Source organism: Anas acuta, chromosome 4 (genome assembly GCF_963932015.1).
Source record: "Anas acuta chromosome 4, bAnaAcu1.1, whole genome shotgun sequence".
NCBI lineage: Eukaryota > Metazoa > Chordata > Aves > Anseriformes > Anatidae > Anas > Anas acuta.
Window position 1 is genome coordinate 7,333,600 of NC_088982.1, and position 72,089 is coordinate 7,405,688.

Sequence of the window (72,089 nt, forward strand, 5' to 3'; positions counted from 1 at the left end):
TGGGTTAAGCTGGGAGGGTAATGTCCTTCTGTCTCTTAAAATTTCTCTTTCTTTCCATCAGTGGTGCTCTCACTGCTCTTCCTGTAAAACAATAACTTCTGGAATCTCTAATCATAGCACAGCTTTTGCCTTGCCAATTTATTTATTTTATTTTTTTTCCATCAGCAAGTTCTTAGCTTTAAGACTTTAAGAGTACCACCACTCTTGGATGTTTGGTTTGGTTTTCCTTTTTTTTTCTTTTTTCTTTCTTCTTTTTTTTTTTTTTTTTTCTTTTCTTTGAAATGTTGAAGGATTTCTTTCTCTGCTGTCATTCTTTCTTATCAGGTTATTTATTTTTATTATCAATAATATTAATACATTGGATTATTAATTGGATCTCAGTATTTTGGATTTCTTACCCATGTTGTTGGACCTGGAACAATGTAACCTTCAATCTGGAATAGGTAATATCTTTTGATGGGAAAATTCTTCACCTTTTGGTCTAAGAGAAATTCTAATATTTATGTTATAAATATATATTTGGTAATCTATCATGGTTTTTTTTCCCTACAACCTGGAAATGGGTTAGATCTTGCCTAATTTGCTTTTAGCCCTTAAATATATTTTTTTTCCTGTTTTTACTTTTTTTTTTTTCTTCTCTTTTTCTTAGATTCTCTCACACAAATTTCATTTTTATTCCCAGCCCAAATGACAGCAAAAATACAGAACCAGGAGCTGACCAGCAGTTAGCAGCTGCTTTTCTTTTCCTAGCACTTTCTGCTTACAGAAATAGTGTTTTGCCCCGATTTTATTTTATTTTATTTTATTTTATTTTATTTTATTTTATTTTATTTTATTTTATTTTATTTTATTTTATTTTATTTTATTTTATTTTATTTTATTTTATTTTATTTTATTTTATTTTATTTTATTTTATTTTATTTTATTTTATTTTATTTTATTTTATTTTATTTTATTTTATTTTATTTTTTCCAGAGGATCTTCTTTCACCAGTATCATTCTTCCAGTGTTGTTTTTAAGTTGACTTTGCTACCATTGCCTTCTTTAGTTTTCCCTGGGTCTCAAGGTCCTGTCAGGAGGAAACTTCAGTACCAAATCTTAATAGCAGGAGTTTTTCAAAGTTTTTAAAAGTTTTAGTTCCCCACAACTCTTGCCTGTTTCCCAGTCAGTCACAGGAAAAGGTCTGAAATAACCAAAGTGTTTTTTTTTTTAAACTGATATTTTTGATGGCATAAACTAGGGAGAGAGGAGTTATAATATTTAATTTGTAAATGTCTGGTTAAAGTATTGAACAAATTAAAGAAATGGGAAAATATGACCAAGTACTTTCCAGACAGTGGTGTTCAACAGAGTTTGGCAGATCTAGAGCTGAATCAAAGCCAGGTGGATCTGGAGATTTAATGAGGGAAGAGAATTGCATCCTCCTTTCAGTTCTCCTGGGCTGCAGCTCTGCCCTCTCCTGTTGCCTTCTGACAGGCCATGATGCTACACAAGGATGTGGCCAGAATACCCATGCTCCATCCCAGCCTATCTGCTGTATCCACCTCACAGCTCACCAGTGCATAGCTGAGATCCAGGTTAGTGCTCTGCTGCATGGTGGTGTGCTCTGCTGCTTTGGACAGAGAGGGAGAAAAATTTCCCCTAAGTCACTGAGATATTTTTGGGTGCAGTTTTCCTTTACACGAAGCCCTTCATAATATTACAGGAGTGATATTTAGGCTTTATTTATTCTCATTTTATTTCTAGGCAGGGTGGGCAGGTTGTATTATTTGCTGTTGTTTAACGTAGCAATAGTATAAAGGAGAACAAGGCCCTTAATTTTTATTGATTTTTTTTTTTTTTTGGAATTCATAGTGCCTTTGGTGAAATTTCTGTTCCACTAATAGAAAGCCCTGTTGTTTCTTCCCCTTTTTCCATAAAAACTCACCTAAAATAATTCTGTAAACCTAACTACAAAATATAGGTAGGCCTTGAAGATTTTTTCCATTTTTTCAATGCCAGGCCTTGAAGATCTTTTCCATTTTTTTTAAGTGTATGTATAGTAGCTATGTGATTTTTCACCAGTCAATGAAAATGCCAGGAACTTACTATGTGTTACTGCAGCTTTGCCTATAATAACTTTAAATCCCATTATGATCGTCTCATTTTACAGCATGCTTTGGTCCTAAGATCAATATATCCAGAGAATAGCATGCCAGTTTCCATCCTTGGACATAAAGATCTCAGAACAAATACAGCAGTCTTACACATAAGAGACAAAGCAGCAAAGAATGACTGTTTAAGCCCCAGATCATCCTGGGCTCCCTGGCTTTCTGTGTAATATGTAGTAAGCAATAGGAATATATCTACACTAAAATTTTTTTGCAATGCTTTGCCACTGGTTGTAGTGGGAAAGCAGAAGAGGCAAAAACAGATTAGCAGCATGGAGAGCTGCTCAGAAGTACATGGATAGTTTTCAGTGCTCAGAATTAACATTAGTACAATGGGGAAAAACAGATGGATGAACATGAACCTGCAGTGCCTTCTCAAGGGTTATCAGTGCAGTAGGTTTGCTTGCATTTCAACATTTATTCCAAGCATCAGGTTGGTTCAAGAAATTGAGGTGAATAATAACTCATATTATTTTCCTTGTTAAGCTTGTTTGATTCCCTGGAAGACATAACTGCTGTGGCATAATTCAGCTGGTGTCTCTGAATTGAAACTTGGGAAAACTAAGGTGAAGAAAAGAGAATGCAAAGTTTAGGATAAATCCAGGCAAACCAGCTTCTTTTCTTGAGCTTCAAACTCCTATCTTTAAAATTTTCATTGATCACAAATCAAGGTTTCACTTATATCACCAAATTTAGTCTTTGTAAAAATGAGTACTTAAATCCTTGAAACGGATCAAAATGTTTTGAAGCGTAGAAGACTTTTCCCTCTCAATTTACAGTGGCGGCATATATTTTTACATTTTAAAAACCCTCTTGCAGCATCAGCATTTCAAACATTCCAACACGGAGTGTTTGAAAGTGAAATGATAAGCAAAACTAAAGCTGATATTATGGATGCTTTTTCTTTGGCAAAACTTGCATGAGGCAGCAGAGAGATTTGAAAGAATACAGTCATGTCTATAAATTCACTTTTCCTCATTTAAGATTCATTAGTCAAACTCATTTTCTTATCTCAAAATGAAACTAACCATAGGGAACATTTAGCACTTTATCTCCAGTTAAAGGAAATAGCTAAAACACTGTGGTTTAGAATAAGGAAAGCCAGCTCTGTGTTCTTAGGTGGTCTCCACAAACAACCCGTTACTCTAAACTTGTGATATGAAATTAATTATTCTTTCCATACCACACACAAGCACAGAAGAACTGTGTTTTTCTCAAAGCCTGTCTGTGACTTTTTGGTTTGACTCTGTTATCTCATCGCAAATTTATTCATATTAAAATCTCGGTTACATTAGATAGGGAGCATTGCTGTGAAAGCTGTATGAAATACTCAAAGTAAAAAGCAAAGTCACCACCTTGGTGAGACTTCCCAGGTGAGACATTTGATTGCAAATAGAAAATATAGATGCTGTCTACAGAGAAATTCATTCTCAAAACACTTTAAGGAAAATATGAGTGATTCATTGTCTTGTATCCAGCCCTGGAAAATGTTCTGTTCCCAAAGGTTCAGAAATGAAATCTGAAAAGAGCCAGAAAAGGCAATTTTAGGCAGAATATTGTGGCTCAAACTAAATGAACAGAAGTTCATGAATGAAGGTCACTTTTCTGAAAAGTTTTTCTAGCAGCATGGAGCAGCTGTGTCAAGGGGAGGCACTTGTGGAGGAAGATGTATCCCTGCCTAAGACAAATAAGGAAACATCACTTGCTTTAGAAGCCTTTTCTTCTGGAAAGAAGTTCTTCTGGATGGAAGGAGTTGCCTTCCCAACGTGTTTTCTTTTTTTCCTTCCAATAGAACAAAATTCTGGATTTGCCTGGATTAGATGCTTGACTGTCAGATGGCAATAGTGGTAATAAATAGGGGTAAGTGGATAGACTATCTGGAGCAGCTACTCTGTCCAGAGCCACAAATAATACATCCTGTATGAAGGGTGGTGTGTAATTTTCTTGTGTGTGTGGAATATGAAAGATATGTCTCCTTGATGAAGGAATAGCCACTGGGGAAAAAAAAAAAAAAAAGGCATGTTATCTGCCCAAAGCCTCATCTTTGAAGTTGACACTTCAGCCCTACAGATTGCTCCTAGGGATGATTTGTGCAAAATGGTCCCAACCTCAACTTTATCTGTCTCATTTCATTGCTAGTCTTCTGGGGAACATGTGGTGAACCAGGACAGCAAAATGACCCACAATTTATGCTCTGTATATTTTGGCTTCCCAGAGGAACTAGCTCTAGCAGTTCACAAAATCAGTGTAACAGCTTGTTGCATGAAGCAGAAACACTGAGATCAATTTTAGAATATAATGATGAGGTTTAAATGTTCTCAAAATACCATTAAATGCTTATTTTCTCCTAATATACTAGAAAAAATGTAGACTTGAACACTGTTGTTAGTTTATGTGGTGAAACTGATAACAATAATCTGTTGACGGGTATGTCCATACCAAATCCTTTTGTAGGGGGTTTTCACTTTCTTTTCCAATTACACGTTTTCACTCTTCAAATACATTAAGAAAAGCTTGGATTCCATAATAGGTGTCTGCACAGCATGTGGTCTTGACAGAGCTAAGAACAACAATTGCTATGCTTTTAGAATGGTACGGTTTGTAAATTGTTAGATTAACCACCATTTTAATATTTTTTGATTGTTCACAATAACGTGTAAATGTTAAATTAACCTCAGCTATTTGGTTTTGTCCTGGCATAATTTCTCAAAGTATAAAACCATTTTTATAACAGCATGGGGGAAATACACTGAATATCTTTCCAGATAAAGGCAAGTTGGAAAGTCTATGAAGACTTTTTAGTAAATGGAATAAGCTTAAAAGTAAAATTTCATGCTAAGCAATTTGTATTGTATTTTTCAGTTGCATACCATTGCTGTAAAATGAAACTTGTTTTCAAGTGTTTTGGGTAATTTATTGTACTTATCAAAACACACATACAGTGTGTTCTCACATGTGCGCATGGATGTAGCTAACCTTGTACATGGGTATATACCAGTATGTCACTCTATGTATAACTTATTCTCTTCAGAAAGGCCAAATCCACCCTTCCCCAAACCCAATCGAAGAAAAGAAACTCAAACAACTTATTCTGAAGACCTAGTGTGGTGACATCATGGAGGAACTTCAGAACTTCAGGGACTTCAGGTCTTGTTCTGGGCCAATCTCATTGTTTTTTCCTGCTCTTCAGAATTGCTTTCCTGTGTGACCAGGATAGTGGTTGACTACCCTCTGGAAGCATTTTTGTCAGGAAGCATTCTGCAGGCATGTTTCTGCTACTCATATTTTATTATTTTTATTTTTATTATTTCTGACTCCCATTTCAGGAAAACCTTACAGATGAGAATAAGGCACCAATGCTGTTTTTATGCAAATGGGAAAAATTTGTTTGGATTCCATGAATGCCACAGAATTCAGTTTTAACTGATGAATGCATCAATGAATCTTGCAGCTACCTTAATCTTCAGATATACTTATCTGTACACCTATGAGTAGTGACCATCTGTCAGTGAAGGACAGAATGGGAGAAGTGTGCTCTGCAGTTTGACTAGAACTTGCTGACTTATTAAAGATTTAAGCTTTGTGATACAGCAGTATTTCCTAGCAGTAGGGGCAGATCATGAGATTATGTATTTTCTGATGCCCATGGTACAGTTTTGGATTACTGATCACAGAATCACAGAATCATCTAGGTTGGAAGAGACCTCCAAGATCACCTAGTCCAACCTCTGACCTAACACTAACCAGTCTTTCACTGAACCATATTACTAAGCTCTAAATCTAAATGTCTTTTAAAGATTTCCAGGGATGGTGGTTCCAACACTTCCCTGGGCAGCCCATTCCAATGCCTAACAACCTTTTTGGTAAAGAAGTTTTTCCTAATATCCAATCTAAACCTCCCCTGGCACAACTTTAGCCCATTCCTCCTCATCCTGTCGCCAGGCACGTAGGAGAATAGATCAATCCCCACCTCGCTACAGCCTCCTTTAATGTAAATGTAGAGTGCAATAAGGTAGCCCCTGAACCTCCTTTTTTCCAGGCTGAACAATCCCAGTTCCCTCAGCCGCTCCTCTTAAGACTTGTTCTCCAGACCCATCACCTGATGTACTTACCTAAAGGCAATGTGGTGAAGGCTGTTGCACATAATGCTAGAGGAAATTGATCCATCAGACTCTCTGAAAAATATAATTTGTTCTGAGATACCCATGTCATATTTTCACCAAGAGTATGATCCAGTGCCAGTTCAAGAAAACATGGATTCTTAACTGAGACTAGGACCAGAAGCTGAAACATTGGATACTCTCCTGGACTTGCTATGTTGCCCATCTTCCTTCTTTTTGTTCTTTTTGGGGCAGTAGCTGAGGACAGGTTGATAAGAAAGCAACATTTACTATCTAATTAGCAAATTTTAATGCCAGCAGTTGGTTCTGGAGCATACTCTTGTGATAAGAATGTGATTAGAAACCAATCTAGGATGGCACTGGAGGGAACATCACGATTTTTTCTTTTCCATGATACAGCTCACTGGTTTGCTCATCAGTAAGTTGATTAATTGGACATATTTGAAGGTGTTTTCACAAAAACATTGAAGCTATACGATTCCCCTCCACAAGCCTTTTTTTTTTTTTTCTTTTTTTTTTTTTTCCTCCAAACTGCCATCATCAGTGATTTGGAAGTGTAGAAAATAGTATTATAAAGGAACAGATGCGAACAAAAGGGGTGAAATTGAATGTATTAGTATTCAGCGGTCTGCTTTTGATTACCTCTGACTGGAAAATATTTGGAAGCCACCAGGGTCCCCTCAAGTGTTATGATTTGGTAAATTCAGCCCTCGTGTGTTGGGATTCAGGCTCCCTTATTGAAATTGAATTGATATTTTGTAAACTTCATTTGTGAATAATGTGATCTGACAGGGACAAATGCGAGGGAGAATTGTTTTCAAACCTTCCCCAAATGAAACTTATTATTGGGTAAATACGGATTTCTTTGTCTCTTTTCCTCTCTTTCTATCCTGAGCGTCTTCATGGCCTGAATATGTATCAACTTTTCCAAGGTAATTGAATTGATTCAATCATGTGTGGGCAACAGAAATGGGCAATAGAATATATTCCTGATGGGGAAAAATTGAAAAGTAGAGGGATTTCTACTCAGGTGCAGGGCTGGGAGGGTCACAGTACTATCAGAGGAGAGAGACATGCAGAAGCTTCTTTCTGATTATCTCAGCTTCGGCCATTCTCTCCCTCAATAATCGCCCTCTGATATAACGCCGGCTTTCCAATTTTGCTGGCCAGCACTAGGCCTCAGATGTGTTACATATTAATTTCCCTTTGCAGAAAATTTGCCAAGCTTTAGCTCAAATTCAGTTAGTCGGATTGATGAAAGTGGCAAAAGGATACGACATTTACTGATTCTCCCTTTTCACCTTTGATTAGCTCAACCTGTGAATTATTCTTGCCCTGTCAGTGTGCCATTAAAAGAGCTGGGGCCAAGGTTGCAAGTTCATACTTTCTGATGTAACCGAAAGAAAATACGTTGAGCCATGATTTGTCTGACAGAGACCTAGGATCATTTCAATGCTGTGTTGCCATTATTTTAACAGGTCAACCCTTGGTGAAATAAAGAAACAAAAATAAAAGCTGCATCTTCCTCCTCCTTGCTTTCATTTCTAACCCACCTCTCTGGCACTCACTCATTCCTAGTGCTTCTTGAGTGGAAGAACAGATTGTCTTTGCTCCAAAGAAGCTGGAAAAGTTCATCCCTCCCAATCCTGATTGATAATTTTAAAATAAAGGTTGCTATTCTTTAGGGTTCAGATCCCACATGGATTGCTGCCACAGGGTGGAATCTAAGTAGTCAACTTCTTTTTTCCCTTTCTTTTTTCAATCTGCCAACACATTGAAGGTTTGAACTCTCATGGAAACACCAGACTTGGATGCTGTGTAGTGCTGAAGCCCTTCATTATTGTACCAGTGAAGAGTAAAGGAGAGTACTTGTTTCCCTGTTACTGCATTGTTTTGAGAAATAGTGCCTGAGTTTGATTACTTTTTTTTTTTTTTACTTTTTTTTTTTTTTCTTGATGAGAGTTTTAATTTGTTGGTTGTGAAGTGTTTGTTTTAAATGGGCAAGTGGAAACTTTAATGTTGCTATTGCATCTTTTTTGGAAGATTGCTGTTAAGATTGTCAGTTTTGATTATCAAGTTAGGCAATGTGTGTTTAAAAGACATTTTTCATAACGCTGTTGAACATGCATAGTGACATTTTAAAACACCAAATGTGCTTCAAACCATGTAGCATCGGTGACTGTGGTCCCGAGCAAAGGTGAAAGGTATGGCTTACATGGAAGGAGCCAATTGAAAGAGTAACACATACATATCTTTCCTTGCAAAAATTGTACCATGAATAATTTATGTTCTAGCCAATGCTGTAAGGATACACAGACCTTAATCTGGGAAACCCATCCAATTCTGTCTATCTTACAATATCCTTATGCTGTCAGAAACTCATGGGAAACTCCCCAGTTTAGTCATCATAGTTTCGGATGCTCGCAGGATCTGAAAAAAATGATGAGAATGAGTGATAATGTCTGCTGTCATTGGCTGACCTTTCCAAGACAATGCTGGGAAAACATTATTTAGCACAGGAGATATGTGGGTTTGGTCCTTTCTGTGCGTGACACAATAGCATTTTAAACAGAACTAATTCTTAAGATATTTATTGTCAAACCATTTCCACTGCCTTTTTTTTTTTTTTTTCCAGAAAATTATGTTTCTGGATATACCCACAGGCACAATTCAGAGAATTTTTAACAAGAATTTTCTTACCCTTTCTTCAATGCATAGCTGCCATTTGCAAAATATTCATTTCAAGACACCCATCATGAACCTGAATATCTAGATTTAAAGTATCTCCCTATCTAGGAAATCTGAGTTTGTATTGTGCAATGTAGTCTTGTCTGCTTCAGGCTTTCCTGTATAATATATATCAGCTTTTAGCTGTTGAGTAGAAACAGTTGTTGAAAATAAGGAGCAGTGAGGAGAGGAATTGGTTTGCTGAACTCTGTTGGAAGGGCTTCCAGCTGACATGTAGCAAATACTTCTCATGGCTCTTCCATCACTCAGTGAACCCAACTGGGTTTCTGTAATTTTCCACAACCAAACCAGACTTTCGTAGGTCAATAGCCTGGATGTACAAAATCTTCAACACAAAGCCCAGAAAAATCTTGCAATAACTCATGTGACTGAAATTGTAATGTAGACATATTCCTAAAAGCCATTCCTTGTAGAAAGTCACCTTTAGAAAATACTAAAATCACCAACCATTAATAATGAGGCCTACATTGCAAACTAGGCTATTTTAAATCCTCAGACAACTTTTCCAATCAAAGGAAGAAAAAAATGATATATAGTCCTAGTAGTGTTTTCTATCTTTATATAAGTTATTAATTTGTATACTTAAAAAAAAATTGAGTCCGCTCACAGGAACACTTTATATTCTCTCAGCCTTAAAAGTGCTCTAGCTATGGCCTGCTAACTCTTATGGCCATGAAGAATGCATGTCTTGGTTATAAATGGTATCCACTTTAGCTTCATAGCTTAGAGCTGAATAAACACAGAATCACTGAATTGTACTCAATGGCTCTATTTATACTGTATTTTGTTAGCATCTGACATAAATCAAGCGTGATTTGATTGACTATACCCAAAGTAGAGCTGGAATAAAATAATGAGGGCGTTTGTTAGATGAGCTGCCAGTCTTTAGTAGTAATGACATTTAACGTAATAGGTAGCAGGTAGGTTAAAATGTGCTTTTTATTTGTTGTACATACATTTTATAAAAGAAAGATGTAGTAAGGCCCAGGGTGCAATTTTTCACACCACCCCTCCAGATAGGAAGCTAATTAAAAACAAGGCAAAAAACTGATCTTGAATGAATGCATTGGCCATTGTTTAGTGTTATACAGAACTGTACAAAAAAGATCATTAAATTCCATTCATCACTTTGGCTTTAAATTGATGCAAAAGACTTGTACTTCTGTGCATAAGGTAGAGGCTAAGCAGGAAGGATATTAAATCAGTTTGAGAGTCTTGGGAAAGAAAACATTTAGCAAGTGAAATAATAAAGAGCGGAATATGATAACACTGCTGTAAGGAGTGTTAGCTCGTTTATTTTGAATGCAATTCTGAAAGGATAAGATGGAGGTAATATAAATGTTAATACTAAAATCCAGAGGGTTTGAAATTTTCAGTGGAAGTGCTTGGTGTCATTGCAATAACCACTTGCATTTTTATCATCTTCATGTTTAAAAGTCTCTTTTAAAAAAGTCTGGTTTATAAATTTTAGAACTAGTAAATTATGAAATTGTAAAACACTATTTTAAAGTATACTTTAAGCTAGAACTTTAAGTTTTAGATTTTGAGTGGCTACTAAAGTTTAGTGTGTATTTTTTTGTTTTGTTTTGATTTTTTTTGTATGTGTCTGTGTGAGTGAAAAAATGTATTAAACTTCTTTTTTGAAAGCCTCTCCAAGTATTGGATAGAACAGCTGAACAGTCTGTGAACAACTGCACTTTGATACTAATTAACTGATTTGCGTAAAGCTATTTTCTACAGGCATTGAGAGGACACAATCATTATGGTCATAAAAATTGACTTCTGTTTGTTACATGCGTTTCAACTGGAGTCATAAAAATTATTCTTGGCTCTCATGTGTGCATGTAGCTACAAACTGCTATTAACGCTGCCACTTGCACTTTGTCATAAAATACTAATTGCTTATTGACCAGGTCACAGAATTTGGGTAAAAAGTATATCTAATACAAGTAATGAAGTCTAGAACTCACTCTGCCTCATCTAACACTGCATATTGTGGTTTAAACCCTGAAAACAGGTGCTCTGCCCCAGACCCGCATCCCACACCAGAGTATGGGTCACAGAGGGGCTGCTTGCACAGCTTCATATTTGAGCATCTGTTTGCAGGATCGAAGCAGTCCTTGCGTAAGCATGATTTACATGAGCTTTAGAATGGCCCTAGAGAGGAGAGAACTGACCTAGCATGGGACTTTCTGTCAAATAGACAAGCAATTTGGGTCCATGTTTCTACCACATAGTTTCAGCTTTTAATATTAAATATTACTTATTTTCCTGAATAAGACTTCCCCACAAAGGTGCTGGAAAAGGCAGGAAATTTCAAGGGAATCAGCAGGGATTAGGAAATGGCCTAATGAATTAGTGCACTGGCTTCAAATTTCTGTGGCATCCAGATATCTAACAAAATCTAGTCATCCCCAAGAGAAGAAAGTGCTTTCACAGAGATACAGGTGGAGGTGAAAGGCAAGATGAAGAAGGAGGAGGGAAAAGAGAAAGGACAGCAATACTTTCAAAATGCTACCTTTGCAACATGTTAATAATCTGTGCTGCCATGTATTTGTGTGTTTTATTCACTGTTGTGCTGGCAGTGGGGCTGGCACGTGTCTGCAAGTGAACTTTACTACAGCAGGGGTGCAGGTGGGTCTGTATTCTCGGCACCCCCTCTCACAGGGCCTGTTTCACATGGACCAAGGAAAAAGACTCCTTTAATTGAATAAATTGGGGATTTTCAAGTCACATATCAGGATCTTCTGAGGCTGGTGAGTCCCCATATGGCCAGAAGGGCTGGGGAGAAAGATACAACCAAAAATCGCTGTTCAAAGGAACTAAAAATACATGACAGTGGTTTTGTTGGTTTGAGAATAGTTGTGAAATATAAAACCTTACACTTAAGTTGGTCTCTACAGGAGATGTTGAGTATCTGAACTTTTCTTCTTCATCACAATGAACACCAGCCTCTCTGCACAGTGTCCTGGGGCAGTAAGACTGCCTGAATGTTTGGGGGGCAGGTGAAAACAAAACAAAACAAAAAACAAACAATCAAACAAAAATGGTTTCAATCTCTGACCCCTTTTGATTGCTGTTGCTCCTGGAGATCATAGAATCACAGAACGGTTTGTGTTGGAAGGGACCTTAAAGATCATCTGATTCCAAAACCCCTGCCACGGGCAGGGACACCTCCCACTGGATCAGGTTGCACAAATCTGATATCCAAAAGGACTTGGGAATACACAAGAGGGCTGACCACAGCTCTGGTTCTATGTGTTAGGAGACATTTTGATGGAAGTATCAGCCATTTGGACCAATTTGGTCCATTTCAGTATGTTCAGATGTAATTTACTGAATCAGTTGTCAGAGGAAAGCCTGAGAAATGTCCAAAAATGGGTCTGACTCCATCAGAGGCAGAAATCCCCATCAAATTCAGGGAGGTGGTAGGAGAGCAGCTTTGGCCTTTTCCATTCTGATGCTTCTAAAGCCGCTCTATCTTGATTGTACTTTATTATGGCTGAATGGGCAATGACCTGATTGCTGCCTAACAAGGCATTATTATCATACCCAACATTGGACTGAGAACCCATACTTGGCCACTGATAATGAGAAAAAATCATAGAAACCTGTTGCCATGCTGCTCAGTTTGATGCCTGCATAACTCTGATGTTTGGCTTGTCAAAGAAATTTGAAAGAGATTGAAGATAGAAGCATCATTGAAAAAGGTTGCCCACGGAGGTGGTGGAGTCACCATCCCTGGGGGTGTTCAAGGAAAGGTTGGACGTGGTGCACTGGGACGTGGTTCAGTGGGTGATATTGGTGGTAGGGGTACGGTTGGACTAGACTATCTTAAAGGTCTTTTCCAACCTTAATGATTCTATAATTCTAGGACCTAGGAGAAAACAGACTTGCCCAAAGTGCAGGAGGTGGAGAGGTGCAGTTCCAGGTCACAGGTCACTGTTCCTGGTGTTCCTGGACAGGTCACTGTTCCTGTGTTCCAGTTAGTGAGACATGGTTATAGATCTTCCAAGGATATCTTATCAACAGGGACCCTGGAATTTGGTTTTGCTTTTAACAGGAAAAGGAAATTCATTTCTGAATTTGAATGGGAAGAGCTCTTGCTAATAACTCAGGGTTCAAGTAAGCTCTTGGTCTCAGAAGGGCTAGCTTCATAGTCCTTCAAGTTTTTTTGATTTCTGATTTGGATGTGTTGATCTTTTATTATTACTAATTTTCAGCTGCATTTAGAAAGTCTGATTTTCAGCACAGAACCCTGAGTTCTTGAAATCTGTCCTGTATTAAGGTGTTTCACATTACATATCCATATTTTTCAAGATTTTTGACTTGAGATGAGCACCTAATCTTTCAAAATTCAGTGTGCCATGAATTGAGCAAGATTATAACTCACCAGTATCTGCTGTTTAAAAATGTGATTCGATTTCATTTAAGACAAAATTTGCAAAGTCTTGTAGAGTTTCATGTTTTTAATATACTATCATTTTATTGAGAATTTGGTGTTTTAGTCTTTCAGGTAGTTTTGAAAATATCACCCTTAATTTTGTCTGGAATTATTTGATATTTCCTTCGATGAAGTCTATGCATCACTGTGTAACAGAATTCATCACCAGTGTTATGTTCTTCCCACCTGCATGCAAAGCAGAACTCTTACTCTTTGCTTTATTTTCCCTGCTCTGTATTTCTCTTTTGCGGTGCATTTACCTCAGTGGCTATTACCATGGTGTTCAAGTCAATAGAATGTCCAGTGTCCTGTATAATATAGTCCTCATCTTTTTCACCCACAGGCTTTGATTTTGATCTAGACACTTCCACCACAAGCCCATACTTAATGATTAAATTCTTCATATTCTTTGCACAAGCTCCCTATTTTCCTTTCTGATGCATTCAGGCACTGTGAATTGTTCCCTAAAGCCAAATCTATACTTTTTATTGTTATGTGAATATTCTGCTTATACTAGATATTACACTTTTACTTCCTATTCAATAAATATCCGTGACACTCAGCAATGGGTATTAGTCTGTCAGAACACTAATTTATGATAAGAATAGTGTAATATCAATAGGTTTATGGATCAGAAATGTGTAAATATGAAGTTCAAGTAGGGGCTCTTCTGTGAGTTAAATTCTGTCTAAGCAAACATTCCATCCCAAGATTTAGTAAGTGCTGTTTTATCTTATGTTTCAAAGCTGATTTGAAATGTGAGGTGATTTATGAACTTCAGAGACTCTGAATTTTTTTCTTATGCATTTTGTGACAATATTAAAGCTGCCAGGTTGCTGAGGATGAGAATACATTTCAGTTATTTCATGAGGGATATAGCTCAATATTAACTTTCTGGTCCGCTGTCTTAGTGAACACTGCCTGTTCCACTGACAGTTCATTTAGATATTGTCATGGTGTTGGAAGCTTTAAAGGGGTTAATGAGGTATTTATTCCATTATTGTTATTGGAAATTACAGTGTCTAGAACACTTACACAAGAAGATTAAAGATAGATGCTTTAGACCACTTTCTATAGTCTGATAGGCCATTATTTTCTGGTTCATAACACAAAATAGTACTTTTCATCAAGAAGCTCATATTCTCTAGATGATTCAAAAATTCACAGACCAAAACCAATGTGAAGTATTAAGTTCCTAATACTTTTTTAACCCCAAACAAGTTATAATGCAAATGTTTTAATCGAACAAGGTGAAATTGTCACACATTTCTCTTTGTGAAATCTGGCAAGGAAAAGGGTGCCTTGAGAAACTGGAGCAGACATTCCATAGCCTACCTTCCACTTACAGCTTAGCAGATATGGCAAACTCTGATGCTTCTGATGAACAGTTATTCAGTTATTTATTGGTTATCTTGCACAAGATTTAAAATTTTTGTGTTTCTCTGATTTTCTATGGAAAGATGTTGACTCTAGTTTTGCTATTTTAAAGTGGTTTCTTGGGGGTGTTGAGCAACCATCTCACACTGGAAGGACATGTTCTGTTTGAGATATTTGGGATCCCATCTAATATGTATTCATTATTAGCAGAAAGTGCCAGATGTGGCTTTTCAGTCCTGAGGGTGAGGAAACCATCCTATACCCCTTTATCCTGTTCTGGTTGCATGAAGTAGTGATGGAGTGACCAGAGCTTTGTAAGGGCTTTCTTGACAGTTGAGAATTACTGCAGCCAATCTTTGCAACATCTTTCATGAACTCCTGGAATATACTGTAATATCAACAATGCAGCCAGTTGTTTCACTAGATGATAGGTAGCTCTTGGTAAGTAAATACTGAGCATGTCTAAGAGCAGCTGTAGAGACAGATATCACGAGAGAAGAATATCTCCATACTTGCAGCTAATCAAAAGCCATCTGGGCATGGTCATATGCAACCTGATGTAGGTGACCCTGCTTGACCTGGTGACCTTGCTTGAGCAGAGCCTGGACGAGATGACCTCCAGAGGTCCCTTTCAACCTCAGCAATTATGTGATGTTGTGACGTGCTCTTGAAGGCTCTCGTGCTCCTTTGCAGCTCAAGGTGCACAGGATCGGTAGAAGGCACAGCAAAGGACATGCAGGAGAAATCCCAGGGCTTCTCCCTGCAGCTCCTTTCAGCTGCTCAGCTCTGTTGAGAAGCATGTGACCCTTCTCTTGATGGTGGGATTTATTTCCCACACTATTTGTTGTGAAGCAGCAAGCATGGCAGTGTTTAAACCCTTACTCACTCTCAGCCTGGACACAGTTAAGGGCTGCATGGTCCAAAAGGGATTTTATCAATAATGCACTGCCCTATGTGCATCACCTCAGTCCAACTCAGAATATCTCTGAGCCCATGGGTAGGTCTGGCACTCGTGACACTTGATATCATCCATTCTAGAGCATCCTTCCTTCTTTGCCCTAGAATTTTCTTCCTAGATGCTTATATGCAACATCCTGTGGTCAATTAGAAAAAATTAACCTGTTAGAAAGAAACTTTGGTGCATCAGAGGTTAGAAAATGGACTTTGCATTAGAGAAGACATTCAGTCAACATTTAGTTTACATGCTGAGCCTTACAGGAATACTTGAAAAAGACAGCAAGATAACAAACTGCAAAACAATATGCTCAAGAGCCAAGATACATTGAGAGATATTCATGTAGCAGAAAACAACTTCATTGTAACAGAAATGAGTTTTATTTTCACACAGCAGTACAATGCATAATCTGATGCCTTCTCATAAAATAACTTTAACATCTTGAATAATGTTTTGGAAAAAGAAAACTTCAACTGAGAAAGTTTGTGTTTAAAAACAAAACTAAACCATTTCTGGATTTGGGAGTTGGATTTTTTTTTTCCAATTATGAAGTGGAGATAGGTTATAAATCAGAAAAAAAAAAGTATTTATAGATGATACACAGCTAGCAATACCAGTTTCTACTGGCCAGTACATCTGTGTGACTATTTCATCTTCCATGGTAACTTAAACACAAGAAAAAAGCCTTTACAGTTCAGGGCACTGCTGCATGGCCAGAGATTGAGTGGGTTTGTAATAATTCATAGACCTTTCACTTTCATTTTTCTAGTGTTGAGGTATTGCATTCTGCTATTAAAATGGCTATGTGAATTGCCTGGTAGAGTGTATATATTCTACCTGCTCAAACAGATAAATAGAGAGCCACAGAAAGCAGGAAATTCTTAGCAGCAGGTATTCTAAAGCATTCAGAGAGAGAATAGCATCATGTTTCCTCCTGTTCTTTCGTTGTTTTTCAGGTAGGATCTCTGAAAGAATGTAGGCTAGCAAGCACTATTTTTATTGCTTAGGTACTAGCCTAAGCTAGTGTGCTTTTCTTTTGGTGCTAATTAAAACAAGACAGCCTTGTAGTGGAGCATGAATCCTCAAGTGGTTACAAGGTTGGATAAAGTGTTGAGAATTTGTTGCCAGGTCTTTGTGTCAACAGCTTGAGTATGTCTGGAGTGCACTCTCTGCAGCAGCAGGTGGACACAGTTTGCGGTCAGTCCAAGTTATGTTAGGATCTACCCAGTTATTCACTGTCATCACTGTTAACACTCTTGCCTGTGATGACAGTATCCAGAGTACCAGCAACCCTGATGTAGAGCACTTGGTAGAGCAGCTGGGAATTTCTGGTGCTCTGTCTTTGTCACAGTCAAAACTCTACCTTGCATTTTTCTGTTTTATTTTCAGAATTTATTGATTTCCCTGCTTGGCTGGCAGGAGCCTGAAGGAGAAAATGAGCATTTCTGCTGGGAATTTCATTCTTAATCATAGACAATGCTTGTCTGAGACTTCCAGCTATAATAGAAAATGCTTTCATTTGTCCATTACAGATAACTGGAAGAACTCAGTCTGGAGAGGTTCCTGTGAGGAGGCAATATGTGTTTATTACTATCCCTACTATATATAGGCTTTGACTAGTTTGCATGCATGTAATTGCAGCAAATTGTAGATCCAGCATATGGGTCTCTGAAATAAAGAGAATGTTGGAGACTCAATCCATTGTGAATACTCAAAATCAGATCATGTCAAAATACAACTTTTTGGTTGAACTTTTAGACTACTTCCAGACAAATACCAGGGGTCTTATTCCCCAGTTTAAACCACTGTACTCAAGGCAAAACGAAAAGCTGAAAGGTAGTATCTTATTTATAAGCTGTTTCATTCCTCAAGTGAGCCATAAAGTAAGCTGAAAAAAAAAAAAAAAAAAAAAAGAAAAAAGTTCCTTAGTTTTTGTCTCTTCAGACTCCAGTTTCTTTATCAGTGGTCACAGCCTTCCATTCTCAGAGTTCCATAAGGGGTTATGAGATGTTGGCCTTCAGCCTTCATAAAAATAAATGAATAAATAAAAACAACTGCAAGGCTTTGTGCAGACTGAGGAATGTAATTCACTGGTGTCCACAATGCATGTCAAGACCCACGCATGTTCCTACTAACAATGTCATGATCTTATTGTCATCCTCATAAACCTCGAGGCAAGTCTGCAAAATATCTATTCATTCAGCATTCTTTTATTTTTTTCTCATCTTTTTTTTTTTTTTTAAATAAATCCTAAATCTTGCCCTTGCATTTTACAGACTGATAAGTGCCCTGACATTGCAGAACCTGGAGTAGATTGTATCAACTTTCATTCTTTCCCTTGCAGGTGTAGCCTTGCAATATGTGACATGCCATTCATAATATGAACAGGAATGTACAATACAGAATACCAGTCCTTTGTTACTGGATGGAAAATGGAGCTCAATTTTTAAATTGATTTTGGGAGAGGGACGGAAGAGAATAAATTGGTATTTATTAATTTCTGCTGCTAGTAAAACCCATCACTTCAAAATTTATAGAAATGCCCATCTTTGGAACTCAGGCTGTGTCTGTGTGAAGCGGTACTGGTTCCCACAATCCAGGTGTTGGCCCTCTAAGTTATTTCTGCACATGTTATACATTCAGATGTAAATAACATATAATAAGTATTGCTCTGTGGGCTGGCAGCATGGCATATCAGGCCCATTTCTCTGTTCATGCCCTGTCATGTCCATAAGGAACAACTTCAGTGAAGTCAACAGAGTTAAGATAAGGTAAAAATATTTTGAATGAAAGACTGGGCTAGATTCTGATTAAGCTTGATTCTTGATTAAGTTTCTACCAGAAGAAATTATCCCATCCTATGTCCTTGCAGTTACTGTAATGGGAAGAGATGCCACTAATATATTTTTTTTAAATGCCCAATTATTTAATCTTACATGTTAAACCATCATAAATTATGAGTTACACCACTAAAGTCAGTGGTGCTAAGACAGTATCAGGATACTGTAAATGGAGGGGGGCTCGTGAGCAGTTCAGCCTAGAAGGAAAATGAATTGTGTTAATTCAATAATGATTTAAATACATTTGGGACTGATTTTGTATGTGTGGCGTGTAGGATAGGCCGTCAGTTAGACTACATTGCCCTAGTTCCACTGATGTTCCTGGAGAAAGGACAATTTATACAATATGGCTATACTTTTCTTTTTAAGACTTGCATGAATAACTTGAAATTTAAAAATAGTTTGGTCCAATTCTTGTATTGGGACAGTTGCATATCTAGCTTATCTATTCATTTTTGAATACTTAGAAACTTTGCATACATATTTGCTACATTTGCTGTTATAGCTCAAACTTTGCCAGTTAGGATTATTGGAAGAAATTCTTCTGGCTGTGGTAGTCTTGCATACAAATATGGAAGGGAACAGTACACACAAGAAGTCTGGAAAATGATTTTATTTCCATAACTCGCAGAAGAATATACCACAAAAATATTAATCATTAAGAAAACAACTAAAATAAATCTTTTGCTAGGGCATATGGCTGTGTCTCTCATGCAAAAATTGCAGCTGACTTCAATAGGAAATCCATTCATCATCTTCAAGATTGAATGGTATAATTCCTACATTAACCAATTTCATACAACAAAATCTGATCTTTATATATTTTTATCTTTTACTTTTCAGTAATGGAATTGTAACAGAGGTGTGTATTTGAAAGAGTGTATTTCTACCAGTGATGACTGTTAACTACTGGGTTAATTTTTTGTTGCATTGTAATTGAGTAATTAATATCTGGAAAGTAGAAGCAAAGTCCTGCAGGAACTGTATGAAGAAATGCATTTTGGATGGGAACAACATGCTCAAGATGAATTTTGTTGTCCTTGTCAAATGATTTGTGGTTTTCACAAAATCTTCATAAGTTACATCTGAAGAATTGACTTTTATGAGTGCTGGGTCATAGCCAGTTTCCATGGTTATGGAAATCAGGTGTCTCAAGAATTCAGTGTTGAACATTTTGCTTTGAAAGGACTGGCTCAAATGCAGCCACGAGCAGTTACTGTTCTGCTCATTGTGTTATATGGCAGCTGTTCAATTGTGCATCTGCAAAGAAATTCAATAGTTTCAATACAATTCCCTGGGCTGGTGTTTACTTTATACATTCCACCCCAAACAACTTCTGTGACTATCACAGAAGAAATAAAATTACAAAGCACCCTCTCGTTTCCTTAGACTGGTTCCCCAAGCCATGTCTGAAACATATTAGTGTGTTGATGTGATTTTCATGACTGATAACTGTGTCATTAAAGGCTCAAAACTAATCACTGGATATCAGTATACTTGAAGTTGTTTTGCTTGTTTAAAAAATTGATTAAACCCATCTTTAGGTAGAACATCTATTGGAAAAAAAAATCTGAAAGAAAATTGATTTTGATTCCTCGTTACATAAAAAAACAGTGATCATTTCTTCCCCTTCTACTAGTACATAATCAGACATGAGCTAGAAGATCAGTAACAAAATTATTCTGCTTTTAGCTGCTCGCATGCTTCACCCAAACCAGAGCTTATAAGGCAAGCTCTCTTGACCTATTTTCTGTCGCTTGCTAGGTTTTCAAGAATAAAAGACAGGAGCCAGAGTGGCTGCACCAAAACACTCATGGAAAGCAGTAAGTGATCTGAATCTGTTATGTGCAGTGGAGAATCAGCTGTGAACAACTTTAAGACACCCTAGTCTCCAAGCTATGCATGATTTATGGGGGTATCTAACCCTAAGAGCAATGTGAGCAGACCACTGCAGTGATTAAATCCTATTTGAATGTTTTGTTAGGATAGTTCATGACAGGACAAAGGGCTCCTTATTCCCTTGTGACAACATCTCACACACAGCATTCCTCCCTTGCCTTTCTTTCTACTAATCACCCCTAAAAGCTAAATAACAGAGGTTTCTGAAGAAAGCCTGAAGGAGGAGTCCTAAGGCAAATGCTTAATGCCTGATCTCCCAGACACAGTGCTAATTAACTGAATCTTTAAAACATCATGATGGGGATTTTCTCCATGCAGGTATTATCAATTATCCCATGTATTCAAGAGCTGCAATTCCCGGTAATTAACACCAAGCATTCATTGCAGAGGACAGGACTGAACAAGGGGAAATAGCTGCCGGAAACATGAAAATCTCAAGTTAAATTGTACCTTTGAATAAAAAAGATCCATACATTGAAGATCAAGACAAAGAAGTGAAATATGCTCTGCATGGGATAAACATAGATAGCAAGTGATAAGGATATAGGGAATAAAACAGCCAGACACATTGCTTTTCCAGGTTGGCATGCACACACTTGTGCACACACATTTGCACATGCAGTGCCATCACACACATTTTCTGTCTTGAAGTTAACAGGGCCATGGGCAGCTACTGATGTTATGAGCCACCAGCTTCACAGGTGACCAGGAAAAGTTGTCATGCCTGCATTATCCTAAGATTTATCTTCCTCAGTGAGACTGCATGCAGGTGGCACTGAGGGCTGTGTGAGCTGGAAATGGCAGATGAGCAGTGTTTGTTTGCTGCTAACTCCTAACCTGTGTCCTAGACCTCTCTAAAATGGGATGCTGGAAAGCTGAACTCATTCTGGGACTCATTTGTCACATCTAGATGTGCATAAAGTGAGAAATTAGAATGTGCAGCTAAGACACATTAATGCTACCTTGATGCTAGTCTCATTACTGAATTAGTGATAGGCTGCACCAGATAGGTATTTTGGTGACTGTGAATTTAGATGGCTGTGTGCAACCAACTGTAAAGATTAGGCTCTGGGCTCAAACATAAAGACAAGATATACGGGGTCTGCTGATTTTCCAAAAAAGTAACAATCATTCTCTTCTTCACATCTCTTATTCAGTTGTTGGATACTGTCAAAACTAGACCATGGGCACAACTAAAGGTCTTCGATGTTCATGAGCAAAGCTCCTGTTCATGTGCACCACCTGTAAAACTACATAAAACACAATTAATACTTTTAAAAAAAATGTTGTAATGCAAAATTCTTAAGAGGGATCATTTTAAAAGCACAAGATGTGCAAAAACAGAACACCCAGCACTAAAACTGACTGGAAGTTTTCATGAGAAGGTTCAAGATTGTGTGATGTGAGTGGGACCTGGAAGCAACTAATTGTGGTCCTGGGATTGACTAACCTGTAGTTGCCCTTTTCTTGCTTACTCTACGTGAAGGCGCTGGTGATAATATTAACAAGATGCTATTTTTAGTTCATCTCAAGAGGTTTACAAAGCTGCATGTTATAAACTGTTTGTGATATTGCCACAAGCACTTATATTATTGACTGTAGATATGGTTTGGTTTTGGGAAAATCCTTATTGCCAGCTGTACTGCTGTTGCTTTTGAAAGCCAGGAGTGTCAGCTCCAAATTTTTCCCAAATGTTTCTGTTAAGTATGGAATTGATACAAAAAAAAAAGTAAAAAATAAAAAAATACAGTAAAAAAATAAATGACGTTAAAGAATATTGAAAGCATGAAGCGGTCATTCTGCACTGAAAACTGCACTGCAGAAGTTTGGATGATCACACAGTTGTCAGTTTTGCTATTCAGAAGCATATATCTTTCAGGCAAGGCAGGGTAGGCTTAACATGGCCTCAAGCTGCACCATGACGCCACCATGAATGATGTCTTATTATTGACCTGAACTGATTATTCAGAGAGATTCTTGTTATGCTTAAACCCCAAGACCTAACATCACTGGGCAGACAGTCAGTGTTTTAAATCTTAACAGGTGGTACAGTTTAGGCCAGCCAAAGAAAATTATCTTTGAAATTTATTCACTGTAAACTTTCATGAATTTATGATTCGATGAATCAGTTTTTCCATCAGCCCCTCTTACTTATTTTATCCTCCATGACACTTAAATTGTACCCCTGTTGCAAACGCTACCCAGAACCTATAACTTTGGTATGCTGTTACTACATGTGAAGTCAGCAAATTGTTCTTACATTTGACTTAGTATCTTAACTTCCAGAGTGTGGTTTATGCCAGTTCTGCCAGTGATTATTTTATTATTATTATTATTATTTATTTATTTGGTGAAAGATCCCAAGCTCTGGACGTAGATCCTTGTTGCACTATGGATGGTACCCATATAAAGGAGAGGCCATACCTGGCTACACTCGAGTACTGAAAATTAGAAAAGTGTTTAACTAATGTTTTAAATTGTGACCCTATGGATTTTCCTTTCGTTTTCCCTTACTCTGTTCCATTCTCTGCATTGTTAGCTGCTTTTTGTTCGTTTGTTTTAAATAGGCAGAGACATGTGCACAGGTGTGCACATGCATGTGTGTACACACAGAGTAACCAGTGAACAGCGTAACGATGACAGTAATCTACAATAATCTCTTTGTCTCCTGGGACACACATGTTAAGTAATTTTCTGGTGTTTTCCTTCAGTGTGCTTTTCTCTGTCCCTCCTTCCTGCAAAGGGGAGGGAACAGTTCTGGTGGTTTTGTTCTGGTGTGGTTTTGTTTGCTTTGCATTTGTTTTTCCCTTAAATCAGCTTGGGGTATTTTTTTTTTCCCTCTTTCCTGTGAGTATGGATCAACATATCCCTAATAAACCTGTTAGTTCTGCTCATGTGCAATTTTAGTTCCCTGCACCCTGTTAACATAGACTCTTAGTGCAGCTGGTGAGTTTTAAAATCATCTTGGAGTGCTTCACTGGACTGAAGAAATAATTAATTGAAGGCTCTCAGCACGTGCTAAGTAGCTTGGTTGAGTCTGAAGATCTGAACAATTGCTTTGTTTTTTCCTTTCCTTATCACCATTAGCCATTTTCACTGGATAGAGATACAAAATAACTAGCCTTTACAGTGAGCCATTAAACTGTCATTTGGGCAACTGTGCATGAAGAGGCATCAGATAACGGTCAGTGCTGGAGTAGAACAGGGTTTGTGAATCATAGCTGTCTCCACTGTACTTAAATCACATTCACCACTGGAGCAGTCAAGGGTTTCATTAAAGGGAGAAGCATTCATCTAGAGAAATATATCCAAAAAATGAGAGTAAATAAAAGCCTTACATTTTTCTCTATTTCTCTTCATGTTTTATTTACCACAGTGGGGGCTTAACAAGGTAGCAAATGTAAAGAGCAGTGAGATAACCATGCAGAAGAGGATTCTGAAAATGAACACGGTGACATTTTAAAAGAGACATTCTACACTGGGGCTGATTTAGGGTTGTTTTCTTTTTTTATTAATATTTTATTTACACAGCACTTAAGAGGATGGTGGAGGGGAAGCTGTGAATATATTTTGGTGTGCAAATCTGGCTTTAAAAAAAAAGATCTGCCCCTGCAGAGACATTCATCTGGAAAGACAAAGTAATTTGTGTTGAGAAATAGGATCTCTCCTCTACACTTACAAACCACACAGAAAACAAAAATAGTTGCCTTCCTATTATCGGTGTTAATTAGTTATGTGATGTGGCACATGAAGGTGGCAATCAGTGTACACCCCAAAATTGCAGTCTTTGCTCCCAAAAGGCTTGCAGTTTAAATAATGAAGGTCTCTGCAAGGAAACAAAACCCAGCAGGTATAAGGGGTGTTGGGGAAAGGGAAAGGGGCAACGGGCCAGGAGGCTATGACAGAACAGCCATGTAGCTTCTCCAATATGTCTCTGATATTTATGATGTGAGCCTTTTGATAAGGAAAAAATAAAAAAGGGAGTGGGAGGAGGGAGGGAATTGAAAGGGGTTGACAGGGAAGAAAAGGTTTTGCACACAGAGGATGAGGTGTGAAGAGCCCAGTTCTGAATTATTTCATGGCAAAATCATGAAAAGCCCATGGTAGGTGCTGGAATAGAGGATGCTGGGGGTAGAAGGCTGTAGCAGTAAGTCAGACAAGGATGTACAGCATGCAAGGAGCACAGACCTGCCTCTGACACCCTCCTGCATTCCCTCAGCAAGGCGTCTGCAGCCACCCCCAGTCAAAAGTACCTTGATCCCATGGAGTCCTCATGAGCCACAGCTCCTTTGGTGCAAAAACATAATTCTTCCTTAGGAAGAAATGGCAAGGCTTCCCTCGCTGGTGCTGGCAAAGGGAGGGCAATTAATCCAGCCAGCCTCTCCTCCTCAGAGCAGGTCACTCTTGCTGGCCTGGCAGCATTCACCAAGTTCTCCTCCTTTGAGCCAGAACTGCCCTTAAACTGCTTGTCAGGGAGGAGGGACCCCTCTGCCATAGCCAACATTTCCCCACCTGGGAGGAACCCCAGCATGCCACCAGTGCTTTGGGAAGAGGTGGCAGATGCTCCCTTTCTGGAGATTTATCCTCTGGACCTCACGTTCAGGCCTCTCAAATGTAATTACCAGCAGCTGGGTTTCATACAACAGCCTCTTAAATACCTAGAAGCTGAAGGCAAGGCATCGCATCACATTGCCTGCCTCCTTGAAGTGTTTTGGACCATGTTCTTAGTTACTGTGCATCATGAAATGGCAGGAGGTGGTTGCAAACGCTGCTAGATTCAGGATGGTAGGGCTGCACGCTTGCTTTGCAGGGTTTTAGAAAGTCCTGTTCACCAGGTATGGCTCTGAGGTTCAGTGGAGTTTCAGTCCCTTTGGGACCCAACCCTCTGGGATTCATGGACCTAACTGTGGTTTAATTCCCCGCTGTCACAGAAACTGAAGCTGAAAATAGTGAATAGTTCAACCCAAACTCAGGATCTGGAATTTTTGTTACTCAGGTTTGTTTCTGCATACTTCCCCTTGACTCCAGCCAGTCCCACTGTTCAGTATATAAACTGTATGATCTTCCTTCAAGGCTTTTGCTGCGTGAGCAGCTTGCCTTGCTGCTTACTCTCACACGCTGCGCAGGGAACGTCGGGCTGGCAGCACAGCCTGCCTGAAATCTGGGGAATGGTGCAAATGTGCTCAGCCCCACTTCCAGTGCCTGGACCTGCATGCTTGTGAGAGCACAAGCCACGAAATAATATCCTCTGAGGTGGATGAACAACGTGGTTGTGGCTGGAGTTGGTCACACAGCAGCTGGCCTCAGAATGTTCATGGCTTCAGCTTTAGCTTTTCTTTGAAACAAGATAAAAAAACCTTACAAGGTCTATTTTTTCACTTAAGAACTGAGGAAAGGTAAGGATATAATTTCTAAAAATTAACACTAGAGGCAATCTAAGCAGTAATTTACTCAGAGAAATTTTGAATTATACTCAGAGCTGAAATCTTGGCTCCTGGAAGCTAAGGATAAAACCCCCATGGATGCAAGTTGGGCCAAAAATGTCACCCTGAAACTAGGATTTCTCGTTGCCTCATCTTCTTGCGCTGAGTGCTGCCAGGTAGTGTGTTTCTTTCTGTTCCACTGCACAGCCCTAATTCTACTCTACAGTGTTTCAGGGCTCTAACATTGTAAAATGTAGGTTCAAACATGATCTTTTTCCATAGGAATGTGTTAAACAGGCCATGAAAAGCCGGCATGATCAAAAGATGTTCTACAAAGTATTGATATTTCACTGCTTCTTACCTTGAGCTTCTCCAGTAATTCACCATATCAGAAATACAATATTTGTAAGTTCTTTTTCATAAAGGTCTTTATGGGTTTGGAAATTTAAACACCGCGAAGCTGAAGTTGAATTGGAAACCAAAAGTCTCTAAGCTTGTACATCTTAGAAAAAAAAATTCAATTAAGTGGGATTTTAGCAGTTTCAATAAAATTGGACTCTCCCTTTTCAAGATAAGGGCCCTATAGAGCTGAAGCAACCTTTATGTGGCAGGAATATCCACTTCTACTAAACGTATAATCCTAGCTCAGGATACAATACACACAACAGGAAATCAATGTATAGTAGAATCAATTTGAAAATATAAAATAAACTAATATATGAGTGGAAAATTGACTTCCTATGGATTAAAAGCAGCACAAATGGTAGAAAAATCTGGCTTTTTAACAGGATGAGGTGGGTGGTAATAATAATGCAACTGATTAACTAGCTGGTCTCTAGCTGCTGTGTGTTCACACAGATTTTTTTCTTTGGTAAAAGGATTCAAAGAGGAAATAATTTATTGGTGCACTTTGCTCAGTGTTTGTCATTGAAAGGATGCAAAGTGTGTACAGCACAGTGAAAAAAGGAAAAAAGTGAAAGATACGGAGTGTATTATTTAAAATATCAGCCCCATAAACAGTGTAGGATTACTGCAGCAATCCCATTATAGCTGTGGGGATATATAAATGTTTCCATTATGATTATCATTGAGGAGTTTATAACACATCCATTGAGATTTTTATTTTTAAGGGAATTTAATGTTTGTGTAATGTGCTATACTGACAGTCTGGAAACTGGACGTCTCTTGTTTGCTGCCAGAACAGATATTTAGGCATAGAAGTAAAGCAGCCCCCAGTTTGCCCAGTGCCATCCTCAGACCTGCCATCAGCAGGTCCTTCTACATCTGATGCTTCAGGCCTTGATCATTGTGATACCTCCCTGGTGACTGCTTTCAGGGAAAAACAAAGCAAGGACAAAATAGATCGAGACTAGAAGACTATTGCACATAGGCTTCAGTGTTAGGTTTCTCCATTTTTGACAAGATGTGGAATGACACCATAAGCCTATTTTTAGAAAAAAAATACTTCATTTGCTCATGGGATGGAGAAAAAGTATAGTCTTCTTTCCTGAGGCTGAGCTGCTGTGACTCAAACAAATGTAGGCTTAAACATGTGGTTTGTCCCATTTACTGGAACATCTCCAAAAAGTATCATTTCCAGGTTGGTTGTACACAGAAAGATACAGATCTGTTGTATCCTGCAATAGAGATCCATCTGATGTGATACAGTGCCAGAAGGAGAAACCAGCTCCACATCTGAAAAAGTAATAAATCCCCGATAGCCTGGTGTTTTTTTCAGGAAGACGATGGAGTCCAGCCAGACACCAGCCAGGAGGAAGCAGGAAGGTACCTGGACAAGCTGCTGTGGGAAACCAGGCAGCAAATAAGCCCACAGCCAGAAATGTGGCTGCAAGCAGCACATCCACAGATCTCCAGCAGCAGATAAGTTGCTTTGCCCAGGGAAGTTACTTTCCTGCAACCTAATGTGCCATCTGTCCTTTTTGTCTCTGAAAAAACAGTGTGTGGAGGTATGGTAACTTCATTTCAACAAACTATATGAACCCCATAACATCCTCATATTGACAAACTCAAAAAGGCAGAAGAGAAACACTGAGAGAAGAGCCTGGCCATGGAAGAAAGCTAGAAGGAAAATCAACACTAAGTAAGGTATTGAGTAAATAATATATAGTAGCTTTGTCAGTGTGGGTGACTTGTCCTGCCCTGGGATTTCCATAAAAAGTACAAAGACATCTTGCATTCATAAGTAAAGGACTTCAGCTCACCTGAAAAGTGAGTTGTGTCCTCAATGGGATTTGGGACCAATGCTGAGGAGCAGAAAGACCAAACTCCCTCTATAGACTGCATGTCCAAAAGCAGATGGGCTCAGTGCATAAGCTAGCATGTTTCACAGCTGTGGTAAATTAATATGAAAGTCACTAAGGCAGATGTCCATCATCATTCTGACTCTTACAGGAGTGGAGTTACTGTTGTTTTAAAATCATTTAGCTATCTGTATTTTAATTTTCTTTAGTTACCTGTATTTTTTCTCAACTCACAAGAAAGATTTGTGAGCAACATATGGAGAGGTGGAAAGGGAAGGAAGCAGGTTGCTAGCACTGCATCTATGTGTTGGGATGGAGCTTCATGAGTTAGAGAAGTCAGATGATGCATGGACACAAAGCTTTTTTTCCTGATCCCAGGAACTGGGCTTAGTCACCAAAAGGCATATTTGTGCAGACAAAGTCACAGACTGTGCCAGAATAGGACCCAGCAGGATACTGGGCTCCTATTGACAAAATTCTATTGTGAAAAAGCCTATTCTTTAATTTCTGTGTAAAGCTCCCACTGATATCATGGGGTGGAGAAATGTTATTTTAGATTATTAATACCTGATATCATTTAAACTAGGATTGGTTCCTCTCTAAGAATCAGTTTGGCACCTCTGATCTAATTTCCGTGTACTGAGGTCTATAGAAAATGATAGATAGGCAGCACCAAGGCATGGGTCTTGCCATCCAGAAAGGCTGTTATTGGGTAAGAGTACTTCAGGATGTTAGAATGGTTATACTTTCGTGCTAGATTTATTCTGTTGCCTACACCTCACGTAACAAATGACTAGTCCTTTAAACTGATCTTGCCATCAAGAAGAAACTAGTCCAGATTTTTCTTTGTTTGTAGGGATTGCAACATAAACACCCACAGCTGTCAATGATCAAGAAAGTGCCTTGCAATCTGTATTCGCTACAACTGGCAGATCATTTTGTACTCAGTAATTCCACGGCACTTTTCACTTTGCTTTATAAGGGTAGGAGAATCTCTGGAAAAAAAATGCATACCTAAGGAATATATATATTTTTAATGAAGACTAAATCTGCTAAACCTTCCAATTGGGAAGTGATGAAAACCCAGCTTGGTATCTTAAACAAGTCAGATAACCAAAAAACAGTAGAGACTTTTAACACCTTATTAGTTGCATTAAGAATTGTTACTGCAATTGATGTTACCAGGATGTGTGATGTATTCACATAATGAACTGCTTTTCAGCCATCCTGAGATGTCTCATATGTCAGTCTGGAGGCTGTGATTTTCCAAACAGATAGGAGTAATGAAGGTGTGTCTGGCACTAACTGAGCATGGAGCGCATTTTAAAAAATGAAAACAATAATCATGCTAAATAGGACTGTTGGTTGAAGCCATTAGTATCTATCAGATGCGCTGTAGAAACATTGACAGAAATAGTTTAATATAACATAAAGGGTGGTTTCTAAAGTGTTTCAACCCTATAGGTTCTGAGAGGCTTCAGAAGGCAGTCTGAGCCCTTTATCACTCTCCTGAGGTCCAGTCCTTTTTCAGGGACAGCAAAGACTGGGATTTGGGAATGCCACCCATCAGCTCTGAATGGGCTGAGGAGTCCATTGTTCCAGTCCTGACGGAGCTTCTTGTACTTGAAAGGGGTCAAGAAATCCCCAGTTTTCCATAGGAGGTGGGTGATTAAATTTATTATAGGCAAGGAGCCATGTTAAGCTACATGAGCCTTGTTGTCACAAGGAGGTTTTGGGTAGCAATTTATTTTTTTAATCACTCTGCTAAAAAATCACTGTTAATACTAGGCAGAATAGTTGTGTACGCTTTGAAGGAACACATATCCAAGGAAGCCTTCTAGGCTTCTCCTTCCTCTAGGAAAAGGTATAATGGTTTTAAACTAAAAGAGTAGGCATAGATTAGATATAAGGAAGAAATTCTTCATGATGAGAGTAGTAAGACACTGGCACAGTAAGACACTGGCCCAGAGAAGCTGTGGATGCCCCATCCCTGGAGGTGTTCAAGGCCAGGCTGGATGGGGCTTTGGGCAACCTGGGCTGGTGGAAGGTGTCCCTGACCATGGCAGGGGGTAACAACTGGATTGTCTTTAAGGTCCCTTCCAATCCAAACCATTCTGTGATCCTGTGATTCAGTGATTCAATGATTCTCAACCATGAATATAAATGGAGTCTGAGCTGAGATCTTGACTGACAGATGGCCAGCTCCACTCCATCCTTTGCACAGCAACCTCTTCTTGAGCCTCAGCTTACCAACAATACAAGTCAGCTTGCCTAAACCTCATGTTAGCACAGGTTGTAGCATTATATTCATGAGGCACATGATAACACAGCTCCTGAAAATCATAGTGCCACACTGTAGGGTTTGATTATTATTATTATCATTATTGTTATTGTTATTGTTGTTATTATTGTTATTATTATTATTATTATTATTATTATTATTATTATTATTATGTGGCTCCCAGCCTGTTTCCCACTCATAAAATTATGCTTCATAAACACTTGGTGCAGTAGGTAAGGACTCTGCGTTTTGTACATGGCAAAAAAATACTGTTGTATCAGGACATGCTGCTTCTGCACCTTGCTGGTGGATACAGGGTAGAAACAGGTCTTGGAAAGGAGATAAGTATTTGATAGCAGGCTGTCCTGAGGGATTTAATGATCGCAGCACAAACGGTGCAGTGAGTGCTTAAAGCCACATATTCAGCACCTTTCAAACCCAGAGAGAGGGTAGGGATATGCTCCTGAAGGCTGGTGTGAATGCCAGTGGCTGGGATGCCTGTTCAGAGGAATAGGAATGATTTGAGTTGAGATCTGGCAGGATCAGATCAGCAAAAAGCAAACCAGCAGCAACAAAATAAAGACAAGGGATTAGTTAAAGATTTTTGGAGGAGGGATTGCTAGAATAAAAAGCCCATCAACTGCTTTTAGAGTGCTTGTCTATTATACCTGGATTACATTTAAATGATTAAATACACATGGATTTTAGGGTGTTGTGATAGGGAAAGAAATACTAATGGGAATAAAAGCTTTCTGAGCTTGGAGGAGTCTTTGAATAGGATCTGATCAGACCAGCTGACCAGTCTTAAAGCACATTTTTAAAGTGAGCCCAATCCAGAGGTGGGGTTAAACACATTGTGAAAGAGTTTCTGAAGAGGAAACAGCATGCAGAATTCGGTCTCAAGTAAGTGGGAGCAGAGGAATATTACTACTATATTTAGTAGTATTTAGTATATAATACTATACATTTGTATGTTTGTACTCAAATGTATATACATTATTGGTATTTATTATTTGTAGCTGCTGCTGTAATGCAATAGGATCCTCTTTTGCTAGCCACTGTGGAAACATGTTATAAAAAAATATCCCCACTTTATAGAGTTTATATGGTTTCAGAGGATGATCTGCAAATATATTGTTCCTATTGGTTCTTTACAGTTCTTCAGTATGGCTATAAGCACTTACAGAAATATTGATGAAGAAAAGAAATAAGTCTTAGTACAAGTTGGCATTCATCCATGAAGATTTAGAAACCTAATTTATAAACATTTAGTAAATATGAATTAATCCTGACATGGTGGATTTTGTGCTGAGTTAAATAATCATACTTACAGTCTCTAATGCTCTTGGACAATAGGTAAATTAGTCCTTCATTAAAAAATCATGAAGGAAAATGCATAATCTGCAGCAATGCCCCGAGGAAAAATTACACTTATTTGAAATAAAATCACTATTGTTAGCAAATTTGTAGAGGCATTTTTTAAATTTTATTTGGTTGTTGTTTTTCTAAAGGGTGTTATGGATCTTCCTGTAGATTGGCTCTATCGTGAGATTTCCAGTTGAGTGTATTAACTAAATACCCAGGGTTTAATTAGAAATCTGAGGTAGAAAAACTGTAAATCTCCTTTCAGTCATTTGTCTCTGCACTGCCTGCTTCTGAGCAGCAGACAAAACAGTATGTGCTTTTACATCTGATTAATGCTAACGAAAGCTGTGATTAAAACATCCTCGAATTCTTCTGTCATACAGCACAATTTAAAATTGTGAATTATCCTTCAAAACAGCACAAGTGGTGCAACTGCACATTAGCATAACAGCAAACCTTATTTACACAAGCACAAATGTTGTGTAAATTGGCCTTTAAGTGGGTTTTAAATGGCAATCACTTGGTAGGTGTTTTCAGAACTGCTAAATAAAAAAAAAATAGCTATAGTGCAATATTTTACAAATGAATACTTTTAATGGGCCTATTTTCAATTGAATTGACTATTAAAACAATGAAGGCAGAAAATGACAACAGTTATTTAATCTGGGATGCAATATAAATACTGGAACATTTTTGAATTGTTCAGCATCTTGTAGCACAAAATATTTGTGAAAGTCAAGTGGTTATTAAGCTTATGAACTCCCCGGTTTGCCTTTCTATTGTGTGCAATTGTAAGCTTGGGGAAATACACAGCTAAGGGGAAACAGAAATGTTTAGAATTTTTGCAGACCCTAGAGGGGACTGGGTTGTTGCTCTCAGCAGCTTCGGAGGGAGAGGGTTTCATGGCAGAAACCCTGCAGCTCTGCTCCTTAGCTGCCAGGCATGGTGCACCCCTGCAGGAAGCATTGCTTGAGCTCTTCAGGCCATGGGCCATGCCTTGCTTTAATGCTCCAGCCACACTGCTGGTCATTAATACCATTTTTCATGCCATCAGTAGGACAGGAAGAGTTTTTTCCCCTCTGCTCTTATTTTTGCTCTGCATTTTATTTGTTCATCGGAAAGCCTTGAATGTTGTACCAGAATTGGGAACACAGTCCAGGGGCAGCTACAGTCTGGAGATGGTTCCCATCCCAAGGAAACATCTCTTGTTGTCAGTCTCCTCTCTGTGCCCCAGAACACATCCTGGGTGACTGATAGGTGACAGCAAAACTCCAGGTGTGGACATGACAGAATCACAAAATGGCCAAGGTTGGCAGGGACCTCTGGAGATCATCTGGTCCAACCACCCCATCAAGCAGGGTCACCTAGAGCACATTGCCTAGGATGGCATCCAGGTGGGTTTGGGATATCTCCAGAGAAGGAGACTCCACAACCTCTCTGGTCAGCCTGTTCCAGTGCTCTGTCACCCTTATGGTATAGAAGTGTTTTCTCATATTCATCTGGAACTTCACGTGTAGGCCACTGCAAGTGTGCAATAATGGCTAGAGGTCAACAGGAGACATGAGTTTATACTGGCATTTGTGTTTTATTTGTCTTGGGGAATAGGTAAGTGAGAGGATGGTGGGCTTGCCAGGTCGAACTGTTTTGGTGGCAGCGAAGAAGGTCAGGTAGTAGCGTTGGCCATCCTCTGGTCCGAGACCTATTCAATCCAGTCTTTCACACTAACCTAGTGTATTAATTTTTGTGGGCAAAGTGGAGACTAAAGGAAACACCCATTGGAAAATGTGTGAGCAGACAAGATGACACAAAGGAAGACCAGCCATACTGTAAAACTTACCACAGCTGTGGAAAAGTAAGCAAACAGCAAATGTAACATCATTTCCAGTGTTTAACCTTATTTTTTCTCTGAAATACTCATGTTTTAAAGTGACTTTGCTTCCAAGAAGCTGGTTGGTTGTAGGACACCAAGCAGAGCCTTGCTTCCCAGAGGAAAAACCTGCAGGTTCTGAACCTCAGCCAGAAACTCAGTGGTGATTAACGACTAACACACCAGAAATCACAGCTTGGTACCAAGCCAGAGGACAAATTGATTCTACCTGGAGAGAGAGAAGGCCCGCAGATGAACAGCAGTGAGCTTGGATGCTGTGGGGAGCTGGTCCAGACTCCCTGAGGGACGTGCTGTGTTGCATGGCTATGGATGTAAGAAGTTTCTCCTGGACTATAAGAGGGCTCAGCTGACTAAAACCTGATATTCTCCCTTTAATTTTGGACTGATTTCTATAAATAAATGGTGATTAGCTGTGTCACATGTTGAAGCGTGCTCCTTCACAGGCTGAAGTAATTCACAACAGACAAAGAGCACAGGCAAACAGCTCAGGATGGAACACTGTGCTGGTGGGACAGTGGTCTACATGGGGTGCACTCTTATCATATCTTAAACAGCAAAATGAAGTTGGATCCATTTATATTTTGAATTCAACAGATGAAGGGAATCTTCCAAAACTGCTGATATCAAATCTAAAGAGTAGGAGGCTGAAAAAATAAAATTTTAACAGAGGAGATGTCATTTTCTATTATTTTCCAAACAGCAATTATTCTGTCTGTGTAGTCTGGATCAGCCATTGGAATTACACAGGTCTAAAACTTGCGTGAAATCAGAAACATGATTGTCTTAGGCTTCATTCTCCGCACCATGTGAACAGGCAGCTCCTAATCAGGATGTTTAGAGGTTGTATGTCGTTGTATTCGAGTTAATATTTCAACTGATTCTGATCTGCTTGGATTCATATCCCCAGTGGCTTCTCACAGATGGAGGATTTGAATGAATCAGGCACTAATCAGTCCCTGATAAGACTTGGTGATGTTTGTCCTATGTTTGGCATTACTCCTTTTTGTTTCTAATTTATACCTTTATGCTCAGCTGTTTCTCTCTATTATTATTATTTTTAATGTATTTACAGCCTACATTTTCTTTTCTCTTTCTCCCTTAGTGCCACCAAGGCTTGCATTTACAGTTCCTTAGTTTCATTTGATGCTGGGACATAGGCAAATGCTCATTTCTGTGGTAGCAGTTTCAGGCTTACAATCCATCAGCTGATGAGTCCTGCCTTTACCCTAAGAATTTCTCACTCATGGTGCGATTGCTCCTGTATTATTTCAGTGCAAAGTGAACCATCGCAGACCACCTTTATTCTAACAGTGCCCTTATGGCTGTAATGCTCACTTGCCCTTCATTATCCTCTTAATGTACTACTTTATTTTCATTCTGATCTCAACGTCTAAACTTTAAACATTTTTTTTTTCTTGATGAATGGATATGTTTGCCATTTCTAAGTTAAAAAAGGCTCGTTCTTAGTAAAACCATAGCTTATGCACCAACAGGGTAGAGAATGAATTGCTCCCAAGGAACAATAATTACTTTGTCAAAAGCAAAATGAGATATGCAGGTAAAGTGATGATATTTTTGCTTGGAGTTCTGGGAAACAAAACTGGAAAAAGTTGCACAACTCCAGCCTTACAGTAGAGCAAGATAAAAGTCAGTATGGACTCTCTGCAGGCAACCTGCCTCCGTTCTGCACAGTTCTGATTAGCTGAAAAATTGGTCACTATTGATATCCCGAATCTGCATTTTACTTTGGGAATCTGCACATCTTAAAAGTGTTTTCTCAGACTGTTAACGTATTGGAGAGTGCTTTGGGGTAGTGTGGGACTAGCTCCTGGTCCTGCTTTTTGAAGATGCTCTCCTTTTGGCATGTGGGGATTTCAGTTAATACTACCTTTTTTACTACGTACTAAGAGACTTTTACATGTGTGGTTTTGGTATTTGAATCATCCAGTCTTTCACAGAATTGAATCTATCCGAGTCTGTGACTTTACCAATTCAATATCATTGCAATAACCAGACTTCTGCTGATACTTTAATTGCATAATAGATCCCTTAGGCTCACAGATCTCAACATCTGCACATACACATAGGAATGGGAGTTCCAGAACACCCCCCCCCCCCCCCCGCCCCAACTTGTATGCAGTAAGCCTAACCCTCAAAGGAAATGAAAGGGAGGGAATCCTGTTGGAGACATATCAGACACAACCAGGTAGTATTTACTTTATCATAAGTCATCATAATTTAATGTTCGTTCCTTCTGAAATCTTTTAGATTCCCTTTTCTGTCTTGCCCTACTTGAGGGCTATTCTGAAATCTCACACCTCTGATGGTAAATTTCTTCTAATTTTCAGTCTAAATTTATTTATGGCCAATTTGAATTTTATTATTTGGCTATTATTTATTCATATGCATTTGCTGTTGTGCCAACTTTACCTTTTAGCTTAAATAGCTCTTCTGCATGCTGGAGAGGATGCTCTGTTGATATGTTTATAGATAGATCTATATTACATATCAACCTTCATTTTACCAGGCTAAGCAAGCAAAGCTCTCTTAAAAAGAAAGGCCTCCATTTCTCAAGATATCTTTGTAGTTTTCAGTGTCCCGGTTCACTTTGAATTTATTTTTTTCTGAATGTGGTGTTACAAACTATATTCCTTTTTTAACTTAAACTATGGTGCTAAGTCAGTGTACCCAATACCTTGTTAGTTTTGCTTTAAAAATGTCTTGTCTCATGCAGTCTAGAATCACATTTTCTTTGGCCAGAATTGTTAGAGATGGGCACTCGCACCATCAATCATGCTGGGACTAATTTTCATCCAGGTCTTTCCATCCAAGGAAAGATTCTGTCAGACTATTTTCCTCTTTGTAGGAGAAACTCCTGTTATTAATCCCTTGACCACAATATTGCATTTTGGATTGTATCAGGCAGGTCTCTATGATGCTCCAGGCATTCTTCATATGAATAGTTTTCCCAACTTTTTGTCACCAGCAAATTTTGAACATATGTGCCAATTCTGTGAATGAAATCCAACAGCCAATTAAGAACTTGAGGACCTATGCTTAGACATTATAGTGCCTAGCAGTTTAAGTGCCCAGCCCTTAGTGCACGGATCCCACTCTTGGGCAGACACTTTAAATTCATTGAACAGGTCACAGGGACAGCATGGGCACCTTAAAATGCAGCCTCAGAAGGAGCCATGCTGAATGAGAACTGCCAAGAATAAGCAAAGAGAGGCTAAACATACTTTTGAGCTCGCTTGAAAATAACAAATAAATGTTATTTATTTCAAGGTTGAAGTCAAAATCCTATGTTCCTACATTTATCAGGAACTTTGATCAGTTTGTTCTGCTGACTCCAATACCACCAAGAAGAGAAATCCTGCCAAGAGTCCTCAGGACCATACCAGCAAGCTGGCCAAGCTCAACAGCTTAAAAACTACTACTAATAAAAAGTACTATTAATAACAACCATAATAATAGCAATCATGCATCCTTTAAGGAAGAAATATAGTCTGACTCACTCCTTTTCTTTATAACCTTTTCCTCATTGAAATCTTCTGGGCTGCTCCTCCAAAAATATTTTCTTTTCCAGAGAAAAGCCCTTCACTCCAGTCTCCCGGCGAAGCAGCTCATCCACACATAAGCTCGTGTAGACAGCAATCTCACTTTACAACTGGGGTTAATCGGTCATGGATGATGAGCTTTGTTTAATGAAGGACCATTTATACAGTGCCTTTTGAATATAGGCTCTACATTTTAACATTCAAGAGAAGATAGAAGGAGGGTATCGAAAGGCACAAAAGGGGTTAATACCATAGGGATTTTTTTTTCTTTTGTTTTCCCAAATAAGCACTATAAATTGAAGATTTGCTCTCAGGAGGGTTATTATTACTACATTTGCTGCATGCGCTTACTTTCTCAGCCCTGAGGTGTGAAAATGGGCTTCCATGCAGCTGCCCAGAAACCTGCAGCAGCCTGCATTTATTCTAAGCAGCAGCATCTGCTCGAGACAAGCATATCGAAAATTAACTGGCCATGTTGTGCATCTCCAACCCCAAATCATCTCTAAAATTCCCTGTGTTGTTCCACTGCTTTATCCTCTGAAATAATCCCCCCAAAACCGGCCTCGGCTCTTCGGGGACTCCGCTTGAGGCCGTCCTCCGCCGCCTTCCCCCCCCCCCCCCCTTACCCTCCCCAACCTCCCGGCCATGGCGCTGCGAGCCCGAGCGCTCTACAACTTCCAGAGCGAGAACAGGGAGGAGATCAGCATCCAGGAGAACGAGGAGCTCGTCATCTTCAGCGAGGACTCTCTGGACGGCTGGCTGCAGGGCACCAACAGCCGCGGCGAGACCGGCCTCTTCCCGGCCTCCTACGTGGAAATCCTCCGCTCCCGAGCGGGCTCCGGCTACACCGAGAGCCCCGGCAGCCCCGCCGGCTCCCCCGGGCACGGCTCGGCCTTCTACGCCTCGCCGCCGAGCGTCTCGTACCAGGGCAGCTTCGAGGATGACGACGATGATGACTGGGATGACTGGGACGACGCCTGCACGGTGGTGGAGGAGCCCCGCGGCCCCCCGGGTGCCAACGGGCACCCCTCGGCCGGGCTGCAGCCCCCGGCGCCGCCCTACTACGGCCACCAGCCCGCTGGCTACCGGGCCAAGCCGTCGCTGGAGAGGCAGGACAGCTTGAGCTCCTCCAAGAGGGGCAGCGTGGTGGGCAGGAACCTCAACCGCTTCTCCTGCTTCGTGCGCTCGGGGGTGGAAGCCTTCATCCTGGGCGACGTGCCCCTGATGTCCAAGATCGCCGAGGCGTACAGCATCGAGATGGGGGCGCGGGGCCCCCAGTGGAGGGCCAACCCCCACCCCTTCATCTGCTCGGTGGAGGACCCCACCAAGCAGACCAAGTTCAAGGGCATCAAGAGCTACATCTCCTACAAGCTGACCCCCAGCAACATCAACTCGCCCGTCTACCGGCGCTACAAGCACTTCGACTGGCTCTACAACCGCCTGCTGCACAAGTTCACCGTCATCTCGGTGCCCCACCTGCCCGAGAAGCAGGCCACCGGCCGCTTCGAGGAGGACTTCATCGAGAAGCGCAAGCGGCGCCTGATCCTCTGGATGGAGCATATGACCAGCCACCCCGTCCTCTCGCAGTACGAGGGCTTCCAGCACTTCCTCTGCTGCCGCGACGAGAAGCAGTGGAAGCTGGGCAAGCGGCGGGCCGAGAAGGACGAGATGGTGGGCGCCAGCTTCCTGCTCACCATCCAGATCCCCACGGAGCACCAGGACCTGCAGGACGTGGAGGACCGGGTGGACGCCTTCAAGGCCTTCAGCAAGAAGATGGACGACAGCGTCCTGCAGCTCACCAACGTGGCCTCGGAGCTGGTGCGCAAGCACGTGGGGGGCTTCAGGAAGGAGTTCCAGAAGTTGGGCAACGCCTTCCAGGCCATCAGCCACTCCTTCCACATGGACCCCCCCTACAGCTCCGACGCCCTCAACAAATTTTTTTTGGGGACTGTTAGTTTTAGGTCAGAGGTTGGACTCGATGATCTTGAGGTCTCTTCCAACCTAGAAATTCTGTGATTCTGTGATTCTGTAATCTAAGGTCAAAGTGTTAATCATCTTCTTTACTATGCTTCTAAGTTAGCTTTTAAATTTTAGTCCTGTCATTTTTTTTTTTGTCTTGTGATGCTGAAAGCAAAATAATAATAATTAAAAAAGAAACTTCACTTTCACTGTTCTGTGCTGCTACCCAGTGCTACCTGATAGACCTTTAAAGTGTCGATTCTGCATGACTAATTGATTGCTTCAGCTGGGGTTAATTAATTAATTAGTAGCAGAGCTGCATTAAAGATTGGAAGCATTCAGAACTCCCATAATGGACGCGAGCTTTATTAGTACATAAAATGAGTGTTTAAAATCCACACAGCAACTAATATGCTCTTGAGGCTTTCATTAAACAAACCTATAAAATTACTTGCTTCATTATGTATTTTAGTTACTTTCTTCACATTGTACGGTATCTCTTCACCTTTTTCTTTTGCCAGCCAGTTTTAAGTGCCTATTTGAAATCAATTTCTCTAATAATGGGCTTAATGAGCTCATCAATTAAGGCTGCCATAATGGAATGTAACTGTGTGGTTTCAGTTATCAGTTAAACTCTGGAACTAATTTCCATGCTTCATCTATCAAAAATGATTGGCTAATATTGTTTAGCTTCTGCTTTAGGACGATAGGGAGACCTCGGGCCCTTCCTCACTAATGTCCGAGGGCCTGAATTTCTTCTTGGAGAAACAGAAGGGGAGGGAGGCGAGGTGGGATGGGAAGAACAATGAGCGCGGAGATTTGGGCCCCTATCTGGATCTGGAGGAAGTGTGATCCCGTATTTCAGTGCCAGCATGGTAATTAGTAGTAATGGATTACATTTTCAGACGTATTAGATAAAATGATCGTTCCACATGAAAAATCCCATTATGAGTTTCTTACCTCTTGCTCCCTCTGCCTCTCTCCTGCTTTCGCTCACCCTCTCTGTTTTAATAACCACTGCCCTCTTCTGTGACCCCTTTAAATAATGGTATAAATGGTCAATAGACCTAAACATATAAATATTTCTTTAAAAACAATGCCCTCACATTTGCAGCAGACAAACCTGAAATTTGGGAAGTGCTTTCTCTATTCAGGAGAGATTAAATACCTTGCCAGACACAAAAATCTGTCAAGTCACAAAAAGCTCCATGAATAAACTGAGTATAAAAATAATGTTGCAAATACTGTTAAAAAGCAGAACAACCTGAAAAATCACAATTTTAAATCCTTTTTAATTAATGAACAATAGTAACATTTCTCTGTTATTGCTGTTAAGGTTCATACACTATAAAATTTCTAGATGCGACTAAGGATTTACTTATATGTAATTGTAACTTTCCAGGTTAACAGCAGCAAAATCTGGCTCGTGATATAGATGCTGACTGAAATGTTAAAATCTCTTCAGGTGGCAGAGACTCTTGAAGCATGACCTCTATTGTGGTCGTATTCACGTTACTGACAGTGGCAACCGTGCTACTGACAGTGGCAACCGTGCTGTTCTAGGCATTTTCCAGACATTTGTAAGGGATAAAGAAAGACCATGTTTTGGAGGAAGAAAAGCAGGCTGGAGGTTAGCTGAAGAGGAACAGGAGGGATTTTTTTTTTTTTTTTTATATACAGGCCCTGTAGATTTAATGTAATGGGACCACTCCTCTGGTAAGTGACTTGAAAACAGTGGCATAAACAAGGGACAAGACTGTCTTTAGGAGTCAGAGCCTGTCTGCTACTTTCTTTTTTTAATTTAAAAAAAAATAAAAAATAAAAAAACATAAACATTCAGTGTTGGTGGAATATTATCCAGTAAAACTCAAAACTGAAGAAGTGTATGAGAGTTTCATTGTGACAGCTATAGCTTCTCATGCAAATAGAGAAGACAGGATGAAAGATGACTTCCAGAAGGTTGTTGTCTCAAAAAAAAAAAAAAAAACACAACAAAACAGTCTTGAAGGAACAGTGGGAGCTTGCAAAGGTTTCCTTCTCAAAGGAGCGATTATTATCTGGTTGCTGCTCTGCAAGTGATTTTGGAATTGATTGTGCATTAATTTTCTAGCTCTGATCTTGCACCAGTGCTCACAGCTGACACTACTTGTGTGAGCTGAGTGTGGTGTTTTTTCCAGCAAACTTTCAAGAATCAAATGAAGACCACAGAATATTTCTGCAGAGTGATAGAAATTGTGCAGTAAATAAAACTAGTTTTCAAACTTCTTTATAACGATCAGGTGCAAAATCCAAACTGAAGGATATGAGAGAATTGAACTGTTACAAAGTTAAAAATAATTTTATTTTTTCCAGTAAATAAGATTTTTTTAAAATATATTTTCTGTATTTGGTAGGATAATTTCATCTGCTTTTTATGTTTTCTTTTCAAGGTGATCTTTACATACAACTAAAAATCCATGGTGTTGGTACAGGAGATTTCAAGCAAACAAACTCAAAACAGATACTGTAATTTTCTTGTGTCCTTTTAACATTCTTTTCAGGATTTGTAATTTCTCCAAAACAAGCTTAAAGAGTGAATATGGAAGAGGAAACCTAACTAAAGATTCATCTCTCCTCACCTGCAGCTTAGGATAACAAAGCTTAGAAAGCCTGTTATTCTTCGAGATGCTTAAAAAAAAACAAAACAGTAATCCCCTAGTTAAAGGTTATATATCATAGAGGGACTAAGAAGGGCTTAAGCTCAATTTTCCTTTTCAATTTGAATTATTTTAATGTTGTTGATGTCATGTAGCTATACCACTTATAAAGCAAATGATATTCCAGTGTTGCAGTTTATAAAATTGCAGACAAAGAGAAATGTAAGTGATAGACATGAAGAGTCATATAATTAAATCTCAAACTCTAAACTGTGATTTAGCTCCTCGTTCTTTTGCAGACTCCCTTGGTCATTCTGTCTTTTAAAATCTCCTGATGCCTGACTAGGAAATGGAGATGGAGATCCTGCCTGTGTTACCCTCTTTGTCTGTCTCTTTAATTCTGCTCCCAGAAGCTCTTTTGTATACCCTGGGTATTGCATTTACAAGTAGGCTAATGGGGTCTGAAAACACAACAATTCAAGAGCTCCAGTACAACTCACTTGCTCCTTCTTTCCCCACTACCTCTGCAAGATGCTTCTTTGGCAGTGATCTGACCTTTTTGCACCTAGTAGAACATGAGCATTGCAGCAGGCAGCATGAGCTGGTACACGGGGAACCTGCGGTGGGATCAGCCCCATCTGCAAGCCAAGGGCCATAGGCTGCCATGTATCCTTAAAAAAAGCAGGGATCTTTGACAAATCCTAGTGACATATAGGCTGGAGAGAACTCAAGTGAATCTCAGTTGTTTGCTGCTAATAGCTTAAAGGCAGAAAAAGAATCAGTTTTACACCTAGCCTTAGGGCATGCATGGCCTTGGTTCTGCTCACTCACACAACAGATTTCATCCCTCATTTTTTTAAGGACAGAAGATCATTTGGAAACAATTGCAAACAAGATAGCAGGTATATTCTGAATCTTTGATTATTTTTTTTTTTTAAATTCTTCCTTCTAAAATAACACTGCTGTTACTAAAAGGCATTCAAAACAGCAAGATGGTGTCACTGTCCACCAAGGTTTCACCTTGTGTTACTTTTGTCACAGGAGGAGAGAAAGGGAACATGGCAGGCCTCGAAACTATACATGAAAGGCCTCTAAATAACAGTAATAATAGGTATTTTAAAAGTCTGTCTTTAAGGCTTGAGTGGGTTCTGTGTGCCCTATTTACGCCTTTTTAATTCTTGAACAATAGCTGTGGGGGTTTCTTTTCCTGCAGCACACCAGCGAGGTTAAACATTATTTCTGTAACAGCCTTTTGTTTCCAGCTCCCATGGAGAGAGGGGGGAAAAATTGAGATAAAGAAGTGTTATTAAAATTGTGACACACGGCTCTGGGAGTATGTTAAGGATAGAAGGAGCCAGGACGTCAGGAAAGAAATAATGAAATGCAAAAATCACCCAGACTGACAATTGGGAGCCTATGTAGCAGCTTAGCCTGTTGGTCCAAGGCTATTTGTCATAATCAGCGGCACTTTTCTCATTAGCAAAAAGCCATTACCAGTGGACTTTATCAGCAGCTGTGAGTTATCAAGGGGCACACAGCAATCCTAGCGTGTAGTCGTGGGGTTCAGCCGGGGTCCGGCTGCTTTAATAAGCCGCCAACTCTTTCCCCAAGTTCCCAGTCAGGTGTCACTGCCATTCCTGGTGAGTGCGGTCTGTTAACCACCTCCCTCCTGTGCCTTCCTGCTCCCCCAGCCCCGGGGCAAAGCCTCTTCCATTCTCTTTGCTTCCCCTTTCCCTCCCCAGCAGCTTGGGGAACAAATAAGCTGAGCATGGTCTCCACTCCTTGCCAGGATCAGTCCTTCTCTTCTTCTCCCTCCTTGTCTTCCACACCTCTGTGCTAGCTCTGCCCACTGGGGCTTGCTCAGTCTTCTTGCACAAACCAAGATGTTCTTCTCTTTCTTGCTCTTTCATCACCATTTGCTTTCCATGGTGGACAAAGCCCTTATTTGCTCATTGCCCTTTCACCTACAGTGCCAACCTCTTGGATGTATCATCCCATTCCTGTAGGTCAGCAGCAGACGATGCGTTTTGAAGGAGTGTCCCCAAACCTGCTCTGACCTGCCACAACTCTGCTGATGCTGACTTGGCCGTGACTGAGCTCAGTCAGATTTTTCTCCCTGTATCTTGTTCTGCCCACCCTGTGAGATGGATGATCCCACCATGCCCTCTTAAGGCATATTTAGTCATCCCTTTCCTCTGCTATAACTAATCCCTGTGATCTCTTCCCTATAGTTGTGGGGGATCAGGGCAAAAAGTGTGCATTTTCTGCTCATGCTGTGTTGTCCCCATGACAGAACATATTGAGAAGAGATGAGTTTTGCATGTGCCTGTGGCAGGTCCTGGGTTGAGTGGTGGTGTGAGCAGTCCTCAGGATGGGAGATCTGGAGTTGAGCCAGTCTTGAGGATGTCTGAGCACACAACTCTGTGCAGTGCTGCCTGGACAGAGACACATCCAAGGAAAGAAGAGTGGGTATTCAACAACTCCTCAAGCTACACCCAAACCATATTTATTTTTTTTCACAGAAAATCTTTTTTTTTTTTTTTTTTCCTTTCCAATTATGAACAAAATGCAATTGGGGGGAAAAACGTAAATGTATTGCTTCTTAAGCTGCCAGTGGGATCTCCCTCTGAATGGGAGGAAAATCAAAACAATTAAGAATAAGTGCCAACTTATTTCCAGCCTCTTCACCTTCTTTACTGTGTCTGGAGGGGCACATTCACCACGTTTTAGGAGAAAAACAAATAGTAGCTCAGAGAATGCACTGGGAGGTGAACATGTGTGTTTGTGTATGGGTGATGGTACTCAACGTGCTGCTCCACTGGAGCTTACTGGAATCATTACAGGTCATGAACTGAAGAAGGATTTGAGTGGGTCCAAAATCTAATGAAGTCAGTGAAAAGGCTCTCATTGACTTCAAGAGGATTTGGCAGAGGTGTTAATTGAGGGACAAATTTAATCTTGCACAGAGCTAAAAATTGTGCTGGCACAGACACCTGCACCTGAAACAGGTAAGAAAATGTGAGACATTTTAGATTGGTTTAAGAATACCCATATTTTCCACCCTTTGATTAAATTGGCTTTAAACACAGACATATTAGATCAAATTTATGCACATGCAAACCTAAATTATTGATGCTTATTATAGATGAGATAACATCTTCAGTGACCACGGGTGCCAGTATTTTCACCTTGTTGGAATTTACCATCTAGATACCTGCACTGGAGATGGCCCACCTGCAGAATTGTTGGAGAGGCATTTCCAGGGCATGGATTATCAAACCTGTTGCAAGCACTTATGAATTATGCCACAGATGTGCCCATTGCCCTCCTTAGGCCATAACAAGAGCAAATGAATGACTCAGTTATTGACTGAAATAGTGTGGGGAGCTCTGTTCACTCAGAAGCATCTTGCGTTGCTTAACTCTTACTGTGCATCTCCTGCATCAACAGAAATAAAAAAACAGCAAAAATCTTGGACCTTGATTTAATAAAACACTTGCTTATCTTGAAACACAGTAATAATCTTCTGGTGTTATACATTAAACTTATCCCATATGGAGGTTTTATTGAGCCAAGGAAGTGCCAGAATATGTTGCATGGAATATTCATAAAAAAGACATTTATAACAAGGTAGCATTATGATACATTTATTTATTTATTTATTTATTTATTTACCTAGAATTATTTTGCAAGTTGAAAATCCACTCATTACCTTCTGCATTGTGAACCTGTATTTCAGATATGCTGTAGGAAATTTTTACCCTTGTTGACTGTGTTACAGGAGGATGTGTCTCATTTGGTTAGGAATAATCTTAAAAACATCCCTAGGTTCTGGCTTTGTGGAACTGGACTGAGAAAGCAGTCTGTCTTCACTCTCTCTAATTATTCTTTTTATTTTATTTAACTTCTATTGTGATTTTGTTTTGTTTTGTCTTGTTTTGTTTTTTATTTTGTGTGTGTGGTTTTTTTTTTTTTTTTTTCAGATGTCATCTGGGAGACCATGTTATGAACCAAGAGCCTAAACAGAGAATAACTAGATTGTCTCAGTCTAAAAAAGCTTATACTAAAAGCCAAAAGAGGGTCTCCTGAGATCTCTGTGTTGTTTTTTGGTGTGTACATGGGATGGTAGTGCCTGGTATGATGAGAGCAGCTCTAAACACATGGGTGCCATTGAGACATCAAGCTGCTTCTGTTGGATCCCAGGAGAGGGGGAAGGAGATATCCAAAGAGACACCACACAGTGGCTCTGAATATATTAAAGAGAAAATTTGTCCTTCCCTCTTTTCAGATATCTTAAACAAGCATCTAAAATGAAAAAGTAACTGCTATGGTTTATATATATAAACTGCACCGCAATATAATATAACTGCACCATACTCCTTTAAAAGTACTGTTGCTTGAAAACAGATCTTGCAACAGCTTGAGCTCCAGGAAACCACACCAAAACAGAGGCAGGATGACTATTGGGCTAGTGAGAAAGGAGTGTCAGGGATCAGAGTATCATGGATTTACTTCCTCCAGTATTATCTATACAGACATAGGATCTTGAATTTTGGCTTTTTTTATGCTTTGGTTTTTAACAGGTAAGTCACTGATGATATGCATATATCATATATGTACATTATCTAAGGTAATAGGAAGAAAGCCGTCTGTTTGTAGTTTGGAAAAGTTGTCAATTTATTTACACGGTGAAGAGCTGAGTTATAAGCCTCTGAAACACACACAAATCAATTTTGGCTCAGCAAGGAACACCGAATGCCCATTGACTTCTGCAGCAGGGGTGAGTGGTTCAGACAGGAGGAAGGGAAGTGGGCTCCAAGTGTAAAATGCAAATTCTAGCAGATTGCTTACACTGAAGAGAAGATCAAGGGCAAAAAATGTTGTTGTTTGTTTGTTTGTTTTTGTTTGTTTGTTTTTAATTATTATTATTATTTTTATTATTGTTTTTTCCTGCTTCTTATTGTGTTTTGTGTTTGTTTGTTTTGTTTTGTTTTGTTTTGTTTTTGTTTTTCCCCTAGAGGTGTTTGGTGAAAACACAATGGAATTGACCTCAGAATCTTTTTTACCCCAGACATATTTTAAGTTTTGCTATATGAAAGAGCATGATACGTGCTACTTTTAGTATCAGATGTTTTAAAACTCATTTAGGGCACTCTGTCTAATACTTTCTACCCTTCAGGTCCATGCAGTTTTGTACCTCAGGAAGTTGTCTAATGCAGATTTTCATATTCTAGAGAATGTAAGAAATGCCTGTAGGAAAACTCCTTTTATGGTTTCAATAAAATAATAATAAGCTTACCTTTGAGATGTTTATAAGAAAGAAACTGATCATTACATGATGTTTATGTAAAGTTGATTTCTTTATTGTAGCAGAGCACAGAAAATAAATAGTGTTATTATTTATCTTGCACATAAGTCCACTTCGAGACAGACAAATGCATCCTGTAACTGATTAGAAACAGGACCATAATCTCAGCTGTGAGAATGAGCAAAGGAAATGTTCTCAAGAGACAGAAGCAGAGGGACAGAACTGGAGGGGAAAATCACTCACTTTTCTTGATCAATTGTTGTCAAAAAAGAGAGGAAGAATGATCATATCACATCTATTCTTTTGGACAGAATTATAACCAAAGAGTTGTGATACTGGAGTTATTAAGTATTTCAGATAATGCCCATTGAACCTAAAACCCATTTTATTCTCTTCTGATGTCTGTTTCTCCATCTTTTTTTCTGAAGATTAATAGAATTCTCCATAGAGTAGGAAAGCAGCTCACCTTTTGCTTGAGCTCAAGCACAGCAATCAGTAATAATTTTATTACTATTATTTTGTTTAGACAGCTTCTGCGAAAGAATGCTTAACTTGGATAGATGTAACTGGAGAGAGAATGATAATCCTAGACATCACTATAAAATAAGATGAAAATGGTCTGAGCAATGGCAATGATATTTTTAGCATTAGGGCTTAGAAATGCCAGTATATCATTTAGAGTATCATTTAGGGTTATTATTTAGGGTTTAGAAATATCAGTAGAATAGAAACAGGAAGGAATATATTATGTAATGGTGCAGAAAATGTAAAAGTCTACTTCCTGTATTGGGAAAAGGATATCATAGAGATGTAGGGTAACTAGGTATTGTCCTGTTCTGCTCCCAGTTCAGCAATTAACTTTGTGTTAAAACCTGTATTTCAGTGCTTTACTGCTTTGGAACTTTGTAATACTCACCAGAAGTAAATACTTACTGATGCTTTGCCATTGATTATCCAAGAGTGGAATTGCACCAGTGGGTCAGCAGCACAGCTGACGACACAATTCCTGCCCAGGTGTATTGTGGACCTTGCTGTGCTTTGCCCATGTCGGACATAAATGAGAGGTAGCCTCTATGTGAAGCTAAGTGGTGTCAATTAAAGAGGCCTATGCTAATTAAGTGTGGCTATGGAATTCTCAATTCAGATGTGGGATAAGCAGAATTAGCATAGCAGACTCTGTATTAAAAAGTGCATCAGTATGGGCCTTGGGAGTGAATTCTTCCACTGTAGCAAGGTAGTCCATAATCCTAAAAATGCAGCAGAAAATAATAAAGTCTTGAACAGAACTCAGATTTGACAATTCAGCCTGTCTCCAGAGAAGTCACTGGCGTGTCATTCCTTATGTGATCTGCAGGTCAGGCTACAGAAACCCTTATGTAAAAAATCCCCCCCCCCCCCTTTTTTTTTTAATTTTGTTTTTATGGAAAGATCCTGGACAGTGCTGCTGCTTTTTTTTGGAACTGTTGAAGCTTCTGAAGGCTGTGTGTCTGTGTGTACATGTGTGTTCATGTGCATGCTGCAAACATTTTTAACAATACTAGTAGTTTTGAAAGACAAATATTCATGGACAAACCTGCTCTTTGTAATTTACTCTGCACATCTTGAATATCAAGAAATTTTTAGAGACTTAGCTTTTCTGACAAAGCTGAACCCATATGAGATCCCTGTTTATAAGAATGACTGAGTGATACAGAGAGTTTAAGTGACAGTTCATTCTCTTTTAAACCTCCCCTCAGCCAGTCTCAATTTGCAGAAGGAGATGGAAGGGGAAACAGGGAATGAAGTACTGTATAAAGACAAAAATCACAGATTGTGAGATGGAAAAGACCCATTAGACCATCTAGTCTGTTCTCCTACTGGTCAGGATATAGATTCTGGGAAGAGGATGCACAATGGGGTGAACAGCGACTAGATTTTCAATAGTGAAGATGAGAATGGGAAAAGAATCGCTAACAGATTAAAAAGTGATGATGAAGGATGGAGGAGTGCAGGTATAATTGGAGGCTGTCCCTTCTTGGCATTGTTCTCACCTTTCTCTGCCTCCCTCTGCCACATCACTACAATAGAAATATCTGGAAGAGGAGATGATAAGAGGAGTTAAGAAAAATGTTCCCAGTAATTTTTGTCAATGTTTGTACAAGAGTTGTATCTGTAATATTTAAAATATTACAAAGCAACATACCTTTGCCACCCTTCATGGCTATCAGTTCTTCAAACTTAGATTGTCTTTCAAGTTACTTTCCTCTGAGCCCTATATTCTTGCCCTTGACTTCAGAAAGCATCTTTTTTTAGACTAGATGCTGAAAGAAGATCAACTATGAGATGAGAAGACAAAGGAGGGAAAAAACAATGATATGCTTCTTATCCTTTGACTTGATCTATAATTAAATTTGTGTGAAATTCTCTCATTTGCCTATTATGTCCTCTTTTTGTTTACTTCTCATTAGCTGCATCTCCTCATTTCCTGTATTTAACCTTGTTTCTGTAAAATCCTGTTCTGTATGGCAGTGTTTCTTCATGTGCTTATGTTCAGCAGATTTTTTGTCACAATTTTTGGACAACATTGACTAATTTGATAGAGTCACAGAAGTTTCTGACAAGTTTTATGAAAACAAGTAGCAAGGAAGTGAGTAACCTTCTGTGGGATGGCTCCTCCTATACATAAGGAGGAGATGGACTCAGGAGATTTTCTGGAAAGCACATTTCATGAGTCTCACAATGTGCAGAAATCAGTGTTGAATTTTATGCATAAACTCATTTTCCAGCAGCACACAAGAGCTTTTATTTCTAGGTGACCTTAAATGTTACAAGTTTTATCATACTTCCTTTGCTAACATCTCTTACAACTTCAGGTTACTTCTAAACTCATATTCCTGTTCTGATTTATATAATCAGAAAAGTATCTCCGAGTAAACAGAAAAAAATCTAACAGTTCTGTCTTTCTGTCTTACCCTAAAGTAATTGGCCCAGTTCTTAGTCAAGCAAGTAGCATGGTTGCTCCTCCTGCCCATAGGTGTGATAATGAGAAATTGCTGTGGTTTAAGGATTATGATTGCATTTTAGTGTGGATAGGCTTGCTTATTTATTTATTTTCCCTTGGAATGAGCAAACTTGAGAAAGAAAACAGGAAACTGCTTAATCAGTGGTGAGTAAATGCAGCAGCCCAGAGGAAACAGTTCAGCAGGGTGCAGAAAGCTTGGCATGATATATTAAATCCCCTCTCTTGCCAGAGAAAGCAAGGAAACTTCAGCAACGTGCTGGTTGGGACCACAGGAAAATGGATATTCTTTGAACCATTCTCTGGAGGGGCTCAGGTGCTGGCAGCCTGGTGGAGGAATGCCAAAATAAAACCCATTCCACTGTAAATCCCTCACTGCTGCTCTGCAGGTGACCAAATGCAGGACATGGTGGCATCAGCACGTTCTCCCATCTTGCTTGTCACAACAGTGTGCAGAAAGAAGTGTGTTAGTGAGACAAAAGCCTTATGGTAAATGTAAAAGTATGGGTAAATGTATAAAGGAACTTCCCCAAAATGGCTACTAGAGCCTCCTCCATTGAAGTTAATGGGAATCTGTCCATAGAGAGCTACTTTCACTGAAGTTTCAATGTTATATGGTTTAATTATTTCACTTCTGTTCACACTGAATTTCAGAGTCTAATGGAATTGAGGCAAACAAATAAAAAGGTCAACGCTGGATTTAACTGATTATTTTTCTTTTAAAATGGAGCTATCATTTCCAATACAAAAAAGGGGGAAAAAAGTATCTGGCTATGACAGGGTTAATAGTAAAGACTGTTTTTTTTCTTTTTTTTTTTTTTTTCATCAGTTTGAAATGGCTCCATGGTTCGAGAATGACTCTTTGCTTCCCCTCTTAATCTGTATTTTACGAGTGAGAAGCTTTGCATTATGCAAATCGTTAGATAGGAACAGGTGACATTTCAGCAAAGAACATGATCAGCGGCCCGGGCCTGGATTGGGCTGCTGATTTATACATTAGTATTTGTCACAAGGATCGCAAGTACTTCAGTCTACATTCTGCAATTTGCTTTTCTATTTTTTCCTCCCCACAATCCTTAAGGTGGAAACTTCATCAAAGTATGTAAAATGCACTGGTTGGACCAAAGGGAGCTTCTTTTGATAGGGAATCTGGGGTGAAACAGCATGGCTTTGTTTTGGGAGCCATTTCCTGGTGTTAATTGTCATGCTGCTAACTGTCTTGCTGCAAGTTCAGGACCAAGATGAACACATCCACACAACTCCAGAGCCAGATCCTCTGCAGTGGTGACAAACATCCTGGTAGTCCATTGGCCTTATTGCAAAATGGGGCCCATCATCAGAAGGGCAAGCTAGGCTTTTATTTAAACTTTGCGAATGGCGTAAATAGCAGACATCTTCAAAGGGGAAAATGTGTTGCAGTGCAACTGTCTATTTACAGACCCTTTTTCTTTTTTTTTCTCTTTTTTTTTTTTCTTTTTTTTTTTTCTTCCCCCCCCCCATAGACCTTCTCTAATGGCAGGCAGGCTCAATACAGATTGATTTGTATGCCATGAGATACGTTTTGGACTGTAAATTATTTCTGGAAAAAACTACTGGAAAAAAGAAGGGGATTTACTGCCACCGAATTTAACACCAGGAACAGTTGATTTTCTTCCTTTCATCTTCTAGTCCTCTGAAGCATTTTGATTTTTACTTTTACAGTGGCTTTGCTCCTCCCCTGTTAAAACTTTAAACTGTGACAGTATCTGAAATCGGGGAGCAGGAGAGGTTATTAAATGGCCAAAGAGTCATTCAAATGCCAGCTAAACAATGCTGTTCACAGTGATCTGCCCATACTCCTCAGCTAAGGGTGGAGAGGCATCTTTGGAGTGAAAGGCACAGTGGTTTTGTGCTGCCCATCACCCCTGCCTTTTGTGAGAGGTACAACAACGTGGCCATTATGAGTGCCATCTTTGCCAGATCCAAAATGGAAGTAAATTCACCCCAAAACAGACTGTTTACACAATTTCATGAGAGTCTTCAGCACAAATTTAATCTGTTGTTCTTCTTTTAGGCTGCCTTGCTACCCAAAGGCACTGGGGCTGTACCTGCCCTATGGCACAGCCCCAGCCCCTGATGCTCTGGGGACACGGGCTCCCTGGAGTGCAATGGAGGTGCCACTGGCAACACGCTTGCTATGAAGACAAGAAGAAACGGGAAGGCAGTGGCATCTCTTTCCCCATCTGGTGATTCTGGTGGTGTTTCTCTGTCACTGTCTGTGCCTGTCCCATGCAGGGACCCACCTTGACCGTGAAACCGCTACTGTGGCTTTTTGTTCTCTGTACTCCACCAAGGCTCTGTGGATGGCTCCTGTAAAGGTAATAAAGAAATGACTGGGCTATGGAAACCTATTCTCTGGTCTACAAACAAAGGCTGCACTGTCTGGTGTCCCTGGATTGGGCAGGAGCCAGGCAACAGGAGCTGATGTTTCTTTTCATCACTCCAAACCTCTCTAGGATAACACCTGGGCAACAACAAACTCTCTTTCTTAAGGGCCACATACTCATGAAGCTGGTGTATGTTCTTGCTCTCCTATTTGTTAGATGAATCTTTTGGCTATTTCTTTCATGTACACAAGCACAAAAGCAATTTTTCTCTCCAATGCTTTAGGCCCTGGCCATCTTACCTCTGTTACAAAGGAAGCATATTCATTGACATGATCAATTGTGGTTCACTTCTTGCTATATCCTTATAACTTTAATGGTACTTTTACTTTAAAACTTGAATGAGAAGCTACACTTATAGCTTCAGAAAGATTTATATTAACACACAAAGGCATATTTTCCTATTTTTCTCTGCTTTCAAGTCTTGTGGATTGTAAAATGGCACAAAAATAACTCATCCCATCCCTTTCCTATAAGCCTCTCAGGTTTGTTGACAATTCCCTGTCCAAGAAAGCAGTGTTTTCCTGGTCTTTGGATACATTTCTATTTACGAATATCTCTTTTTAAGATCTAGTTTAGAAAAAGCAGCATCGATTAGGTATAACATTCAGCATATGGCATATACCTACCTGCAGTAAAGGCCACTAATCCTTCAGTGTGATATTTTGAGTAGCCTGATTTTTAGCTGGAATAATGGGTCATATCCCCTCTTAATGTGATTCCTTAGTTCTTTAAGGTAACTTTAGCAAAGATAAGATGTTCTTCTGAGAATGGCTCTAGCCCATAATTCATTAATGTCAGGAATCATTACCATTTCTTAATGTCATTGCAATTAAGCTTTAGTTAATCCAGATGTTCTCAGCTGTGGTCATGGCAATGCCTTTGACAGGAGCCTGTGTTACAGGTGATTCTCCCCGTGCTGTGGCCAGCTGCCTGAAGTCTTCTGGGGCTGGACCTGCATGCACTCATGGCTGCAGTCCTCCATCCAGAGCATACCCCAGGTACACAGCACTGCTGTGCCTGATGTAAGCCTGGGAAGGTAGTTAGTACAATCTCCCATGCCAGGGCATCAAAGCTAGTGTAGGCTCTACAGAACAAATCTTATGAGGAGTAGCTGAGGGAGCTGGAGCTCTTTAGCCTGGAGAAAAGGAGGCTTATGGGAGATCTTGTCACACTCTACAATTACCTTAAGGCAGGCTATAGTGAGGTAGGGATCTGTCCCTTCCCCTAAGCACTAGTGATAAGACAAGGGGAAATAGCCATAAGCTGCACCAGGGAAGGTCTAGGTTGGGTATTAGGAAAAATTTCTTCACTGAAAGGGCTGTGAAGTATTAAAACAGGCTGCTCAGGGAAGTGCTTGAATCACCATCCCTGGAGGTGTTCAAAAAAAACATGTAGATGTAGAGCTTAGTGACATGGTTTAATGGTGGACTTGGCAGTGCTAGGTTAAAGGGTGGACTAGATGATCTTAGAGGTTTTTTCCAACCTAAATGATTCTATGATTCTATTCTAAGAGTGTAGAGGTGGTAGTGATTTTATAGGTACTTAAAGAGAGTTGCCTCTCTGATAAACTTAAAATGGAAGTAAAAGAGAAAAAGAGAAGCAAGAATATATTATAAAACTCAAGGCACTGAGATGCAGACCAAAGTATCTTTCCCAACAGAACCAAAACTTTGGATGCGCTCTTCAGCCTCTTGCTATAACAACAGCTGGGAATCCTCAATTTCTTGCTAAAAGGGACTGGCAACTGAAGCCTTTATGTCATCTATGGATTTTTAAAGAAATGGGTAAACCACATATATTGGGTCCATTTGTATTCTTTCAGATGAGTAAAGGTCAGGCCAAATTAAGCAAGAAGTTTTTCACTGGTATAAATTTAACTCACATAGTTGTTCCCACAACAGGATTCTTTTAAAGAGCTCTTTTAATTCACTACCTGATTATCTATGAAAAGATGGATTTACAGGCTAAGGAACATTAAGATATGCACAGCAAGGTGCAGTGACCCATTTGATAGTTGTTTTTTTTCTTGATAGGTTCTTCTACACTGGCATATACTTGTAATGCAGCTCCTACCACACTAGGTGAAGACATGTATCTTGCAGTTGCCCTGCTTCTGGTCAGCACTGTTGACTGGGTTGGAGAGAGGGTCATCTATCCCCAGTCGTTTAAGAGCATAGGGGAGTTGTCTTTTCACGGATGAATACAAGACAAGTGTTTATGACTGTTACCTGCAGGATATTGGTAATAGAAGGCAGAATGAGAAAATGTTGTCATTTGTCAATCTTAATCTGGGGCAGTATGTGGTAGAGGGCACTGCCTATATATTTGGGGTTGTACTGTCTGCCCAAAGGAATGATGTTAACTTAATTGAAACCATCAATTGCTTCCTCAGAACTGTGGATTTCTTATTATCTTAATACTAAACAACAGATCAGGCCTTTTTTCTTCAGAAAACCTGTGAATTGTAAAAAAAATAGCTAGCAATTTTGGTCCAAATATCAAATCTGTAACACAGCTTAAAATAAGGAGAAAATACAGGATGGCTAATGACAGGGACCTGTTGATTCCCTTGACTTCATTTAGTGAAGAGAATGCTCAGTGATTCTTCTGAGGCTTAGTGTGAACTCTGGGTGTTTTTCTATTGTCAATTTTCCATTTGCTTGTCTGCTAATACAGATTACCTATACTGTAAAGTGAATCATTGCTTTTGGATAGTTCATTTATCTAGGTTTGGGTTGTATTATGTTTTTTCTGCCATGGTATTGTTGAGTTGTCTATAAAACTTCTGGCTTTATCAAAAGGTGTTTATTTGAAAATATTCTTTATTTGAATATATTCTTTATAGAAATTTAGGATTTGCCTTATTCAATGGGAGGATACAAAAACATTATTCCAGTTACTGGTTGGGATTAGAGCCTGCTAAATGCTATAATTTCCTTAGAATGTTAAAGTTCCCTGATAATCCACTCAGAATTTTCCATATTTAATTTTTTAAAGTGAAAAATATTGCTGAATAAACAAAGGAAATTTTGGCAGGTGGCTATGAAGGTGTTTATTTTTAAAGGCAGTGTATTCAGAGTGATCCTACTCCATTGCTCTTACTGTACCTGCCTACTTAAGATTGTTTTATGTTGCCAATACTTTTATTACTTACTGTACATTCATGTGAAGACTGCATGACGTATATTTGGCAACACAAGATCAAACAATTCTTTCAATAAATGGATAGATGCTTGCCTTTTAAAGTCAAGATATGTCCTGATGCATTACATCACAACAGAGAACAGCATCAGGAATCAAAGCCGTCTTGAAGAACTGGAGGACTGTGGGGCAGGTGGAAAGCCTTACCCAAGCTAAGTGGGGAAACAGTGCCATGCAACTTCTAAAACTTGAGTGGATCAGGTGGGTCTTGGTTTTTAAGGCGTTGCCCAAACATCCCTTAGAACAACAACAAACGAAGTGGTATTTGAGAGTAAAGGTTTAAATATGTGTTTCCAGGAGTGTTCATAATCCCAATGTGACCCTTAAATCACAGTATTATAAATGCATTAATGTCCCAGAAAGCATGGAGTTATAATTCTGAACTGGCTTATTTTTCCTTGGCAGAGGTTGCTGAAGACACATTTTATACAAGAAGTTCTTGTAACTCATGAATTGTTATACAGATTCCACCTTAAATGGATTTTATCAGACTGTGCACTGGTAAGCTCATGCTAATATTGGCTCCAATAAAGAACAAATCAGTGCCCAACTCGACTCGTCTTATCGCACAGTCAAAACTGATGGCTGAAGAAGTCATAAAGATCCCATTTAATCTCTCGCCTATCTATCACTGTGAATGTCTTTATCCTCTTTGTGCAGTGGTAATATCTGCTCATTATGAAAGCAAAATAGATCTGGCATGAATAAAAGCGGAATGAAGTGCTCACTTTGATTTTGACAGCATGATCAGTGGAAGCAGTAATCTGTGAGAATCAAAAGGGCTAAATTATTCCATAACAGTAATTTGAGGGAACAGCTCAGAGCATACACATCTGCTTTCATATATTGTGACGTGCACTGATAAAACATCCTTCCCAATTTACTCTCTCTGTGCTTGACTAATCTGCAACAGCTCTCACAATGTCTAATCATGCCATCAAAAAGGAGAAGAAGTTCAATTGAGACTCAAATGAAAGAAGATTGGAAAACTATCCTCAATTGAAATTACATTTGTAAATGAGCCATAGTTTTTCTGTTCAGAGTGCGTTATGGTAAATCTGCCTGAAGAAGTAGTTATGCTGAAGAACAGCAACGTGTATCTAGATTGCATTTATTCCATTACTGCTCAAGTAAAATTATGGCAGCTTGGAAACCCTGGGGCATGTTTTCAAAACTGATATGCCAAATTCATAGTCAAGATTCCCGTAGTATAATTATAGCATCTCTGGCCAGCTGAAAGATTCCCAATACATATAAATTACACAGCCAGGTTACAGTTATAAGGTTTTTATTTTTAAACATTCTTGTTACGGGAGATTTCTCCCTTTATTTGTAGGCTGGGCCATGACTATACAAAAATGGACTTTTCTTACTTTCTTCATTTGCTCATGACATTTTTTGGAGCTAGTTAACCAGGCCACTGATGTACGCAAAGCACAAAAAATAAGCTCACTTTGAAGTTGATATTAAGGGTGTAACCCTGCTGATCTGCACAGACTAAACCATAACCTAATGCCTATTTGGGCTGGAGTAGGATATATGCTAGCTGAATTGCAAGTGAAACAGTCTCGTTAAAGACCCTGTATTCACCCTCTGGTTGTTTATGTGTTCTCTAACACACAGTGAAAATCTGTTCTTCTTAAAATGTGTGGGCCTTCTCTCTGATCTTTGATGATTCAAGTCTATCCAGCTTCACTCAAGCCTACAAAGATGTATCTCACCTTAAGAAGCTTTCTACTTCCCTTAAAGGATCTGCTCCCAGAGACATATGACTTTATCAATCCAGGCACTGTCTTTTGTTATCATTTTGATTGTACTCATATGTTTATCAATTTCTTAAGGATGGCAATACTTGAGTGAACCCCTGCTGGTGAAAGCAGTAATGAGTCTCTCCCATATGCCTGTTTTCCTGGTAAAGCCAAAGAAATGGTGATTGCCTCCTTCGTAGACTTGTCATCAGGTTCAGTGATGCAGCTCCGTGTATTATGTATTTGTACAATGAAGGTACACCTATAGATCTGAAAGGGCACTGGTAGTCAAATGATATTGCCTTCAACTCTCCGATGTTGTCTGCTGTTCTGTTACATGTTTTGCAAAATTTGAAAATATTAACCAGCCTGGTACATTCATCCTAGGAAAGTATAGCTGGGCACCATTCTACAAATGTTTAAGTCTTGGTGAAACCTATAGTGGTCTTACTTGCATAAGTACATGGACTGGCAGCTGATACTGTTACTGAAGTTGATGCAGGAGTAGGATTAATTTAGCAAAATGTTTTTAATAATCTTTTGCTCATTTTTGCTTGTTTTCTGCAAACACTTCAGTAAATACTTAGGACTGGCTTTACCATTACAAGCCTGACTGTTCAGGATATTTTTTATATGCTAAACAGAATATCAAGCCTCTGCAAAATTGAAGTATGTATTGGAAATTTTTGAGTTTACAAAAATACTTCTCATTTTTGAAAAATAAAAACAAAATGCTTATTTTGCATAATTCATTAGATTTTAATCTGAACTGAAATATTTTCTTTGGGTATACTTCTGTAGAGAAGATCTACTACTGGTCTATGGGAAATATATTTCAGATCTTTCTTGTTTCCAGTGCTACTATTGGCTTTACTACATATTTCATGATAAACTATGTTGCCTTTTCACCTTTAAACCTCTGTGATGCATCAGGATAGACCTGTGACCATGGCAAATGACAGAGAATGTGGCTGACTGAAGACATACATGTATGTGAGATATTCATAGAACACTTCTGGTGACTTAGCGCCTGTCCCTGGCTACTTCCTGTAAATTCACTACTTTTATGATTAGGTTCACAGCCCTCATATGTGGATATGAATGTTTTAGCGGTCAAAATCTCAAGCAATACTTTTGCATAATGGCTAAATAATAAGGCCTGCAATTTTTGCAAAAGAAAGAACATCGATTGAAATTGATTTTCGAGTATGCATATTTGACCAGTTATGTTGGGAATGTGCATTCATTAAGTCAGTGAAGAGATATAGCACCACATGCCAAAAAGTAAAACTACTTGTAACTCACACCATCTGCCCAATCACTACTTAGTAATAAGGTTTGATGAATAAAAAAATAAAAGGTATCCTAGCATTTTGCATATACTATGGAATTATACAATTTTTTGAATAACAAAAACATTTGACTGACTCCTACTCTGTTTTTGGATATTCTGGCATTAGTTCCATCATTTTAGAGAGTTTTGTTGTGAATTTCTGACCATCTATGTGAAATACACAGTACCATATGAGTAAGCATATATATTTTGTATATATTTTGACTCATCTCAATTTAGAGCATACTACTTCATGCTTAAAAGCCAAGGAAATTAGATTAGTGTAGAAGTTTTGTAAAAAAGCTACTTTTAAAGTTCAATTGTAAGGACATCTGTGTAAATGCACTGTTTTGGAGTATACATGAGCAGCCAATACAGTATAAAGATGATTTGCCTTACTGTTTGGTACATCTTGTGGCAAAAGTTATGCATAATTAGACTTGATTGCTCAAATACTTCTGCCCACACCCAACTTTGCCCATATGATTAGCCCCATTAATTTCAAGAGAAGTAATTATACCCGTGCCTGTCAGTGTTCAAGAAGCATTTGGATAATGCCCTCAATAATATTCTTTGACTTTTGGTTAGACCTAAGTGCTCAGGCAGTTGGACTAGATGATCTTTGAAGGTCTCTTCCAACTGAACTCATCTATTCTATTCTATTCTATTCTATTCTATTCTATTCTATTCTATTCTATTCTATTCTATTCTATTCTATTCTATTCTTTTTATTTACCTTTGCGCCCAAGTATTAGCAGGATCAGGACCTAAAATACCAAGATCTTTGAGGAAATATCATGGTTTTGTATGTTTCTGTTCCAGTTTAAACACATTTTCAGAAGGAAAAAAAAAAAAAAAAAGAAGAAGAATCACAGAATCACAGAATTGTAGGGGTTAGAAGGGACCTCAAAAGATCAGCGGGTCCAACCGCCCTGCCAAAGCAGGTTCCTTAGAGCAGGATGCCCAGGTTGGCGTCCAGATGGGCCTTGAGTATCTCCAGAGAAGGAGACCCCACAGCCTCCCTGGGCAGCCTGTCCCAGCGCTCTGTCACCCTCACCATGAAGAAGTTCTTTCTCATCTTGATGCTGAACTTCCTGTGCTCCATCTTGTGGCCATTACCCCTTGTCCTGTCCCCACAAACCACTGAAAAGAGGTTGGCCAAATCCCTCTGTCTCCCACACCTCAGTTATTTATACACATTGATGAGATCCCCACTCAGTCTTTTCTCCAGGCTGAACAGACCCAGGTCTCTCAGCCATTCTTCATAGGGAAGATGCTCCAGGCCCCATATCATCTTTGTGGCCCTCTGCTGGACTCTTTCCAGGAGATTCCTGTCTTTTTTGTACCAGGGAGCCCAGAACTGGACACAGTACTCCAGGTGAGGCTTGACCAGGGCAGAGTAGAGGGAGAGGATCACCTCCCTTGACCTGCTGGCCACGCTCCTTTTAATGCACGCCAGGATCCCATTAGCCCTCTTGGCCATGACGGCACACTGCTGGCTCATGGACAACCTGTCGTCCACCAGGACCCCCAGGTCCTTCTCCTCAGAGCTTCTCTCCAGCAGGTTGTCCCCCAGCCTGTACTGATACATGTGGTTGTTCCTTCCCAGGTGCAAGACTCTACACTTGCTCTTATTAAACCTCATTTGGTTTCTTCCTGCCCATCTCTCCAGCCGGTCCATGTCTCACTGAATGGCAGCACAGCCTTCTGGTGTATCAGCCACTCCTCTCAGCTTTGTGTCATCGGCGTACTTGTTAAGGGCAGACACTATTCCCTCGTCAAGATCGTTGATGAGGATGTTGAACAAGACCAGACCCAGCACCGACCCCTGGGAAACACTGCTAGTCACAGGTCTGAGGAAGGAGAAAGGATGGTTTTAATCTGTATACATAAATTCTCCAGGTTTTCAACATCTCTTTTTCTGGACTGGTTAGAAATTTAATTTTCTATTGCTTTATTCACATCCAAGGTATCACAATGTGCTGTGTATATCAAGAGTTAGCTTAACACATTTTTTTTTCTCTGCCAAAGGCCTATGAAGAGACTTTAGGGATAAATGAGCCTGTTATGGTGTTTAACAATATTGTGATGCATAACAGACAACAGACTACAAACTGCTTTGGTTATGGCACTCGTGTTCATCCTAATTTTCTCTGTGGAGAGTCAGATTCTGGGTTGAAGTGTTAACAAATGGGTTTGTGACTCTTGGTTTGGAGAGGAAGGAAAGAAAACCAAGTGTATGTTGATAAAGCCCTGGCTTCTTTTCCTATCTACACTTCATAATGTTTTAGATTCAGCCTCCCTTGCTGGCTACCGGTGGCTCCTCACTTCACCTCTAGAAATTGTCTTTCTCTGCTGGATTGGCTGTCACCCTTTCACTACAGCCCCCTGCAGTGCTTCTGACACTCCTGTAGTAACAGCTGGGAACTGCAGGCTTTCTAGAAATCACTGTAATGCCGTTATGCTCTTTTCATCTCTTGTGCATCATCACAGCTTAAGACAAAATGTGATTCTGATGAACATTGTAATGTGTTTATTTGCATTACAGCATCCAGCCACTAATTGTCGCAGTGCACAATTACAGGCAGAGAGTAGACAGGGGTAAAAAATGGCAGCTGAAGCACAAACCTCGGCTTCTGTAGAAACCTACGTGTCTGTGTTTGTATTCTGTACTTTTCTGAAATATCTCCCACTGATTCTGTGTATCTGTTTGCAAGATACGCTTAGTATAACTCAGGAGTTTCTTATTTTCTCCTTCTCAGATAGTATAAGAACACATTTTTGTACTGGTACATAGGCCTTGTAAAAAATAATGATTGCTTTCAGAGATGAAGATACTGACCTCTCACGGTGGCAGCGAACATATGTCAGAAGATATTTTGCACCAAAACCATTTGTAGTTTTCCTTCAACAAGCTTGAGGAGCACCAGATTGTCAGTGTCAGCTCTCTATTTCCAGTTCTGATGGAAACTAGTGATGGTATTTTGCATTTTCGTATCAGCTGCAGCTGATTTGGAGCCATTTTTACACACTATAACGAACAGTTCACAACTGCTGAGGGTCTACACGCTGAATTGAACCACAGGAAATAGGTAAGCATTCTCCAAAGTTTGCTTGGGTGGGTTTATGGTGTTTGGGCTCTATTTTTTTGGCATGTTGTCCCAGACGGCCCTGGGGACAGGTAGCCCATAATAGTGGCCGAGCATACTGGTGCGTCCAAATCCCTGTCTCTTGTTCTAGTAAAGCCTTTCACACAACTGGAACACTTAAACCTTTTGCTGAGAGTGAATGCTCCCATCTATGCTTTGAAAGCAGAGCAGGAAGGTCTGATGTGCTCTCATACACATGAGGCTGGGGGAGATTGAGGTGCTGGCCCCTCCTTGGCCTGAGAGAATACAGACCAATGTCTGCCTCTCTGGGCTGTGCTGAGAAAGGAGCAAGGAAGGAGCCTGTGCATGAAACTGGTGATTCACTGGGAAGAGCAGAGCTGAGGGAAAGGGAGGACACAGCACTGAAGGCATGATGGGGAAAAAAGTCATAATCCACAAGGTACAGATGGAGCCCTGGTCTCCAGACTAGGCCTGTGTGGTTCCCAGGCCCTTGCCTTGGCCACTGTGGCTAGGAAGCAGCGTGAAGGCCCAGCCAGGCTTTGGCTGTGCTGGTAGAGCCCCTGGTGGAGATTCAAGATTGTGTAAACTGAGAGAGATTTCCTGCCAGGGCAGCTCTGCTACCAGCACAGGCAGCCCAGCTCAAGCTGCTGCAAGTGCTCTTTTTGTAGGTACAGCAGCGCTCACAGATGTAGCTCTGTTAAATAGGAACAGGGTGGGGACCAAGATTTTCTTCAAACTCTGGTAGTAAAACATGTTAAGGGATGCCCTGGTCTGAAAGTCAGCCTTGAGCCGTGCTTAGGTTTGAAACAAGCTTGAATGCTGGCCTGTGCTTTCATGCCTTTATAATACTGATAAATGCCACAGTGCAGTAGAGTTCGTATTTGGTGGAGCATTTGTACGGCATTCTGCTTTACTTTACAAACATCTTTTATGTAAATCAAGTGTTAATTATCCCTGCTCTGTATTTTGTGTTGAATATCATTTTTTTAATTACAGGCTTCATCCCAGGTTAAGCCTGCATGCCTGTTGTTGAGCCAATTATCATAAATTCCCCTGTAACAATTAACAATATTGGTACAGAGCTGCATGTATTTTAAATGTTATAATTATGCTCAGCTCTTTTGTTAATTGGCCTATCTGACTCTTTACTTTTTATGCTGCTCATCTGCTCATTACCGCAGCCATTTAATTCAATTAGCACCTTAATTAGAAGAACAGCCATGTCCAATGTCGTAGGACTTGTCAGAGTACGCGGCTTGATTAGCAAAGACAAACACACCATGCAAATCAGGCTGTAACATTTGGGGGCGGCAGGAATGGAAGGCAGCCAGCTGGTGAAGTGGAAAAGGAGCGTGTCTTCATCCCCCAAAGCTTCGCCAGGAGGGAGAAAATAAAGAAGGCATCAGACTGAGGAAAGAATAAAATAATTTACAATTCCACGAGTTAAGGCATCACTTAACATGAATGGTGTGTAACTCCTGAGGATGGTGTCACTACTAAATTATCTCCTACCCCCAGTGCTCTTAAAGAAAAAAAAAAAAAAAAAAAAAAAAAACAACAGAAAGTGAGAGAGATGTATAAAAATAATATAGTAATCTCCTACCATATCGTATGTCCTTTTCAGAGGAGAAAGCCAAACCCCAAAGTCTGGTTATAGGGGGAGAGAGAGGAACAAAAAGAAACACCCTGATCCTGGGCTTTGGTGTAAATCCGCATGGCTCCACTCATCAATGCCAAGAGAGGAGTGGGCCCAGGGTATTTTAAAATCACCTGTTTGACCCAGGCCTTCCCATTTAAGACAGCAGCTCTGTGGAGGAAAGACATGTAAGGCTGTAGGAACTGTATTTAAAAAAAAAAAAAAAAAAAAAAAAAAAGCTTCATTTTCCAAGAACGATTTAAGTCTCAGTTTTGTTTTGTGCCAGTCTATTTAAATCTTTATTCCCTGCCTATTAATTCTCCTAATTAGAATTAAATGAAGCATGCTAAATTGCTAGATTAACCAATAATTAAGCAGGCAAAGCACTAACGTTTAATACACACAGGCAGCTCTTTCTCTTCTGTGATAGCACCGTGTCATGCCTGCTCATTTTATTTAAAAGGAATTAAGAGGCTTGTCTTCTGTGATCAACACCCCCCACCCCCCCAATGTTAACTTACATCTAATAAAGACTTTCCCAAAAGGGGATCAGTTTCAAGTTAGTTATCAAGAAACTCTTGATTTTATTTTTTTAATTCCTTATCTGTGAGTCCTTGTGAAACCTATTTGAATCAGTTGGCTCAGGAAATCCAACAGCTGTACATATATTTAGCAGATAGTAGATTTTAATTAAAATGATATATAGTTTGTGTGGTGCTTTTTTTTTTTTTTTTTTTTTTTTCTCCTTCTCCTCTCTGTGTTCCTTTCCTTATTTCTTCTCACATAATGAGGTTCTACACTTATTTTCAGAGGACAGCAGCCTTGTTCTTCATCTCCCGTGTCCCCCTCCTTCCAATATTAATTGTGGATATTTACACATTACCTTGTGGTATATCCCTTTTTCTGGGATCTCTCAAAACTGTGCAGTTCTCTCTGTGTGAATGAGAGACTCTGCAGACCATCTAAATTGGTAGATTCGGTCACCTTAGCTAGTCTTGGTGATTTTGAAGGTCATTGTGGGGGTGTGTAAGTGCTGGCAGAGCTGAGGTTGGTAGCAGGATTGGAGATCCAGGAGTGCTGATGCCTATAACGAAGGTGCTTGTTGATATATGTGCCCAGAGCATCTAACTCATTCATGTACAGAGGGCAGCAAAGACTCATGATAGGGTTTTCATAAAGCTGCTCAGTTCCATGGTAACTGAACACATATGGTCTTGTCTTTTATTCCTTTGACTTAAGCTGCTAGCCAAAACTTAGAGTATTTTTGGTTGTTGCCCCCCTAGGAATGGAAAAAAATGTGATGGAGTCAGCTGTTTCTCTAGGTATGTCTACACTTTATTTTGCAGACAGGTCCAAATTTATTTTGCCTATGTCTTTTGCCAATCTGCCTTTGAAAAGGAAGCTGTGTAGCTGTATTAGCGAGCCGTGACTTCTGTTTTGAAACTGCTTTGCAGCTGTTTGGCTTGCATCACCGATGGAGTAACTCTGCCTTTGATGAAATCATGTAACAGAAAAAGCCAGCCCAGAAGACCTCTTTCCCAGAGATACCAGACAAGGGGCTATGTGTCCGCTAGCAGCCCCAAGTCTCTTGTGGCCAGCACTTTGCCCCAAAAGGGATTTCTAAAAGGGCTGTTTCAACAATACAATTGGAATGATGTAATGTCTCGCTGCAGCTGAAAGAGGACAATCTCTGTCTTGTTTCTTCCTACTCCAGGTGATCCTACCCCTTTTGGTACTTGTGTGAGCATCTTCTGAGACGGTTTTCTTTGCTAGGCCAGAGGAAAACCAAAAAATCGCCAAAAAAAAAAAAAAAAAAAAAACACCACACTTTTTTTTTTTTCTTCTGCTGGCTTAGCAAGTTATAACTTCATAACATATGGCCAAATGAATACATGAGGGCTGGAGTAGGATCTGCAGCTGGTGAAAGTGGGCACTAATGAAACTCCCTCTTTTGATGCTGGTAAATTAGCAGATTATCCCAAGTATCACCAAACTGCAGTCTACTCAGACACATCCCGGAGTAAAATCACTGATAATGAAAGAGAATAGATTTTATTTTATTTCTTCTCTTCAAGTGAGTCCTGCTGGCTTCAGTGAAAATTAAGCATCATCACTGAAGGGGCACCATCAAAACAGCCTGACTTTTTTCAGGAACTCAATTCAGACTCCTTAAGAGCATCAATAATTTTAAAGATCTTGTTCCCAGTCTGTACAACATTTTCTGACCAGCAGCTTTCCATCATGTTAGGGTAGTTTCTTGTCCTGTTCTACACCCATTTCTAGCCAGCTGCACCAGGCATTTAAGTTTTGGAGTTTAAGCTATGCAGTTACTACCATCTGGCTATGTTTTCTCTTTCTGTCTCTCACATGCTCCACAGTTTATGGCATTGAACTTGCTATACATGCAAGAAGAATGGAAAAATGGCCTAAACTTCTTTAAGGACAATGCCAATGCATGTATTGCACTATAAGCAAATATTCAGGGATTTGCTGAAGACAATTTCTATAGTCTCAACACAAACCAAGTGTGAACCTATACAGATTTAAGTTGAAAATAAAATGAAAGTAAAACAATAGCTCAGAGGCATCACACCCACTAAGAATTTGGCCTGGTTTTGCAGTTCCTCGTGTAAATAACCACACTGAGCTCACAGTGCAAACCCCACAGGCAAACATGGAAAAGAATGATATTTGTCCTCTGCATCCTTAATGCCAAAAAAGCCAGGTGAGATGGTGGGGCCTTGGAAGTCAAGGTAATCCGAGACATGAGAGAATTGCTTCATTTCTGCTGGGGGACCAGCTTGAACAGGCTGGATTTTAATTTTCAGCTGTCCCATGGTATGAACCATGTGGCCCCTGCAGTGCATGCTGAGGACAGCGGAGTCTGCCTTCCCTTTTCGGCTGGCTGGCTGATTGATTCATTCCTCTTTTTTATTTTTTTTTATCTTTTTTTTTTTTTCTTTTTCTTTTTCAAACCAAGCTTCTTACATGCTTTGGTGAACATCGTAGTCAGTCTGTAGTACCTCTGTCGATTCTGCTTGTGTCTGTGCACGTGTGTATTTGCGCATGTATTGCACTTCATCTGCTTGATGCAATAATATCCTGGGGGAATGTGCAGGCTGTAAACTTCTTCATAACATCCTGTTCCTGCAACTTGAAGATATTGACTCTGAAGGGAAACAATGGCATGAATAAAATAAAAATAAAAAAAGTTAATTATCCTTTGTGTTTGTAATTTAATTAAAGATGCAGTAAAGTTTTACTGTTTTTCCAGGTGATGATGTTTAGGGCTCTGAAAAGCTATTTGTGCTGGTGAGATTAAAGTGCATTTTAAAATGTTCCCCGAGCACTTTCACATTTGTTGATAGATTTTTAAATTAAACTTTAAATTGTAATCTAAATTACCTCCAACAATTCATGGCCCCTGTAATGAACTCCCACCATTCCTGCTGTCATCCGACTATGATATACTGTAAATGGTAACTGCTCAGGGTTTTACTGAATAGTGCTTTAGTATTACTGCACTATATTAGTTGTGTACAACCCTCAAATAGAAATCAAAGCACAACACAGGTTTGGTTTAGCATAGTAACTTTATTATTTGCTAGTCTTTAGTCTTAGAGAACACTTCTACTGTTAGTCATTTGGGAACTCATAGAATACACTTCCAAATAATTTTTTAGGCATTCCTGTCAAGGTAAAAGTATTTGCACTTTGCCAGCCAATGAGCTTTTGGACATTAATCCTTAATGGGTAAAATAAAACTAATTGGGGAATATGAGTTCTAGTGCTCATTCGCAAAGTGACCATGGCTCATTGGCCCCTGAGGCACAGTTAGAAAAAATACTTCCACAAATGATTGATGTAGATTCAAAGAGGATGAGAAGATCGCAGTGTGATACTGGAAATAACTCACCATGGGCTGGCTGCTCCATGATTTGATGTAGGCATGCTGAGACCAAGTGGTTTCCAAGGAACTGTGTTCAGAGCGGAGTCTAACTTGCAGATCAGTGATTGCCCTGATAGATGACATTGCCTAAGCTTCATGGACCAGTTCCTTGGAATAAAAGGAAGAGAATCCAAATGTAAGTTGGTCCAGCATCCATTGGGAAGTCTCAAGGATCTCTGAACATTTACACAGGTGGAAAATTGGAAGAAAAAGCTATTCCCACAAAAGACTAAAGAAAATTAAAAAAATCCTAGAAGAAAATAATCTGATCAAAGACTGCTTGCTGAGAAGGGTGCCCTGTTAGATTTCAGCAGTCTTTCCCATGAGGATTTATTGACATAAGGTTATATCTTGCTGTTGAAAAGCTCTTGATGGACTTCCAACTTCACTGCATAAACTGTACAGACCTCAGCTCTTGGCCTCCATGAATTCCCTCTTATAATTACTTATTATGTGAAGTGAAAACTGGCTCATTTGGTTTAATTTGATTTCTTAACTCTCCTTCTGTGAGAAATGTGAATAATATTCGTGCTTCCTGTTCTCTTTGCCATGCTGTTCATCATTCAATGTGTCAACAGCCATGCTGGTAATTGTGGTCATTAGGTTCATTGCTTTCCCCATTCCAACATTCTGTACTCTTCTCCTTCAAATCCTTCCTTCCTTAAATTCCTCACTGTTATTCTCCTGACAGAAAATAATAGTGTCTATGGTGCCGGCATGCTGCAGTCACTGCCTGTCAGGCTGAGCAGCACTGTGTATGGGTTTCTTTTTATTCCCTCCCCATCTGCATCTTACCATCTGTCTCCTGTCTACCAATGGTAGATTGTGCCAAACTAACCTGATAGCTTCCTTTGATAAGATAACTGATTTTCTAGTCAAAGGAAATGCATTAGATAGCATCTCTCTGGGCTCCAGGAATGCATTTGATATGGGGTAATGATTAGTTAAACTGGAGATGGGAATAAGCAGAAAGTGGGTCAGGAGCCTGCTAACACTAGGATGAAACTGCAAAATGCTGAGTTGGGAAGTGCTGGCCTGAAAGACAGTCACTACAGCCATGTAAGAATTGCTTCTGGGCTGGGCCTTGTTGAATATTTTCACCTGTGGCTGTGGCAGAAAGAAAAAAAAAAAAAAAAGAAGGAAAAGGGTTATATTGATATCTGATGATGTATGAAAATTACGGGCTAGCTATAGTCTGGAGGAGGATTAGCGTATGACAGAGGAAGAACTTGATAACTTTTGTACTGGATTTAGCAGTAAAATTGTACAAAAGAGAAGGTCATGGCTAGAGACTGGAAATAAAGATGCCAGTACAGTCTGGGAATGACTGAGAGGTAAAATGATGCTGTGGTGTTGGTCATAGCTGCCCAGGCATCAGAAGTAAGATGCAGGTCTTGAAAAGCAGATAGTGTTGTAGAATTATTCAGGAAAAAAAAATCCTGACAGACATAAAGACAGATAACTGAGGATCTAGAGCTCACCTCAGCCCATTAATGTAAACATCTTGGTGGGAGTTGAAGCTGAAGACCTACTGCGGCACATTAATATATTTGGGTGGAAAACCAGACAATAGAGCTTCCACTTAGACTGCAAGCTCTTCTGTGCAGTGACCACCTGCCTTTTTGTCCCACATGCTCCTATTTCTGGCAACAGCTTGGAGGAGTAACACAAATACCAAAAGGACCACTGAGGTGCAACCTACCCCACTGCCCAGGCTCCCTCCAACAGTGCCCACCAGGCCAAGAAAGAAAGTCTAAGTGGGAGGGGAAAAGAAAAGAGAAACTTAAGTGGAAGTAATATGGCAGTGAACACTAAGGCATGCTCACCCGACAGCTTTTTGTTAAGATGTCTTCTGTTGGGTTTCCATTTGTTTACGAACAATATGACAAAGCATGAAACAGAGCTATGAAATGAAGTGGTAAAAAATACTTCTTATCCATGTCCTGCTCAGCTTATATTTTACATTATCTCTTTGCCTCTTTCCCTTCCATTTGTCTTCTGAAAAGATACAACAACAAAAAAAAAAAAAGGAAGAAAAGAACATGTTATGTGACAGAAACCATAAGAGAAGGAGATCCCTAGAAAAGACAAGAAAGATTCTGTAGGTATTTGATATTGATCTGCATGACTGCGGTTAAATATTAGCACTAGATAAAAGTGTTGTAGCCTATTTCTAATGGATCAAAAACTGTTTGACCTATACAATGGAAAAAGTAGCTGCAAACAGGGAAACTGTATTCAAAAGGGTGTGTTTCTCTGTCCCAAATTATTCAATATGTTTAAATTTATTGCTGAGAAAATGGCAGTGTTTTATGCCCCTTTCAAAAAACAGCAATAAAAAAAAAAATATGACAGGTTTCAGAAAATATATATATATATTTGCAAGCATAACTTAGGTCTGGAAAATGTAGCTTTGGAAGATATTTCAGAATTTTGATCTACTTAGTTTATCCAAAAAAGGTTATAAGAGAAATAACTTGTATAAACAGGCACTGGTATATGGAAGTAGATGGATCTTCAGGCAAAATGTACACCAAAACCTGGTGGTTAGAGACAAGCACTGGATGCATTCTGAGAGGAAAGGTACAATGCTCTAGTGGGGTTAATTACCCATGAGAACCACTTATACTAGACAAAAAGACTTATCACTTGTAAGCATTGAATCAAGTCCAAGTTAAGACGTTTCAAAGAAATTATGAATTTGACACGGAGTTTATGGGTTACTTTTAAACATCTCTGTCTAATGATGGTCTCTGCATTTATCAGGATGCATTTTTGAAAAACACATAATTTTTATGACCATTTTTCTTCTAATTTGGAAGTTTAGAGGGGTATTCAGTTTGCACTCAGCTTTTGTCATTGAAGGCAGGGAGAGGAAGCTTTCCTTAGCTCTGAAAAGCAGAGACTGCTAAGCAATTCTCTGCACCTATAGGCTGTACACGCACTCATTGCAAAAGACAGAGAGGAGGATGCTTCTTTCATGAAGAAAGTGAGACTGCAGCAATGAGAAGTAGTCTAAGGTATACATTGCCTATAGTTCTACTCCAAACAAAACAAAACAAAACAAAAATTAATATCAATATAAATGCAAATGAATATTTGCCTTCAACTTTTTTTGAAAAAAAAAGAAAGATGTTATTTCAGTGCTATGTTATAAACTCTCTATTCTTGATGATGAGCAATTGATGAGTTAATTGCCTTCCTAGTCCCACTGAACTGAATAGGAGTGTGTCTACAAATACTGGGTCAGCCGTGTGAGTAAAGCCTTCATTGTTCACTGCTTGCAGAATCCCTGCACTATGGAATATTGTTTTCTCTCAAGCTTAAAAGAGACAACTGTGTTTTTTCTGTTTCACTGAAAAAGGCTACCTTGTTTATAAATGAAATTAATGAAGAAAAAAAAAGCAAAAAGATTTTTTGTTGTGTGTATGTGAAATTTGCCTCTCCTACCCACCCCGTTCTCCAATTTATGAGGTCAAACTTTCCTGATTTTAAGCTGCACCCAAACAGGCATTTGTCCATTATAACTTTGTCCCCACTACATAATATACATATTTATTGTCCTAAATGCATAACGAGTATTAACAATGAGAGAACATCAGTGCATTCTGAGCATTCCCCCTAAAGGACATTGTTTCTTCTTTTTTTTTTCTTTTTCTTCCCATTTGAGAGTAATTGAGAAATGCCCTGCAATGAATCTGATGAATGGATCTATATCACTGTTGTACATGCTGCTATGTATAGACAGCCATTCCTAATTTAAGGTGGGATGCAGATAACAAACTTTGTAGTGTAAAACAGGATCTAATCTCTCACTAATAGAAATTCATATTCCATATTGTACATCAGGCTGTTGATGTTTAAAATGCTGCAGCGGCGCTAACATTAGAATTCAGAGATATTTGTTAACGTTTCTCTCGAGACTATTCATACACGCACACCCTCAAAGAGATAGCATAAGCCTCAAAATGAATTTGTCGGTGAGGCTCTGGAGCCCTATTCTATTCATATGTGGTTTCATTTTTCTCAACGTGACCTTTGGTTTGCAGCGGCGATGGCTTTGGTTTGCTACTGGTTTCGAGGCAGCAGCTTCAAGGGAAAATGAGCCCATGTCTTTTTTAGCTCTTAACAAAACTGTGGTCTTGTAGTGAACAGAGAGATCCTATCTTCCTCACAAAGTGATACATGCAGGTTAAAGGATGTCTGCCCTGTTTCAAGGGAATGCGGGGCTCTTGGACTGCTGCCTGATTTCAATAAAAATGAATGGGGAAGTATGGAAATGTGCAGTGAATGAGCAACTTCATGGATAATAGCCCTTTACTGTTTTTATTATACAAAAAGAAAACAGAGGTTAGAAAAATGAGTGTTTGGACAGTTTCAAGTTGCTTGTGATAAAAAGTATTAAAAATATGAATGGTTGTTTTTTAGAAATTTGGTTAAAACGGGGAAAAAATAATTAAAATTAATGCACAT

The 72,089-nt window shown here is 39.5% G+C and overlaps 1 protein-coding gene across 1 annotated transcript; it reads left to right on the forward strand.

Annotated features, from left to right (window-relative positions):
- Nucleotides 1-37,908: 37,908 nt before the first annotated feature.
- On the forward strand, nucleotides 37,909-39,328 carry LOC137855299 (sorting nexin-33-like). The gene has a single exon (XM_068679335.1). The coding sequence runs from the start codon at nucleotides 37,958-37,960 to the stop codon at nucleotides 39,326-39,328; it is 1,371 nt and encodes a 456-aa protein (XP_068535436.1). The 5' UTR covers nucleotides 37,909-37,957.
- The last annotated feature ends 32,761 nt before the right edge of the window (nucleotides 39,329-72,089 follow it).

Bases quoted from the DNA above. Each gene is read 5' to 3' on its own strand.
- LOC137855299 (XM_068679335.1), top strand. From the start codon at position 37,958: ATGGCGCTGCGAGCCCGAGCGCTCTACAACTTCCAGAGCGAGAACAGG.